General features: G+C 33.4%; 2 protein-coding genes across 4 annotated transcripts; one reads left to right on the top strand and one right to left on the bottom strand.

Moving 5' to 3' along the window:
* Nucleotides 1-15,808: 15,808 nt before the first annotated feature.
* On the top strand, nt 15,809-18,089 carry LOC117930434 (DELLA protein GAI-like). The gene has a single exon (XM_034851098.1). It carries the CDS (start codon nt 15,957-15,959, stop codon nt 17,805-17,807), a length of 1,851 nt encoding a protein of 616 aa, XP_034706989.1. The 5' UTR covers nt 15,809-15,956; the 3' UTR covers nt 17,808-18,089.
* Nucleotides 18,090-34,118: 16,029 nt separating this feature from the next.
* Nucleotides 34,119-53,836, bottom strand: LOC117930748 (WD repeat-containing protein 75). Of its 3 annotated transcripts, none has more exons than XM_034851436.1 (16): nt 53,702-53,836; nt 53,272-53,510; nt 52,986-53,171; nt 50,101-50,277; nt 47,436-47,844; nt 46,687-46,805; nt 46,460-46,537; nt 45,893-46,033; nt 44,957-45,001; nt 44,304-44,470; nt 43,956-44,034; nt 43,102-43,187; nt 42,003-42,132; nt 36,953-37,085; nt 35,327-35,493; nt 34,119-34,240 (listed from the first exon to the last, which is right to left on the bottom strand). In XM_034851436.1, the coding sequence occupies exons 2-16, from the start codon at nt 53,389-53,391 to the stop codon at nt 34,208-34,210; spliced, it is 2,070 nt and encodes a 689-aa protein (XP_034707327.1). In that variant the 5' UTR covers nt 53,392-53,510; nt 53,702-53,836; the 3' UTR covers nt 34,119-34,207. The 3 variants fall into 3 exon arrangements, with proteins under 3 accessions (XP_034707327.1, XP_034707328.1, XP_034707329.1); XM_034851437.1 differs by lacking the exon at nt 53,702-53,836 and adding an exon at nt 53,601-53,654; XM_034851438.1 differs by lacking the exon at nt 53,702-53,836 and adding an exon at nt 53,619-53,637.
* Nucleotides 53,837-66,364: the final 12,528 nt, after the last annotated feature.

The raw sequence follows: 66,364 nt of genomic DNA, 5'->3' as shown, positions 1-66,364 counted from the left end.
CCAACTGTGGACAACTTATCTATTTACAAGGAACCCATGACTTGTATCTTCTATGCAACTCCTAATACATCCAAGTTATGTACAATGTAAGAGATGTGAGTTGAATGCTCAATTCAATATCAATATACCAAGCAAGGGGATAGTCAAGTGTAACTTTGTTGCATCATATCTTTATTTTTTAGGCTCAATCCCAATAGGAGGCACAATTTTTTTTAGGATATTAGATTTTAGGTTCATAAGTCTGCATAAGGGCATTTTGGTAAAAATGCATAGTTACATTAGATTTTATGAATTAGCTTTCTATCATGGACTAATTAATTAATTAATTAATTGAAGCCTAAAAAGGCTAATTAATTCATATGGGCTAGATTAGGTGACCCAAGCCTAATTGGGCTCTAGTCATGTAAGCCCACTAAGAGCCCTATATATACTCCTTAGGGTTAGGGTTTTCTATACTTTTTTTTTTACTATCTTCTTCTAGAGAGCCTCCAGAGGGTGAACCCTAGTTTTCCTCTAAGACAGAAAAGTCTGTTCTTTTCTCGTGTCTAAAGCCTTATGAGGAGAGATTGGGTGGAAGGCCAGTGGGTAGATGATAATCCTCAACATTTTTGGACTTGTTCTACACCACATGGATTTGATTTAGGAACATCCAATTCTAGGTATAATTTTGTTCTCTTGATTATTATTCTATATGGTTTTTATTGTTATCGTTTTCGCTAGAATAGTTTCTAGAGAAGCCTAAGATAAATTACATGCTCTTTATTTGATCTAAGGTAAAGAAATGGAAAAATCCAAAGTTCCCATCATTTTGAATCCTATGTCATAAATGGAATTACAAATAAGAGAATCACTCAAAATTTTCATAGCATAAAAGCCTAAACTTTTATTTTCATACAGAAAACTAAAAAACTAAATAAAAAAAAAAAAACCTTTTAATAGAAAACTCTCTTCTATTATTAAAATAAAATAAAATAAAAGATTTATTATTATTATTATTATTATTATTATTATTATTATTATTATTATTCATAGTAGTTTCTGAGTAGTTAAAAAACTCAAACATTCTGGTCGCTCCATGGTTAAGAATATTGGGGTGAAGTTGGATCTAGTAAGCTAGCTTGGTACCCAAATCCATTTCCAACAATTCCACCAAAGAAGGTATCTCTTTGCATCACAATTGCATCCTTTCTCTGTCGTAAGAATCTCTTTGCAATTTTTTAAATTATTTATTTGTTTTTATTTTCATTTTATTCTTATAAATAACATAAAACAAACCATTTTTTCTCTAAAAATTATTTTTTATTCACTTTTAAAAACAACTTCAAAACAACAACCAAACAATTATATAAACTTTAAAGATTTTTTTTTTTTTTTTAAAGTAAAAAGTAAATAATAGATTTGACTTATTCAACTGATTTTATTGAACATCAATGCTGAATATCAATTTTCTTGTATGCTTATTAATAGTATTAATAAATATAAGATTTGAATAATAATCGAAGATCTAATATTATTGCTGCGGTTGATAAAGGCTAACATTCCATTTCTAAATCATGAAAGCTGGTAAAATAGTCCAACTGGAGTTGAAAATTCTCCCATCAGCAATACATTAATATTTTGAAGCCAATTTCAAATGGGATTTCTCTCTCTCTCTCTCTCTCTCTCTCCCATCAGCAATACATTAATATTTTGAAGCCAATTTCAAATGGGATTTCTCATCTCTCTCTCTCTCTCTCTCTCTCTCTCTCTCTGTCTTCATTTTCTAATTAACCAATTCACTGTCACTTAAATAGCTAAATTGAGATTGTCTTATCAATTATCAATCATCAATCATCAATCATAGCTTAATAATTCTATCCATATATCAAAATCATGCCAAGAGAGACTAGATGCATGAATATAAATCTCAACCTCCTTTTCTCTCCCACAATCTAATCATATGACTCTTAGCTTGACAATTTCATCCATTACCGACATCTTAAAACATTATCATATGCTAAACCCACAAAATGAATCCCATATCTGACTTATACATCTCTACCAATAACTCCATTACATAATTTCAAACCTCCTTGTTGGCTTCCAAAGTTGAATTAAGTAAATCAACAGGCAATAATGATGATTCAGATTGGGAATGAAGAAAATTTTCAAAGTGCTATTAGATTTCATCATAACAAGAGAATTTTCTAAGAGAAGTAAATAGCAGTTTGGAATTGCTGAAATAGATTAAGCTGTGGTCAATTTCTTCATCAAGTGGGGAGTGTTGCTTCATTAGCTTATTCTAAGAAAAAATCTCATTAAAAAAATTGGGGGTTTATTGGTAGTAAGTTTATGATCAAAGATACCTGAAATCATCTTGTTTATTCTACTTCAACACTAAATTTATTTGAATACCATTTTTGTGGATAAGTAAAGGTTTTTCCGTTTAGTTGACGACGGTGATTCTTCACTCTCCATGGCCCATGTTCAGCTCTTTCATTCCACCCACTCAATGTCTTAGGTCATTTTTGCCGTAGCCCAGCAGCTTACTTTATTAATGTCCTTAAAATTAATATATTTCTTTGAAATTTTGGTGATCATATTTGAAGAGACATGTTACCGAGCTAAGCCCATTTCAGAGTAAATTTGAGAAGATAAGGTCTCCTAATTTAAATGTTTAATAAAGTTTTAAAAGTCTTCTTTAAAAATCTATAAAATTATTTTAACTGATTTTTGAAGTAGTATTTGGTAGAAATTTTTATTATTTAATATATTTTTCAAAAATATTATTTTTTAAATTTATATAAAAATATTAAATATCCATTTGAAAGTTGTTTCTTTATAAAAATTAGGCGCTTTTGACACAATTTTAAAAATCCAAATAATCATTTAAACTTCTTACACTAGAATCTGATAAATATTTTTAAAAAATTATTCTTTGTTATATAATATATCACTAAAAATACTATCAAAATACCTTTTATATGTATTTAAATATTAACTCATTTTTACAAAAGTATTTTGAGATAAAAGCACTACGTATTGAAAGTGATTTTATTAGTTCAAGTCTAGCAATTCCGCAAATCCCTCAAACATAGTTTGCCTAAGGGACCTCAATTGACCAAGTTGAACATTTACTTGGGATGACCCTTTCTTGATGGCCCCTTGAAGCCATATTCCTTAATGGCATCTACATAAGGGATCTTGATCGATGAGACAACCCTCTCTTGAATAAGTCGAACATCTCCCTAGGACTCTCTTGATGGTCCCTTAAGCCCATATCCCCTTAAGGACAACTGCTTGAGGGGCGCTAGTCAACTAGGTCACATATCCCCTCAGGATGACTCTCACTTAATGACCCCTTAAGGCAATTTCTCTTATGGGTATTTGCCTAAGAGACCTCAATTGACCAAGTCAAGCATTTCCATAAGAAAACCGTCTATTGATGACCCCCTTATAGACAAATCCCTCAAGGGCATTTGCCTAAGGAACCTTATTTGTCTAAGTTGAGCACCTTCCTAAAATGACCCTCTTTTGGTGGCCCCTTAAGGCCAAATCCTTGAAGAACATTAGCTTAAGGGACCTAAATACCTTGGCTAAGCAATTCCCTATGAATGTTGTTATGACATTGAGTCTTGTTTATTTGTTGGTAATTTTGTTTCAATTTATGTTTGATCATAGAAGTTATTTTAGATAGTGACTTGCTCTTCATTGAAGATCAAGGGTTGTTGTTCGTCCAATTGGGAAGTCATAGACACATCTAAAAAGGTTTAGCTTGTGGCATATAAGACTTATTTGAAGTATAAAAGGTTTGATACCATTTTTAAGCTTAAAATGTTTTTAAAATATTTTTTTAAAAAGCAAGGATCGTTAAAGCAGTTAATCTCACTCAAGTGATTGGAGCACTCAAGCGATTAATCCCACTCAAGCGGTTAGAGTGCTCAAGCGATTAGAGCACTCAAGTGATCATGATAGTCCTATCAAGTTTAGAAACATATCTTGAATGAATTTCAATCAAACAATAATTTGGAAACTTAAATACCAAAATTCTTATGGAATTTGCCTACAAATACCTCCTTTGTAACTCTTTGTGGGTTAGAGATCAAAGATTAGAAAAATCATAAAGATCTTAGAGTTTATTGGGGTTTTTATCCTTTAGAGGTACTCCTTATGATAAAAGCCTTATTGCCACACCATCCCCGTTCTCTCATTCAACGATTCAATTCTTTGAATTGTTGGCTGAAGACTGTAATCCCTTTGGAAGGACTGAAGGATCTACTAAGGAGCAATAGGTAGTTGTTATGTTGTAGATGTGGATAAAGTTGTAGGTACTGGAGAGTAAGTCTTTAGGGTAAAACAACCAGGTAAATCTGTGTGACTTGATTTCGAATAATGGATTTTGATTGATAGGTCTTAGACCTCATGGTTTTTTATCTCCACAGTTTATGGTGGTTTTCCACGTAAAAACTTTGTATCTCATTATCTATCTTTTTATATTTGATATTATGTTTGAATTGCCTAAAATAGGTTAATTTGTTTTAACTCAATATTTTGCAGAGCTATTATAGAAGTCTTATATCTATTCCTGCGTCTATTATGGTTGAAGATATTAAATATATTGGATTGATTGGTTAATTGGTTATTGAGTTTGTTGAATTGGTTATCTTATGGTGGTTATACCTATAACCAATTATTGATTTGTTGGGATTATTGTTGAGTTTGTTAGGTTGGTCATTCTAGTGATTATTATTATCTTTAACATAGTTAACATATATTGTTAATCTTTAGATATCAATTAACCATAAAAATAAGATTTTTAATTTGAGTGAAATCCTATTTGAATATTCAAGTTATCCCTATAATATCTTGGGATAAGAAAAGTGCTTATCATTTACAAATATTGTTTTAAATCACCCATTCACCCCCTCTTTGGGTGTTCCCTATTAAACTTTCGGTTATTATTAGTGGTATTCCAAGTAATACCTTTTTTTTTTTTTTTCAAATGCAACCTTTAGAAAGAAAAAAAAAACATAAAAATTGATAAAAGAGAGGATCATTCTCCATTATTTCCATCATCTCCCTCTTAATCTTCAACCTCCTCTTTGACCTCCTCAATGTTGTTGAGATCAGCCTTGTATCGACCTTACTACTTCCCAAACTCAAATATTGATTGCACTTAAGCAAAAAAGGCTTTAATTAAACTTTATCCTCATCTTGAAGGTCTTTGAACGAGTAATAACCACATCAACAACCAAAAACTCTATGGTATTGGCATGGTAAATCACTTCTTAAGATTTCTTCTCAAGGACCAAGGCAAGTCACCAACCTTAGCGACTAGGACGATAGCAAGTTCAACCTTGAGGATACTAGTTGGATCCAAGAGTGATCTAATCTCATCCTGAAGAGCTTGAATGTATTTTTAGACAATGGAAAGAATAACCTCAATAGTAGCTAATTTCTCTTCCCTTTCCTTTAAGAGTGCCTTCTTACTCTCTAGTTCCCTTTTCAGCATTAAGATCATCTTATTAGAATGAGCTAAAATAAGTGACTACTTGTTGGTAGGAATTTCCTTACCCTAATTAGCTTGATCCACAATTCTAAAGGTGATCATGCAAGACGACCTAATAAAGTAACTATTAGTTTCAAGAGTTTAAGAGGAAAAAAAAAAAAAAAACCTTAAACAATACATACAATTTTAGCTACAAAAATGGAAGAAGATTGTCCAAAAATTGGAAAATCTTATTAGCCATCTTGAATTCCATAATAACCCCATTTTTAGAGTAATATGACAGTGGGGTGTGTTGTCTTCAAGGGCAAGGAATGAAATAAAAGCCTTGATGTTGAAAATGACCAACTTATTCCCCATGTGGTTCTCCTTGTCATCAAATATGAGCTTTATCTCATGCTCGATTATCTTATGAAAAACTTAAAAAGCAACAAGAGTTTAGGAAACATCCTTAGTCTCTTTATTAGAAAAAGTTGAAGAAGGCAAAGACTTAAGAGAGAGGTCTAACAAGCCCCATCTAGGAGTTAAAGAATGGAAATGTAAAGATTAAGCTATGGGGGTAAGCCCTTACCCAATAGGAACACTCTTGGAAGAGTTGCCTTTGAGGGATTCATATAACTATTCCCTTGTCCTTTAAGGAGGAACATCAAGTAAAGGTCATGATTTGACTTGAAATGTAGCATTGACTAAGGGGGAGGAATCAACAATCATAAGGAAAAGCTCAAATACCCATTCAATTCAATGCCCATGATCCTTAAGAGCCGAAGCTTGATTACTACCTTTCTTTTGGTTAAATAGTGATTGCAATGAAAATGATCCCCTCTTGAGTTTTTTTTAGGCTAAGTCGAACCGTCACTAATGGATACACTCTTTCTTAGAAAAGGCACATGAATGCTTAACGCCTCTAATAGTTTTAGAATAAGGGTCTCCATATCTTTGAACAACACATTCCTATTGAAGGAAAACCAAAAAATCCTCAAATTGATAGGAAGAGGATGGAATTTGGGCAAAGGTTCTATAGTCAACTGAATACAGTGACAAGCTAATGTTGTTAAGCGAGTGCAACTTCAAAACTGTCATGTATCAAGGGGCTCCAAAAATTATCGCCTTGAGCACTCTATGGTATCAATCCAATGACAAGTGAGTTACCCACTACCCTTTGGATTTTGCCTAAAAAACAAAGAAAATTAGTAGAAAACCTAAAATGATGAGCATAAATTATTATGACAATGAGTCTACTACATTGTTTGTTGGCAATTTTGTTTCAATTTGTTTTGCTTAGGAAACTTTTTAGATAGTGACTTACTCTTCATTGAAGGTCTAAGGTTGTTGTTGGTTCAACTGAAAAGTCACAAGTAAATCTAAAAGGTATGATTGGTGGTAACTTAGGAAACTAAAGGGTTAAAAGTGGATTAGTATATTTTCAATAAATTAAAAATGTTTAAAATTTTATTTTGGAAAAACATGGAATGCTCAAGTGGTGGAAGCAACGCTCAAGTGCTAAAATCACTCAAGCAATTGTCCAATGCTCAAGCGCTCATCTCGAATCTTCCATAATATGGTAGAATATTTTTGGAAATTCAAAAATATTATATTTGAAAAATTCGGGATATCAATCTCCTAGGACTTATATGCTTATATATACCTTTCTTTAACGTCTTTAGGGAAGGACACTCATAAAGAAGCTAAGACAAACTTGCCCTATCATTCTCACTCTCTTAAAAAAAATTCAAAGCTTGGATCTTGAGTTGTCAGAAGACCTACATCCCTTCAACGAAGCTAAAGAGAATTCACTAGAACAATTGAAGATTGTTGCGTTGTAGACGTGGATCAAGTTTTGGAGAGTAAGTCCTATGAGTAAGCAAACAAGTAATTCTATGTAACTTGATCTCAAATAGTAGATTTTATATTAGAGGTCTTAGACCCTATGATTTTTTATCTCCATAGTCAATGTGGGGGTTTTCCATATAAAAATTCTTGTGTCCCTTGATTATATTGTTTGATTTTGGTTATTTTATTTATCATTGATATCTCTTGGTATTAAATTGGGTTATTAATTCAATTCATAATTTATAATCTTCAAAAATACACCCATTCACCTTCCCCACCCCCTTCTCTGGATATTATCCTACTAGACAACGGTTTTTCATGAATAAAATATAAGAAGAGGAAAGGTCATTTTACTAACTCCACCCTCTCTATAGTGGGCATTGCAAGAAAGTCCCCTAACATATTAAGTCTCCTCCCATTCTCCACTGACCATAATGAAGCCTTGATCTCCCCACTTTTTTCTAGAGTCTTGAATTCCAAAAAAAACATGTACAAATGTTGTGACGCTTCACCTAGTAACCAAAAAAAAAAAAGTTAACTTCCCACACTTATCTTATTTTAGGAGTATGATGCATAATTTTTTTCAGAATCAAACTGAACATTAAAACAGAAAAGTTATCGATTCATGATTTACTGGTCAAACCAGTGGTTGAACCACAATTAAACCAGGACATCATAAATATATCATTTATATTTTATTAAGATATATATATATAATTGTTTTAATAATATTTTATTGTCTATATTCGATATACCAAATTAAATGATAAATATAAAAATAAATGTATTAATATATTAAATTTTATTAAATGGAATATGAATAATATTTAAATATGAAGATGTATTTAAAATGAAAATAAATTATAGTATTTAATTTAATTATATATCTATATATTTTGTTATTTTAAAATTCTAAAAATTACTATATTAATTCATTTATATTACTTTCATATTTATCATTTAAATGTTTTATATTATAAAAAATTAAAAGAAAGATATATAGATAGTTATTCTATTATTAATTAAATGGTTATGCAAGTCATTGGTTCGTTACTCATTTTGTTAACCACAACTCCCAATTCAATTCCCCACCATGCAAAGCTCATTCCTACATTAGAAATCTATCAACCATTTGGGTAGTATTTATATGCACACACATTAGGAAAAACCAAATGGGCTTAGAGGGAAGGAAACTGGGCAAGAAGAATAGGGGCCTATATAGGATTTGAAACCGGACAGTTCGTCCATCATACACCAGGTCCATTTCACCAGGTCGATCTGATCAGTCCAGTTTGGTTTTCAGAAAATAGTGTTATGATTGAAATGGTGTCGAGACACCTTAACAAAAGAAAAGAAACATTGAAAGAACAATAGTAAGAGAAGAAAAAGACCAACCTCCAAATGCTTTATATGGATTGAGTATTCCCCTGGCTTAAGGAAAAAAGATGTACCTCTAGCATTTAGATATTTTCACTCATTTATTTAAAATTCGCTAAACAAAAGGGAAGGAGATGTAGAGACGAGATAATCTATTGACACATGGAATGATCAAAGAATAATATAGGACACTACATAATTGGAAGATGCCCACTTACTACATCATCCTAACAGGCTCCTCAATATCATAGCATATTGAGAAAATAAAGGCTAATCTTAAATGAGGAAAACACCTAAGAGAGGGGTGAATTGGGTTTTTAAAAAAAAATTTTTAAACACAACAAACTTAAGCACAAGAGAAGCAAATATAAAGAGATAGAGTTAGAGAAATTAAACTTGGATTTTATGATGGTTTGACACTTTCTTGTCTACATCCACTCTCCTTAAGCTTCTAATCGAATGAGGATTCCACTAACTTGAAACTTCAACCAAGCTTCTAATCACTTTTACACTTGGATTCCGGCTCTAATGGGCTCTTACATAATCTTTTCAAGTTTCAACTCACTTGAAGGCTTTAACACTCAATTAACAGATATGAATCTTTCAACTTAGCTCAACAAAGGCTCAAATACAACTCAAGGCTAGGATGAATCACAAAGGTGCACTAAAGGATATGCAAATGGGATTTAATGCACCAAGAAAAGAAATGAGAGCTTTTAAGGCAAGAACAAGTGGGTAAACAAATAAATGTAGGTGTTCTCTTGCTCATAAATGAAGTGGAGCTCTTTATTTATCGGTTTCTAACCTCGAGAGCCAAGAAAACCAAAAAGCAGCCTCAACCAGTCTAACTGGGGATCGATCGGTTCACTAGCCATTTGAGCATTTAATGCTTGGCAGGTGACCGTTACCCTCGATCGGGAAGGAAAAGCTACTGGAAGAGAGAAAGTGATTTTTACACTCCTCGATCGGACCTTGACTGGAAAGAGGAAACTGATTGACCGGTACCCTAGTCGGTTGAGCCGGTTTGGACAATGCCTCGACTGGTTCACCATTTTTTGCCCAAAAACCTATTTTCTTCATGTTTTTTCTCTTCTAACACTTAGGCAAGGTCTTTAGGTAAATTGATATGCCAATTTTGAAGTGATTTGCCTAAGGTTCATTTGATAAAACTCGGGTTTTGATGAAACTGTAACTTTAGAGAATAAACTGAGTTTTTCAAAGATACATGAAATGATATGTAAATCCTAAGTGCACTCATGCATTCACCTTACAAATGTTTCCTATGATTAAAAGTGTTCCAAAGGTCTTGATCTTGCATCCATTTGGTTCTTTGATGAATTTCCATATTGACACATGAAATTATTTATAATTCAACCAATTAGTAACTTAACTATGGTTTGTTATCATCAAAACCTAATTAGGAGAACCCTTGGGCTAACACATATACAATGTGAGTTGACCACTTTCATCATTACAATGAGGGATCATTCCCATGGACAAAAAATGTTGGAAAATTTCTTTGAAATATCATATATAAGGAGGGTTGGAATAAAATCAATTACTGATAATAGGTTGCACAAAAAATCAAGGAAATTTTGATAATGTTGCCGATGTATCGGTGAAATATTGATTTTTATTGATAAAATCACTAAAAAAATCAAAATAGGGCCTTAGGGTTTTTTTTTATATCTAATTTATCTTTTATTTTAAATTTTATTACCCTTTTATTTTATACTATCCTTTTATTTTTAATTATTTTTCATATTTATGTCATAATTCTATTTTAAAAGATTACTATTACTTCACTTTTAAATTTGTTTATATTTATCCTTTTAATTTTATTTAATTTTGAATGCTTTTATTTTAAAATATTAAACATATAAATTTATTCAAAAATTACTAAAATGTAAAACAAAAAAAAGAATGAAATTCTAATATTTTATAAATTAAAATTAATTTGATAAAATAAATTTTTAATATAATTTTTAATTATTTAAATAAATTAATGTCCATAGAAAAATTTGCCACCACAAATTTATAATAAAATTTTAGAAATTAAATATCAGATAAAACAAATGAAAAATAAATATATTAAAAGAACTTAAGATAATTTTTTTAAAAAATAGTTGATAAATATTATTCTTAACTTTACTTGTATCAATTACACTTACAAAATAACTTTAATAATGTAATTTTATTTATTTTATTATTTTTTGAAGTCATTTTAAGTATTTCCATGAATTTGGAATAATTTTCGTTTCACTAATATTTTTGTCAAAATATTTATTAATATTTTACTCATATTCTTTATATATCCATACAATTTAATTGCCTCTCATTCAAATGAAGACAAGTTCATCCCTTCTAATGGCTGTCACATATTAATAACTTCAAGGTATAATCCCTTTCATAGTAGAAATTACCAAATTCATTTGCACAACAATCATTGCTAAGACTTAATTAATAGATTACTTCAGTGTATCTATTTAATTGACAACCCCATTATTACTCCACTTGACTACCTGGAAAATGTACGAATCTCATCTCAAATGAAGTATAAAAATGCAGCTATTTCCCAAAGCAATATAATTAAAACAACCACTCGGTTAAAAATACGTTTGGTAGTGATTTTAGAAAGTATTTTTAATTTTTTTACTATTTAAAAATTTTTATTTTTTAAGTATTAGAAATGGTAGAAACACTTTTAAAAGTATTGTCAAATGCATTTTAAGAACCCGTTTGATATTGATTCTAAAAAACGTTTTTAATATTTATAATACTTGAAAATTTTTATCATTCAAGTGTTAAAAATATTAAAAACGCTTTCTAGAATCACTTTCAAACATACTCTAAGGCTATGTTTGGTTTTCGGAAAGTACAAAGGAAAGAAAAAAAATGCTAAGAAAAATGATTTTCTCATGTTTGGTTGTCCTATGAAAAATATCAAAGAAAATCAAATATAATTAAAACTAATTAAAAACTTATGTATTTTTAAATTATTTAATCTTTATATTGATGAGTTAAAATAAATAAAATGAGTTTGAAGTAACAAAAAAAATAATTTATCAACTTTTAATCTATTTTTTTATTTTCCTTCACTTTTTCTTTCCTTCTACTTTTCCTTTATATTTTCTTCCCCTCGCATTTTCCTTCAAATTTTCCGGGAACCAAACATAGCCTAAATCTCTTACCTAAAATCATAATTAACTCGACTAATGAAGAGAGGTTGGCCTAACCGGAACTTTATCTCCCCTGAACCTACTTTTACAAACCAAAGGAAAGAGATATATTTGAAAGACGCCCAAGGTCTAGGCTAGAAGTGGAATGAAAGAAGACCTACTCTCAAATTTATCCTAATTAATTTTTCGTAAAAGCAATTGCAATTGTGAAAGAAACGTCATTGAGGAAAGGAAACTCCGAGAGTTGGTATATGAGAAAGCATGCATAAGACATTAAGTAGTAGTCCTCGTGCATTTGAAAGCCATTGAAAAAACAACGTACCACATCAAAAGCTGGCCGACAATAAATTATCAAAGTTTGACAAAGTGGCAAAAAGCTAGTAGTGGGAGGATCTGAAAACGGAGAAAAAAAAAAAAAAGTTACACATTAGAAAAATCTGACAAAACAACGTGAACAAGAAGTCTGGTAAGCAGGAAAGGTTACGTTTTAAAATAAAGTAAATTATGACGGAAAAGAAGAAGCGTTTTGAAATAAAAAGAAAAAACGATGGTGTAGCATAGTTAGGCACATGTGCAGTTTAGACGGATAGGCCGGCAAGAGGCATAAAGCTGATAACGGTTGTTGGTAAATGGAGTAGTTGTGAAAATGAGGAGCGTGACCATGTCCATGTCCATGTCCATGCCCCAATCTGAACTCTCTCAGGAGTCAGGAGTCAAGGAAAGCAACTTGACATTTTTCTATATAGCAAGGGGTATTAGAGTATCAATTATTTTCCCTTTCAACTGCTTGGTTTGTATCGCTGAGCCGGCATTGATCATCATTAATTTAAGAAATGAATTTATGTCTCCTATCGACAACGTAAAATTAAAGGGATTGAGGATATAATAATGGTCTAAGCGTGGGAGTCATCCAATGGGATCTGAATGCGGCACTTAAAAGGGAATCTTTTTGACTTGGTTTTGAATGGGGGAATGCCTGAATCAACATGGGATGACAAATGGAAGATAATCATTAACCATTTAGTCATCAATCAAGGTGAAGTACCTAATGTGCATGCATGACTGTGACACCCATCCCATTTCATTATGCTTTCCACATCCTCTTTCGAATATGCCATCTTCAATTCTTCATCTCAAATTATTATATTTATTTATTAACACAATTATGAGACGGAAAAGTGCATTTTCATACCCTCGTGTATAAAAAATATGAATCTAAGTTTATAAAATACTAATTTCCAACCATATTTTTTAATGATATATGTATTACATTTAACTATCTTAAGTATCATCATTGATCAGCGCATGAAATTTGAATTATTTTTAAAAAGTTTCCATTTTATAATTACTTTTATATGAGTGTGAAAAATCTCACCGTTTTTTCTATATTATTAAGGAATATGATTTGTATATTGAGCTTAAATCTTGAACTTTTAGGAAAATTGATAATTTAATTTAGGTATTAGAACTTGGTTTACTAGAAGGTTTCGGGTATAATTTACATTTCCTTTATTTGATTATTTGGATATGAATCCATTTCACTTGGTTTTAACTTTTGAGTAAATATTGGCTCCTCTTCTTAATATATGTGATTTTTGGAATATTGAACCTCGAATTAACACTTTTTGTGATTGATAATGGATTTATAAATTTTAATGTAACATAACATTTAGAATGTGTTTGAATTATTGAAATAGGAAATGAGAAGGGATAATTTATTAGATTCTTCTATTATTGTTATATTTGAATCATTTATTAGAAATGAGACTAGTTAAAATAAAAAATAAAGAAAAATAAAAATGGATTTAAAGTTGACTTATTTTTTCTCAATTATATAAAAATTAAATATTTTTCAAAATACATAAAATTTATTTATTTATTATAAATCAAATATAAAATATATATATATATCTTCATTTTGTAATTACTTCCCTTAAATTATACATTGTTTTACGATATGTTTCCTTCTTGGAAATTTTGAGGAAATATATATCTTCAAATTTATCTCAGAGTAAATAATTTAAAATTATACAAGTTTTTAATTAATTTTAATTATGTAATGTATTTTTTTTAATTAATTTTTATAATAAATTAATCCTAAGAAAATTATTTTCTTTTACAATTTTTTCGGTTACTTTTCCAATAACCAAACATAGATTGAGGTTTTGGTTATACAAAACTTTTTTTTATAGCATTTAGGGGCTATCGATTGATCTCTTCAAAAAGTTTTGGAGTTTGAGAGTATTATTATGGGATGATTTAATTTAAAAGACTGAAAACTGATAAAGGGTCATTGCATTGAAACAAGTTCTTGGGGGGTTGATGAGCGTCCGTTGGGAAAGGTGAGCAGAGAAGAGGAAGCAGCCAACAGTGTGGTGACAGGCGAACCCGTTTCTACCAAGGAACTTTTCTCCCCCCAAGCAATCAATATGAATTCTCGATCGAGGTGATTAAGTGCTTAGATATCTCGAAAAAGCAAACATAAGGGAATTTTTAGAGCACAAATTCTTTTCCTTGCAAGAGACCAAATAGAGTAATGTTATGGTAAAATAAGATGAAAAAGAGAGAGAAGGGGTGGTGGCTGGAGGGGACCATGACGAGGAAGAGATGGGAGAGGTGGCGGAATCACATGGCGAGAGAGGAGGAAATGATAAAGTCGTGCCATGTGTGATGGACTCATGGACATTGGACCATGGTGTGTGAGTGCGGCATCCCCTGGAAAGGCAATGAATGATTGAGGGGGAGGCAACCCCGTTTCTAACTCCGTTAACTTTATTTATTTATAATTTTTTTTTTTGAAAAAAAAAAGAAAAGAAAGGGGGGGGTTGGGGTCATATTCAGTGGGTCCCACCTGACGCTCACTTAACTGATGTTGACGTCTGAATCCCCGTATTCACAAGTCCTCTCTCTGTCGGCTATCCCCTCTTCTTCCTCGATACAGGACGCGTGTGCCCTCAAATGCCCTTCTCAATTTCTGCCTTGTGCATCATTTTGGTGCGTACCACTTACATCCAGCCTTAAGTCCAATCATTGTGCGCAAAAACAAATGCTTTTCCCTTTATTAAACCACCGTTTACGTTTAAGATTAAGATAAAACTCCACAACCGACTTAGTTCACATGCAAATTCCAACGGATAAGGAGTAAGGGCACTGCCCTAAACAAAGGGACCTTACAAAAAATGCAATTAGGCCGGCGCATGCCCACTGTCCACCATGTCCTTAAAGCACTGTGTTGGAGTCTATTACTCGCAAAAACTTGTCAAATCACCTCCTCACCTCCCCTCAACTTCACCCCTATCCAAAGGCGTCTAATATCGCGCTATCGAAGTCGCTTACGGCACTGGGCACTGTAGAATGATTTTGAGAATGACAAGTGCGGTTTCATGTAGAGGTCAATGTTGAAGGAGGTACAACTATAGCCATAAAAATTCTATTTTAGTGCTGTCCTGGCGTTCAAGATTTGGTACAAGACCCTATCAATTACTCACAAAGGAAAACACCAGCTCTCCAACTGCCAAATTACCCAACCCCAACCCAAGATAAGGAATAAGGATGGGTGTTATTTTGTTTATTCTTAAGAGCGTGCGCAACACAAGCCATAAAAGAGCGTGGAGTAGCATCCCGAATTCAACTAGCATTCGAAGCTGGTCCCCACCACTGTCCCAATATCCCCATCCCCCATCTCCATTGCGCCTACGGCCACCAAGTTTCCAGTGTATGCTCTTGGGTACACATGAGCTGTATGTTATCACAGAAAAGGCATCTTTTTAGCATTGCGGTGCCGCTACGGCTCTTGATGCCCTTTTTTTTTTTTTTTTTAGGTGGTTGCATGGCCGAAAAATATATATACACATAAAATCATTTTTAATTTGAAAATTAAAATTTAAAATGATATATCCCCATATTATTATGACCTGGGAAGCTTTCCTCCTTCCTTATCTCTTCCAGGGTCCAGACTTCCAGCTCATATCACCCCATCGGAACTCGTGCCAGTCACGTGCGTTTCGTATCGGTTTCTGAGATGAACCAATCCCACCTGTGAAAACTAATGATCCAATCCCTGGTGTTTTGATTCTGCGAGAGAGATGAAGAGAGACCTCCTAGACGGTTGTGGGGGAGGGGGCGGCGGCGGAGGCGGCGGCGGCGGCGGCAAAGGTGAAGAGGGGTCGTCTATGGTCTCTGCAAAGGGGAAGATGTGGGACGATGGGCAGCAGCAAGATGCGGGCATGGACGAGCTCTTGGCTGTTTTGGGTTACAATGTTCGGTCGTCGGACATGGTGGACGTGGCTCAGAAGCTGGAGCAGCTTGAGATGGTTATGGGTAACGCTCAGGAGGATGGGATTTCTCATCTCTCCTCTGGGACTGTTCATTATAACCCCTCCGATCTTTCCGGTTGGGTTCAGTCCATGCTTACTGAGCTCAATCCTCCCTCCTCTGCTTTCGCTTCCTCCTCACAGCAAACCCCCATCGACGATCCTCTCCTTGCTCCCTCCGAGTCCTCTACTATCACCACCCTTGATTTCTCCGGCTCGCGGCAGCAGTCGGAGCACCAGTCTCGCATCTATAACGACAACTCCGACTACGATCTCAGTGCGATTCCGGGCGTCGCCGTGTATCGGCGACCGGACCAACAGGGGGATGGGGAGAAGAGCAGCAAGCGGATGAAAACGGCGTCGTCGTCGTCTTCGTCATCGACGCAACAAGTACAGGAGAATGGGTTGGCGAGTGTCGCCGAGTCGACTCGGCCGGTTGTAGTGGTGGACTCGCAGGAAACGGGTGTGCGACTGGTTCACACCTTGATGGCTTGTGCAGACGCGGTTCAACAGGACAATATGAAGTTGGCAGATGCACTGGTGAAGCACATAGGCCTGCTGGCGGCGTCCCAAGCTGGCGCTATGAGAAAGGTCGCCACCTACTTCGCAGAAGCTCTGGCTCGTCGAATCTACAGAATCTACCCTCAAGACTCTCTGGAATCGTCCTACTCGGATATTCTCCAGATGCACTTCTATGAGGCCTGCCCCTACCTCAAATTCGCCCACTTCACAGCCAATCAAGCCATCCTCGAGGCCTTCGCCGGCGCCAACAGAGTTCATGTCATCGATTTCGGCCTGAAACAGGGGATGCAATGGCCGGCTCTTATGCAGGCCCTAGCATTGCGCCCTGGTGGCCCACCGGCATTTCGACTCACTGGAATTGGCCCTCCGCAGCCGGACAATACCGACGCGTTGCAGCAAGTGGGATGGAAGCTGGCCCAATTGGCTGAGACCATAGGCGTTGAGTTCGAATTCAGGGGATTCGTGGCGAACAGCTTGGCGGATCTGGAGCCATCCATGCTCCAAATCCGGCCGCCAGAGGTGGAGGCCGTGGCGGTGAACTCCGTGCTGGAGCTGCATCGCCTGCTGGCTCGATCGGGGGCCATCGAGAAGGTGTTGTCGTCTATCAAAGCCATGAAGCCGAAAATCGTGACGGTGGTGGAGCAAGAGGCGAGCCACAACGGGCCGGTGTTTCTGGACAGATTCACGGAGGCGCTGCACTACTACTCGAACCTGTTCGACTCACTGGAAGGGTGCGGGGTTTCGCCACCGAGTAGCCAAGACCTGATGATGTCGGAGATATACCTGGGGCGGCAGATATGCAACGTGGTGGCGTGTGAAGGAGCGGAGCGGGTTGAGAGGCACGAGACACTGAGTCAGTGGAGGAGTCGGATGGGGTCAGCAGGGTTCGACCCGGTTCACTTGGGCTCCAACGCCTTCAAGCAGGCGAGCATGCTGTTGGCTTTATTCGCGGGTGGCGACGGGTACAGAGTGGAAGAAAATAATGGGTGTCTGATGCTTGGCTGGCACACTCGTCCCCTCATCGCCACCTCCGCATGGCAACTCAACTCCAACTTCAACCCCACCTCCACCTCTGCCTCCACCTCTGCTCATTCTCAGTGACATTGGGTCTGGATGGCAACGCCCTTTTACTACTCTTTCTTTCCCTCCTGAGTCTCTCTGACTTGACTCTCCATTCCTGATTTTTCTCTCTTCTTGCTAGATTGTAATCTATTTGCTTAGATATTTTTCCTTTAATTATCATATCAGGGTGGACCGATGGATTGTGTATCTAGCTATCATTATATTTCTCACTTTTTAATAAAAAGGTAAGGTAGTCTCAGTTCTCACTTCTCTGGCGGAGAGCGAGATGGGAGACGGGAGACGGTAGATGTTCCAATGTCTTCCTCTGGAATTCTCTACTCTATAGAATGATTATACTATCATTACTAAGCTTCTTGCAAATTTTTTTATTATCTGAAAATCAAGTGACCAGGTCATGCATGCAAGTTCATGGTGTGGAGGATGCAGGGCCTAATACGATGCCATTTTGAAGAAGAAGCGTGACTTGGCATAGATTGCTTTAGGACGATAACTCTCAAGTCTAATCTTGTACTAGAGTGTCAGGTGAGGGGTTGGGTTCATGTTTGCAATAATTTCGCATCACTCCCCTGAAAGTGATAGGACCCTGGGAGGGTCAATGGTTGTTGTTGGTTGAGGCAAAGTTTGAAGAAAGCCAATTGTTGAAGGAGGCTATTTTGATGGTTCTTAATTCTTATTCATTCCCTGACCTCGAAAGTTGGAAACTCCTCTAAAGGTATGAGAAACAAGTCATACAAAAAAAATTTCATCCCTTGTGACATCTTTTATTGTTTGCTTATATAAGTTTTAATTCTACATATGCCTCTATGTTGGTTGGTCGGCACAAAGGGTTTTTGGGTATGTTTAGAAGCACTTGGTTCCAAATAGTCTAAGAATTCCTTTAGGTTTCCTAATATTTCTTTCTTTGCCCTTATTGAGTATATACCTTTTGATGTGCATTCTGTATACTAAATCCCTGCTTGATTGTGCTCTTTCTTTTTATATCTACAATTTGTTTGTCCAGAGAGGATGTTATTTTAAGCGACACCAACTCTAAGCTACTACTCAAGTCATGGGTTCACCAAGGCCTAACTTTGACATGAAATCTATACCCTCTCTCAACAATCAAACAATGACAAGACAAATAAAAATGATCAAGTCCATTAAAACACTTGGAAACTGTAAAACAAATTGACCTCATAGTCTACGTAAAGCTTTAGATGATAAGTCAAACAACCATTATAAGAAAAAAGATTTTTGGTGAACAACTTTTTATGGTGGCCGCTACTATAGCAGGCTTTTGATTGTGGCAGCAACAGAGCATCACTGTATGTTTCAAATGGTTTAAGGATTCCTTTACGACTGCTAAATATCTATTTATTGAAGTTCATTAATTGTATAGGTGGACCTTAATGTCATTGAATTGGAATATGTCCAAGCACCTATATGTCACTTATACAACTTAAAGACACTTTTTCATTAATCAAGCTTGATAATGAGATTAGAAACATCAAAAGAATAAGCACTTGAGTATTTTAAAGAATGGGAAGTATTGTATTATACAAGTCATGCAAGCTCATGGTCTCAGCATGTCAACCTAACTTGTGGAGCAATCAATCATTGCCCTTCTTATTGATAATGAGGATGAGACGTCGAGGTCCTTGCACTCAAGGACATCATGCAAGCTTTTTTCGCACAACTATAGATCTTCATGGCCCTCTAATGTCTTCTATCAATTGTCTGTTGGCATTTATGGATCAATTGCACCTTCTCATGGATGCACATATCGATGGTTTGCAAACACATCTAGATGGTCGGGTTGATGAGTTGTATGATTGTTCCCAGCATATAGATGGTCATCTTGCCTTTATGGACCGAGTTTAGGCTCCATTTCTACTTGGGTGCATCACAACCTAGCTTGAGGTCATGCCATGTTCCACTACCTCCTCTAAATCATGATAGCTAGATTTTTAAGGGGTTTTTTTTGTGTATTACTCTACTATGTTTTTTTTTTCTTGATATATTTCTTACTTGTTTTAGATGTATTGAGTTTGCATGTATTTTCAATGTGTTGAAATCTTATTTGTTTATGTTCTTTTAGTCTATGATTGAATCCTAAACCTTGTTTATCTATATATGTTGTTTCGTTCTCCATTTTGTGTTAATTGATTTATATCTACTTTGTCAATTTTATGACAAAAAAGGTGAGATCATGTTCAGGATGTGATTGAGTATTGATGACAGATAGATTATTGATAATATGATTGAATGATTATGATTTGTTGGACTATGATCATTGAGGATATGATTGTGTTTCATGGGTTTTGTTGTTTTAGTGTTTGCAAATCACTAGTTCCTTCCATCAAACTTTTTCTAATATGGTGTTGACATTGAATATCGGTATTTAGGATGTTTGGTTGACATTGAGTTATTTGTAAACTCCATTTAAGATTATTAGGGGTTTATGTGATCAATTTTTTGTCACAAAATTGTTAGAGATTAATGCATTAGTATAATTAGATTAAGTTGAGAATTTTGCTCTATTCATCCTATTCATCCTATTTTAGTATTTTTTATATTTTCTTCTGACTTACACTCCATTGAAGACCCAAGATTGCTACAACATCAATAAGGATAGCATAAGTAATAATAAAGATCTTCAAAAAGTGCAACAACTTTTATTAGTGGCATACAGTGGATTTTAGAAATTTTAGAAAATTTAGAAAATTAAGCAATTTATTTTTTTAGTAAAAAGGATTTTGAGATTGAGCACCCAAGCATACTTTTAATTACTCAAGCACTAAAGTGCTCAAGCACAACTTGAGAGTACTCAAGCATTGTCCAAAGGAGATCAAATGGTGAGACCAAATTTTCCAAATTTCACTTTGTGAATTTTTTATTTTATTATTATTATTATTATTATTATTATTATTATTATTATTTTGCCATATTTTGGCAAGCCCGTTTTGGAAAAATGGGATTTTGGAAATAGTTCGAGTCCATAAGGGTATTACTTGTATATATGTGCCTTAAAATTTTCATTTCCTATTTATGCAAAAGCCTAAAAGTTATTACACTTTCCATTACTCAAAACTCTCAAAGGTGTTTGCTTTCATTCCTAAGTTTATGAGAGAGAATCGTATCACCTCAAAGTGTTAAGGAGTCCACTAAAGTGCATGATAGTGCTATGTTGCAGACATGAGGTTAAGTGTAGGTAGCAAGATGTAAGTCTCAAAAAGTATTAATGGTTAAGTAAATCTTATTGGGAGCCCTTAAATGCATGATATAATATAACAATAAATAGATTTCATTAATATTTATATTATGATTTTGCTTACCCTTTCACTATCTCATTTATGCATTATTTATTTATTCAAGTTTGCATCACTTACATTGTACATGACTTGAGTGCATTAGGAGTCACACAAAAAATCCAAGTCATAAGTTTAGTGTTAGCTAATTGTTGGGATTGAGTCTCTAAAAGCAAGACATGATGTAATAAAATTAGGCTTAGTTGTTCTCTTGCTACTTTTTGATGTATTGATATTGATTTGAGCATTTAACTCATTTATCTTACATTGTATATAACTTAGGTGCATTAGGAGTTACATAGAAGACACAAGTCATTAGTTCCTTATAAGTTGATAAGTTGTCCACAATCGGTTCATGGATTTAGGCAATCCAATAGAGACTGTGGTACACCACCTCCTAATTTGAGGGATGACTTGTTCTGGTCGTTAGGATGGGTGAGTGCACTAATGTATGTGATGCATATTAGGCAAGACCCACGGTGAATCATGACGCAAGGCTATCAATTGTCATAATTCACCAACTACTATATTGCATGGACTCTCAACCTTGAGAGGATATTGAGTTTATGTCAAAATCAACAGGAGGCTTTGACCTATGGGTGAGACCCTAAAGTGATCATATATCCCTATATATTGGGTCATTATTTATAGAAATTGGTGGCAATATGTATTCTCAATATGGGCACTATGATATCTCATGGGATTGAGACAGTGTGTCCCATTGGGTGATTCAAAGGATATGTAATCATAAAATCTATGGCCACAATAATTCCTTTACTGGAATTTGACATATGTTCTTTAGAGTTAGAATATGTCAATTGATCATATAATAAGTGGGATTTGTAACTCAAGGATTTGAGAGGTAATCTTGATAGGTGATAACAATACCTTGTTAGATTACAAACACTAGTTCATGGGGAGTCTACATGCAATGGATAGTAGGTCACAGACCCAAGCTTCATCTCATTGTTATTTATATAGGGTATTGGAGTGCAATTGATTTTTTTTAATGAAGTGTTGAATCAACTTTAGAATTGGATTCTAAGGGAGCCAATACTCCTATGGGTCCTAATAGTTCCTGCTTTAAGCTCATATACCATGATGACACGATTTATGAGGATTAGATTGGCTCTAGGTTCATTCTTGTGCATAAGTGCGCTTTGGTAATTACATAAGATTGCATAGGGGATAGTGAACAAGGTCTTTGGTTTGGGCTAATTGATTAATTAAATGGCCCTATTGGTTAATCTCATTCTCATTACTAATAAATTAACCAAACCAAACTATGTGGATTGGAAAAGGAATTTGGGCATATTACTCACTTCAGAGAAGTTAAAAAGAGTGACTCGGGAAATTGCTCCTTCTACCCCTAATGAGCATTCAACTTAGGAAAAGAAAGACAATTATCATAATTAGCAAATGGTGGATCAGAAGACCAAGTGTATCATACTAGGACTTTGGATAACATGCTTTAACATCAACACGTGTCTATGCCAACAACTTATGATATTTTTGTCAGTCTTCATGAGATATTTGGTGGCAAGGTCATGCCAGCTAGGCAAGTTGCTTTTAAGGCTATTATGGATACTAAAATATAAAAAGGAAGTCCCATTAGAGATCATATGATTTGTATGATCGAACTCTTTAACGAGATGAAGATTCTTGGAGCTGAGATCGATGGGGAAACCTGAGTTGACTTGGTTTTAGAGACCGTATTAGATTTTCTCAAATAATTCAAGCTCAACTATAATATGAATAAAATGGTGATGAGCTTAACTAAACTAATGAGGGAACTCTAGACGATTGAGGGGATTCTCAAGGACCAAAAAGGTATCCATATGACAATGACTTCAAGTTCTTTTAGCCAGAAGAAGAACACAACAAAATCTATCAAGCAGAAGGGAAAGTTTAAGGGCATAAATGATTACTCCAAGTTTGGATTTGTTTACTTAATGCATAAAAAGTTTGATGCTTTTGACAAATTCATTGAATTTAAGGTGAAATAAGAAAACCAATTGGGTAAACGTATCAAGGCACTTCAATCTAATCGAGATGGTGAGTACATCTCTACTCTAATTTTTTCCTTAAGGAGCATAGGATTATATCCTAGTTTGTTACACGCGGAACTCCATATAAAAATGGAGTAGTGGAAAGAAATCAAACGTTGATGGGCATGGTGAGATCTATGATGAGTTTTTTTATCACTTCATGTATCCTTTTGGGGATATGCCTTAGATATCGTAGCTTACCTTCTCAACATAGTACCTTCTAATTCGATACCTTTGACTCCCACATAGATGTGGAAAAGTCTCAACCTAGTTTGCACATGTGCCGAAATCAAAGGTAGACAAATTTGAAACAAGGTATGAGATATGTCAATTTGTAGGCTATCCAAAAAGAATGAGAGGGCATTACTTTTAAAGTTAGATCGACTAAAAGGTATTTTTTAATATAAATGCCAAATTTTTGGAAAATGGCTATATGATGAGTAATAGAGCAAAACACAATATAAATTGGATGACTATGGGTCCAAAAGTTCTTACACCTACCATTCTAATAAGTTCTAGTACCCCAGTGCCTCATCATAGTGGAAGGGTTGTTATACAATAAAACAAATTCATGTATTTGGGAGAGTCTTTGGAGGTAATTCTAGAGGAACATGAGACCGATCTCACATATTACAATAAAACAATGAGCAGTGATGAAGCTATTCTTTGGCAAGGATTTATAGAGGCAAAGTTAGAATCTATGTATTCTAACAGAATCTAAGATCTTGTAGAAGCACTTGAAGGAATAAAACCCATAAGGTGTAAGTGGGTTTACAAGAGGAAGATGGGGGTAGATGGAACGGTTGAGACGTATAAAGCTAGGTTGGTAGTGAAAGATTATAGTCAGAAACCTACTTTCAACTATGAAAAGACCTTTTCACCAGTAGTCATGCTCAAATCCATCAAAATACTCCTATTCAGTGTGGCACATCTTGATTATGAAATATGGCAAATGGATGTCAAGACAACATTCTTGAATGGTGATCTTGAAGAGAGCATCTATGTGATGCAACTAGACAAATTCATAGCAAAAGGCCAAGAGCACCTTGTGTGCAAGTTGCATTAATCCATTTATGGATTAAAGAAAACATCTCAATCATGGAATAAGTGCTTTGATCGGACCATCAAGACTCTTGATTTTGATCAAGACGAAGATGAGTCTCCGTGTACAAGAAGACACAAAGAAGCATGGTGGTGTTTTTGGTCTTGTACATTGTTGACATTCTACTCATTGGAATGATGTAGAGTTATTGTTACCACTCAAGATTTAGTTATCTACTTAATTAATGATGAAAGATTTGGGTGAGATGTAATATATTCTTAGGATTAAGGTCCTTCGAGATCGCAAGAATAAGAAGATTGTTGTCTCAAGTCACCTACATTGACAAGCTTTTGGTCAAGTATGTGATATAGGACTCCAAGAGGCGTTTGCTATTCTTCAAGTATAGAGTGCATTTTTCTCAAAATCATTGTCCTAAGACGACTGAGGAGAAAGATTGCATGAAGGCAATACCCTATGCTTCTATAGTGGGTAGCCTTTTGTATGTGATGCTATGTACTAGACTAGATATTTGCTTTGTTATATGGGTAGTGAGTAGATCAGTCCAATCCAGGCATGGAGCATTGGATGATGGTCAAGCATATACTTAAGTATATTTGGAGAATAAAAGATTATAGAGTTGGTGTATCATTGCGATTAGTTTACCCCTTGGGTATATGAATTTGGACTTTAAGTTTAATAAAGACTCTTGCAAGTCTACCTCCTAATTTGTGTTCACTCTAGGTGGTGGGGCTATTAAATGGAGAAGTTTGAAGCAATCTTGTATTTCTGTGACTCCACTATGGAAGTTGAGTATTTTCTTATTTTTGAAGTAGCAAAGGAAGTTGTTTGGCTTTGGAAGTTCTTGTTAAGACTTGTGGTTGTGCCCTTGGCTATATCACCCTTAGTTCTGTTTTGTGATAATAGTGGGGTAATGGCATAATTTAAAAAACTAAGAAACCACTTAAATGGTAAGCACATTGAGAAGAAGTATCACTTGATACATGAGATAGTAATGAGAGAAGATTGCTTCTATAGAGAACCTGATGCATTCCTTCATGAAGACTTTGTCTACTAAAGTCTTTGATGGTCATATGGGTAGTTTAAGTGTGAGATGTGTTCCCAACATGCTTTAAGGCTAGTGGGAGTTTGTTGGGATTAAGCCCTAAAAAGCATGACATAATGTAACATACTGAGATTCATTTGTCAATTTATTTATTTATGTTTCTTGGTTTCTCATTATCCCTTTTTTTGCATTAATTGGTTGTTCAAGCATAAACGTCTCACATCACTTGCATTATACATGACTTAGGTACATTAAGAGTTGCATAGAAAATCCAAGTCATGGATTTCTTACGGAGTGATGAGTTGTCTACAATTGATTCATGGATTTGGGCAATCTATCTAAGACTATAGTGCACTACCTTCTAATTGGAGGGACGACTTGTCATGGTCATTGAGATTATTTTCTCATGGTGAGTGCACTAATGCATGTGATGCACACTAGACAAAACCTACGGTGAATCATGATGTAAAGTTATCAATTGTTATGATTTACCAAGTTACTATACTACATGGACTCTCAACTTTAAGAAGATATTGAGCTTGTGTCAAAGTCAACAGGAGGCTTTGGCCTATGGTTAAGATCCTAAGGTGGTCATATATCTCTATGGATTGAGTCACTATTGATGAAGGCTGGTGACAACATATATTCTCAATAGAGACACCATGATATCTCATGTGATTGAGACAATGTGTCCCCTTAGGTGATTAAAAAAAAAAAGTGATCTAGAAGACTATTGTCATAGCATTTCCTCTTGTGGAAATTTAACATATGCTCTTTGGAGTTAGAGTATGTCAATTGATTACACAATAAGTGAGATCTGTTACTCAAGGATTGAAGATGTAATCTTAATAAGTGATAACATTACCTTGTTAGATTACGGACACCAGTTCATGGAGATTCTGCATGTAGTGGATAGAAGGTCATGGACCCAAACTTCATCTCATTGTTAATTTACATAAGGTACTGGAGTGCAGTTGATTTTCTTTAGTGGAATGTTGAATTAACTTCAAAGTTGATTATAAGAAAGCCAATACTCCTATGAGTCCCAATGATCCCTGCTCTAAGTTCATATCCCATGATGACACAATTTATGATGGTTGGACCGGTTCTAGGTTCACTCTTGTGCATAAAGGCATTTTCATAATTATGCAAAGTTACATAGGGGATTGTGAACAAGTTCTTTGAAATTAGATAATTGATTAAATAAATGGTCTTGTGTGACTACTTAATCAATTAGGACCAATTAAGACCCACTTTGGGATAGATTAAGTGACCCAAGCCTTGATGGGCTTAAGTCACTAAAGCCTAATAGAGGAACCTTATAAATACCCCTTAAGGGTTAGGGTTTTCATCACTTTTTGATAGATATTTGTCTTGCACCTCCAGAAAGAGAAAAAGAGTGAACCTAGGAATCTTCCCTTCCAAAGCCCACACTTTAAAGTGTCTATATTATGGTTTAAGTCATCGGACGGAAGATCTTGGGTGTACGAGACCTCTAAACTGCCCAGGTTTCATCATCAACAAGTGGAATTAATTTGGGAACATCCAAATCAAAGGAAAATTTTCTAATGTTTTTATTCTTGATCCTAGAATGTTAAAAATATGTTTTTTTTTTTTTTTTTTTTGCTTCCGTTGCATAAGATTTAGAGGCCTAGGGTAGTTTTGCATACACCTATACGATCAAAGGTAAGGGAATAGAGAGATTTATGGTTTCCAGCAGATGGAGAGCAAGAAAGAAAGAACATTCAAAGTATGTAGATTAAAATAATCAAATAAACAAAGATGAAAGGAAGCATATCTCAATGATGCCCAAAGTAAGGGCAACACGCTTACATAAGGAAAGGAGGGTTAGTTCACAAGCAAGATAAGAGGTATGGTATCAAAACAAAGGCCTCCCAATATATATAAAAATAAAATCAATAAAGCAAATATGGCTAATCTAAGAGCAAACTAAGCTAATATATACTAATCATGCGTAGGGGGTCAAAATAGAACTTTATGCAATTACAAAACAAATCCAAATAACATAGCAAAAAGGAGATCATGCTATAGGGAAACACTCATAAAATATGTACAACATGTATATGATACAAATCAAGGGTCTAAGAAGGTCAAAAGTATACAAAAGTTGGAATTAGCAAGTTTATTCCCATGATACAAAAACAAGATAGAACTGAAGTCCTTACAAAATAAATTCAAATAAAATAGTTGGAGATGAGATAAAATTAAAAAAATTAAAAAAAAAAATTGTCCAACATATTCAAAGTGTCTAGAGTACAATCCAAAAGCCCAAAGTGCATAAACAAGCACAAACTATCCTAAATTTGAACATACATATCATTGCTCAATAACATAACAAAACAACAATTAGTCATGCGAAGATTAAATTATTTGACAAGCATAGAGGTAAGATAAAATTACCTAAAAAATAAAAAATAAAATTCTACAACATATTTAAAGTGTCTGGAACACATGAAAATTTTATAAGGGGCCTAAACATGCACCCATTATCCTAGATTTCAAAGAACATCTCACAACTCCAGATTCAAGTTAACACAACAACACACAAAAAGATGGAATTAATTCTCAATCTTGGAAAATGATTTTTGAATGAGACCAAAGATGAAAACCTTATTTAAGAAGTCTATAATACAATAAAAATAAAAATCCACAAGCTATGACTGATTTGAAAAAATATTTTAGGGATAAAAAAACAAGGCATAATCTGGACACTTGAAAAAACCAATTTATTCATCAAACTTGGAGAAGGCTTTTTCAACAAAATAAAAATTCTTTGATACATTCAAGAAGTCCAAAACATCATCTAAGCCTAAAAAAATTTAGAAAAATATTTCAAGAGTAAAAAACAAGTCAACGAGGGAGTGAATTGTGACAATCAAAGAATGTGGGCTTTGCTACTACCCAAATTAATTTCCATGGACTAATCTGCATTCTCAACCCTTTAATGATCATGAAAGGAAGCTTATGAAGGTTGGAGATAATCTCATTAAATTAAGATTTGTGAAATTTATCCATGTTTCTAAAATCAAGAAAATCTAAAAATCATAGCTTTGAAAAGTGAGTGATGTAGGCTAAAGGTAAGAGCCATTTACCAATCCACATGACACTCAATCATTCTCAACTCTCAAATGAGTATGAAATTGAGTTTAAAAGAGGCATAGAGGGCCAAATTAGCACTTGAGTTTAGAAAAAAAAAGTATTGAATATACAAAGAAACACCTATAAACAAGGATGTTCCTATGTGAAATCATGCATTATGTATCAATAATATGATAATCATTAATGACCACAAAATGACCATGATCTCAAACCCCAAATGACCATAAAGAGAGGTTCAAAAGGGCTAAGTATGGTTCTCTATAAATCAGTTTGAAAAAAAGTTTTCAAAAACCACAAAAATCATGAGAGAAACCATCAATTTTATCAAGCATAAAGATAAGATCAAGGCCTATGATGAGAGACTTGATCCTTGGCCACAAAAAAGGTTATTAAATGTACTTGAAATCTTAGCCAAAGAGGATTTGAAAATAGATTTTGCAATCGTATTTGAAAAATCAAAAATCAAAAATCAAAAGGGCTAAAAGAGACCTTAAAAGGGATTTTCTATAGAAAATCACTTCGACAAATAAATAAACACTTGTGGATTTCAAAATTTATTCCAAAATCAATCAAAAAGGCTTTCAAAAATCCATAAAGTGTAAAAAAAAATTGAAATCCCCAAAAGAGAAAAAAAAAAATCAAGGATTTAGTATCCATATAAGCCTCATTTTATGATTTGATCAATGGGCCTCAAAAAGGGTAAAATTTTCCAAAATAGAATAAAAACCAAATGAAAAGAAGCTTCAAATGATTGAGCAAGAATAAAACTAATAGAATAGTCATCATATCAAATAGTCAACATGAATCAAATGAAGAAAAGAGGAAGAAATTTCATATATGAAGAATATAATAACCAACAATAAAATGTGTGGCCTCTAATGTCCACACCTAACAAATATATATCCTCAAAAAATCAAAAGAGAAGAAGAAGAGAATATAAATGAAAGATAAGAAATGAAAATAAATCATACTTACAAAGTTCCTCACAAGTGACAAAACTTGTTCTTCAAGTAAGCTTCCAAGCAAGAATCTTTCTAAGAGTGCTCTTCTTTCTCCTCTCTTAATTTTGGTAGAGTATCCCATCTCCAAAACACTAAGAAAAATCCTTCCACGTCAAGCTCCTAAGGCCTCTTTTTATAATGGTGGAGATTTTAACACTTTTCCTCATCTCCTATAAAGCTCAAAGATATCTACAATCCTCTTAAACTAAACCCAAACCCAAAGAGACATTAAACCTAGGGTTAGAGGTCACAAAACCCTCTTAAACCAGCCCTAGGAACCCCAAAAAAATGGAAGGGGAAGAGGGGGACGAGCTTCAAAATGGGGCAAAATGGAAAAAAACCCAACTCAATCGATTAAACTTTAAAAGTTTATCAATCGACCTTCAAAAGTCTACTGGTTGAACTTTAAAAGTTTACTGGTAGCACTTTAAAAGCCTACCGACAACACACACTACAAAAAGGTTTCAATCGCCAAAATATACCAAAAGAAGCTCCAACCATGCCAAAATTTTAGGGGAATCTAGGATGCCACAAAAGTCACACAATGGATCCAAAAACCCCTCTAAAAGGTTTTCAAAAGTGGCTCAAAAATTAATGCCAAAGTTGAATAATAAGCAGACCACCAAGGAGTGTGAAGAACAAAAAAGCCGAAGATGATCCTATGTGCATACTTTGCAAGGGAATGAAGCAAGGGACACCAAATGTGATTAAAATCATGTGCTATGAAGACAAAATAGAGAGTCAACACATATATTCCTTATGAATAGGATTACTATTGATAAAGGCATGTGGCAACATATATTCTTAAGATAAACACCATAATATCTCATACGTTTGAGACAATGTGTCCCCTTAGGTAATTTTAAGGACATGTGATCATGAAAACTATAACCACAGTAATTCCTTAAATGGAATTTGACATATGCCCTTGGAGAGCTAGAGCATATTGATTAATCACATAATAATATGATTTGAGACTCAAGGATTATGTAAGTAATCTTGAAAAGTTAATAGTATTCATCTCGTTATATGACAAACACCAGCTCATAGAGAGCTTGCATGTAGTCAACTTTGGAGTGTAGTTAACTCTTTGTAGTAAAATGTTGAGTCAACTTTAAAATTAGATTATAAGAGAGTTAGTACTTTCCTATAAGTCCTAATGGTCCTCACTTGAGCTCATATTCCTTGGTGGCACATTATTTGAGAGATAGTTTGGTTATTTATTCACATGTGTGCATAATGATGTTTTAGTAAATACGTAAGATTGCATAAGAGTTTATGAATAATTTTTCTGAATTAGGCTAATTAATTAATTGGAACATGTTAGAGCTAATTATTTAATTATGACTTAGTGGACTAGATTAAGTGACCCAAACCTGATAAGCTCAAGTCACTTAAGCCCATAAGGCCTATATAAACTCTCTACAAGGTTCAGGGCTTGCAAGCTTTTGTCATTTAGTTTTCTAGAGAAAGGAACCCTAACCTCCATCCCCACGAAGAGGAGGATTCCATTATTCTCAAGTACCAGGATCTAGGGAAGAGAGTCATCAAGGGGAAGATTGGGAGGCATTTGAGATCTACACTGACTCTTCACCATTTAGAATTGATTTGGGAACATCCATATCAAAAGTAAAGTTTTTTAAGGACCTAGATTTAAGGTTCAAAATTTTTCATGCTTCCATTGTATAACTCTAGAGATCCCCTGGGACAATCTTGCATCCACCCAAATGATCCAAGATTGGGAATGTAGTAATCCAAAAATTCCAACAAATCTGTGTATTTAATTCTTCATAGCTAGTGAATTGTAACTTTATAATTTCTATTGTGTATGTGTGCTATTAAATTTCTTGATATATTAATTAAAATGTCTAATTGATTAAATAATTCTTTAAAAAAGAAAAAAATAGAACACCTAGTCTAATAGAATCAAAGACTACTTTTGGGCTGATTGTTAGGTTTGGAGGCAACTTGTGATAGAGCAATAATTCATTGAGAAGTTTCTCAGGATCTTCCTCAAGCATTGCATACTAGTTGAGTTGCTTAAAGAGCTTGTCCATGGTTTGGGACTTTTAGAAAAGTGGTTTCAGGTACTATGGTTTCCTTGAAAACTTGCATCAAATAGTGGAATCAATCTCAAGTACCATTGGGCATGTTTGAATTTGGGGATGGCAAAGTGTGTGTAATGGTGCTTCACGCTGCAAGATGTACCAAGGGAGTGGACGCCATGTTGTCTAAAATCCTCATGGCAGAACCAAACTCAGCCAGAGTCCTGAACATAGGATCTTAGTAGAAGGGGTGCATAAGTCGAAGATAATGTTCTCCAATAGCCCAACCGCATGTGCTAGATATCTGAGACTGCTCATGCTGAGGCCTGGATCAGGGACATGGGACATAAGTAGGCCAAGCTTGCTAGATATCTCAGACTGCTTATACTGTGGCCTGGATCAGGGACATGGGACATGTGGAGGCCAAGCTTGGGGTGGGGGAGGACACAAACAGCTACGCATAATATGTTGGGGTTCACACAACTGATTCTGTACAAGGGTGTAAGGAGCATGTTCAGACCATTGTGCCTCCATTTGAGCTTTGGGCTTCAAGGGTACTAAATGATGACAACACAAATGGCTTAAATGTCCACTTGTTGGTGCAACGTATAGCTTGGTATACTAGAATGAAGGTGACCAAAGTTGCCCTTAGTGTGCGTCTCCAATGGTTAATTCAGTGAAGCAAAGAGAGAAGCCAGGTTCTCACCCCACCCTTGGATGTACACGTGTGACGTCAATAGAGGACCCAGCCTTGATGAAAGGTCACGCCAAAGGCATTGGTAAACAAGAGTTTGGAGTGTACTCTCATTTTTCACTCGAATGCAAATAATTCAGCCGTGCTGCTTATGACCACTGGCTTACAAGCCAGGTTTACCAACTTTAGCCTCTTGTCGGGTCTCGGCTTGAATTTTAATGAGGCGGTCCGCTCTGGTTCTTCATGCTGCGAGCTGCTTGATAGGAACTCCTGTGGAGACCAGCTTTGGAGAACACAGCAGACACCTTCAACTCACGTCAAATATAGTTCATTACAATGCTATTGAATCTGTTACCAGGCTTATTTTGTAAATATTAGCACAAACAAAAGTGGCAACAGAAACCCAACAAAGTTTAAGCCCCAAACGTTAGTAACAAACTTTCCCCAGAAGAAGAAAAGAGGAATAAGGAAAAGAAAAATAAAAATAAAAATAACTACTTGCATGGTCAAATCTACAAAATTTACAAAGCCTGAAGCCGTCAAACCAGGCTTTGTTTGCATTTACATGGAAGCCCTCTTCTCAAGCTTTTAGCCTCTCACATAAATCTCCCTATTTCACTGATAAGAATTCTGATTTTCTTTTACCAGTAAGTATATTCAAGAATCAAGGGCATTTTTCCCAGAATATGTCAAACTATCGGTTGAAAGATGACTTGGAATCCTACACCTGTCAAGCAAAATCCATCATGTGGTTCAATCAGAGATAACTGGCGTTCTCTTTTCTAGCAAAGATTCCAGGAAGGCCGAACACAATTTTGTGATGGGTGGAAGATTATGCGATGATCCACAAAATATGGTCTCCCAGGGCTTTTCAGATGGCAAAAGTGGTGCCAATTCAGTCTGATTTCTCTTCGCATCAAACTCTGGTAATGCCCCATAGATTGATGCATACCCAAATTTCCCTGCTAAAAGGAAAGGAAAACAATCATACAATAAAGATTAGAGAATGCATGAAATGTTGGTTCTAGCTTTCAAATAGTAAAAAATGAAACTCAAAATAAACTAGGGATGCAGCTTAGACGCATTGGCCTAACTCAACCCAACGTTTAAGGAAGTTTGGGTAATCATTTTTAATCCTTAGATTCAGTTTTGATTAAATTTTTTCATCTCGAACTTAATTTGGGTTGTGAACTCGAAGCAAGATTTGATCAACCCGAGACTTACCTAAACCTGATTTAATATTTTTATGATATTTATAATATATATTATCCTATATAATAATATTCATTTTCTTTTTAGTTTTTTAAGAAAAAGTACCAAACTATAATTATAGTGTACTTTTTCTATTTTTTTTAGAAAGATATATAAATTTATTTTTTGTTTTTTGTTACTATCTTAAAATTCTGCTCCATATTTCTATTTACTATTTAAATTTTAGTATAAATATATAGAAAAAAGTTTTTAAAAAACATTATGAATGAATTTTAAATCATATAACCCATTCAACCCGACTAACCCGAGCTTAGAAAATGAGGTTGGGTTGAATACCTCGAGTTAGAGATCAGGTTGAATTAGGCTCAGGTTGCTTATTTCTTCATCGGATTGGGCTATCAGATTAGAGAACAATCTGCCTAAGTTACAGTCCTAGAATAAACACATTCCTCTGTCATATGCATACTTGCATTTTCTGGTTACCACTCTTAACAAAATGAATGACTCCACATTAATATAATACAAGGAGATTGACTTCTACATTTTCTTTACCATTTCAATCTCTAGGATTCTATTGGATTGCAATTACCCATACCTTCAGTTTTCATTAACTATTTCATCTCAGTTTATGGTTTAATCCAACAAGGGCAATGGAGCAACAAAATAATGCAGTTAAGAAGGCCTGATTTTGAGAAATAATAATTAAAAAAAAAAGTAATACAAGAACGAAAACTTTACCAGTTTCATCCTCAATACCAACAGGTTTCTCTCGAACCACCATGCTGGGCTCATGTGCTTCTAGGTTGTATGGGTTAAAGAGAACATACTCATGGTTGCCATTTATATATGCAAGCAGTGCTGGAGGCAGTTTTCCATCCGAAACATTCCCTTTGAAGGAAGCTGAATTTACATGAATAAAGGCAAGTCCCCTCCCTTGGCCTATTATATCACAAGCATAAAGACAGCCTTAATGTATTAATATCAACTTATTCAAATTTTCTACTGTTCAAAATGCAAGGAAACATGCAGAAGCTTAATGCTGCAACTGCCTGTATGGTAGGCCACCAAGATGATAATCAAAGGGCATTCACTAAATAGGAGATGAAGTCCATGCATACAACAAACACAATTATAGCATCTATTACAGGTTTCTGTGGAATGGGAGAAAGACACCAAACAAGGTTTGGAAGATTGGCTACACATAATAAAAGAATTAAAAAGGGCAAGGAACTCAAAGTGAGATGAACCTGAAAATGCACCTAAACAGAAAAGACAATAGAATTTCTCTCATGAAATAAGTCAAGACATTCCCAAATATTGTGTAACAAAGTTATAGTCTGAGAATCCCCTTTTGTTCAACTCCATAGACCACAAATATACATATAGTAAGATTTTTTATTAAGTTGAGGGCCTGAAACCATATGGTGGTGCATTTTGAGGGCTAGAAACAAGGAAATAGCATACAGAAAACCTAATTTTTGCAGATGAGAAGTGTTGAAAAAACCAAGGCCCAACCACAAAAGTAGCTCACACTTCATGAAGGGCCTCAAGCTTGGCTTTGGGCCACATAGATAGGCTCACCCACAACTTTAAGGAGTCCGGGCCAGATTGGTTTTTGGGCCTCCGGCAATCCTGCTGTAATGGAGTGCCTTAAGGATTTAATATAACAAAATAATATCCGCCACTGCAAGGCCACAAGCTTTATCAATCACCAAACCTAGAATCCATATCTTCAATTAGTCCTGCACCTCTAAGTACCTAGCAAAAGGATATTTATTCTCCTAACCCAGACCAGAAATAGTTCACCAACTTAAGTGCTTGACATTACTTTTGTACAAATCCCTAAGACAAACATTTCACACATCAATAGAACTACCATGCACCTGAGTAACACCAAGGTTTTAAAAAATGATGCACACTTAAAGGCTACAAAATGAAATGTTTCCTTATCGAAGTAGGATAAAAAACAAACAAACAAATAAATAAGCAGTTCCCAAGTAAATGACCTTGGACTCAAAAGAATACCTTCTTTACAAACCAGGTAGTGACAGGAATAGGTTCTCCCACATTGAATAATAAAATCGCCCCATCTCTTCCATCTATCTTAGTTTCAGTCAACTCAGTGTGCTTGGATGATCGAGGAAGAAGGGTGAGAACAGCAAAATAAGAACCATCCATCACACAGGCTACAGCTGCCCAAAATATAAAACAAATGTTTCAGATGCCTGAAAGAAAGTTGAACTTTAAGGAAGCTAATGGCTCTGATATAAACATTCATAAGAGGAAACTGCAACTTAATCAGCCAACAATAGGGTAGGCTGCTTAATGATTTTAATACATCAACTCTGGTAATATGAGAGTTCAATAACCAGAACTTGTCAAAATCAAAATCCTCATTTAAATGTTAAAATATTGTCATAGAGAGACAATGATCAGGCTTCTTGCAAAGAGACACTCATGAAACCATTTGACATGCATTTCTTGCAGAGGGATACATTATCATCACTTGTCATTATCATTAACATTACTTCTTCCTCTACTTATTGCGGAGAGACACCTTATTTCCATTTTTAAAGATAAGAATAGGACATCCAAACAAAAAATTTATTCTTTTAATTATATCTCGGCTTCACTGTCAAACTTTAGAAGCTTTACATTACAGTATAGGACTCCTTCAAACTATCGTATAATTAAAACAACTCTTTTCTGAATGGGCACATAAAAAATTAATAAGCAAAGTATCCACCAAAAAAGGGGTGGAAACAGTACACGAAGCATACAAGAAATGCCGAGGCCAACAAATGAGAAGGAAAACCCTAAGCTGCCGTTTGCATAGACTTCATGTTTTCTATTGTTTAAAAAAACAAGAGAATGATAATAACTCCTATATAAAATGCAAGAACTATTTGAGACTTACCTCAAAAAGATAATGATTTCTAAAAACTCTTTAAAAAATATGAGAAATTAAAAAAAAAAAATTATTACCTAAAATTTTAAAAGTAATTTTTAAGGACATAAGATAAGTCTACACATTTTATAGAATAGTTGCTCTATTTTATATAGAAATTACTACTATTTTCTATTTTTAAAAATGGAAACCAAACAAGCACTAAGCGAGCCTAAGAGAATCTACAAAATCTAAAATAGATGCTACATTAGCTTCCCCAAGGCATCATCCAACATTTTATAAGATTTACTATTAGACTTTTCTATTAATTGTTAAAAGACTTTTCTGTTAATTGTTAAATATGGATGTACCTTTTATGGATAAACTTGTATTAGTTACATACACCAAGGATGTTTTTTAAATTATTACCAGTTCATATGCTGATATGCACATATAAGAAAACAAAAGAGCTTATTTTTTAGGATCTCATTCACTAGAAACTTTCAAATTTCTCAAATGGCTAAAGTTGATATAGGGAAGATAATATAGGGACAATGATATTTAGAAACCACAAGAGAATTAACTAATGCAGTCAAGCTTCATGGTCATGGGGGTTGACATGGTTTTATTGTGATATTTAACGAAGTTCAGTTTTATTTTTTTCTTTTTCTTTTTCCTCTTAACACTAAACTGTTTCCAATACAATAATAAAAAATAAAAATAAAAACAATAAAACAATAAAAAATGAGTAAGATTTGGCCAACCTTCTGCTTGAAGCTTATATGACCAAGATTCAGACAGTTTCGACAAGCTCCAAAGAGACAGTTGAGATTTTGAACCTCTGGATGCAGACACAAGATACTCTGACTTCCCAATAAATGACAACATCGTGATTGGCTGTAAAAGAATAATCGAATGAGATGCAAAGAGACAAATCCATGAAAACAAAACACATACTCTAGGAAGGCAGTTCTCCACACTGTATACAACTGTCTGTGAAAGCATCCACTCTCACTCTCTCTGTGACTGTTTGACTGTGTGTGAAGTGAATGAGATACAAAGAGACAAATCCATGAAAACAAAACACATACTCTAGGAAGGCAGTTTTCCACTGTATACTAGTGTCAGTGAAAGCATCCACCTCACTGTGTGTGTGTGTGTGCACGCGCATGTGAAGCACTGAGATTTGTACTGTTCCAACAGGTTGTTATTCCATGTTTTTTGGCAACTGTATGCCAACATAACTAAACATGGGCAAGCAAAAATATTCTAATCTCACTGAAGTCAACCAAATGAGAAGATGACAAAAACAAAAAGAAAGTTTTAGTAATATGTGATCCAAATGAAGGCTCAGCCTTATGTTCTTCACAAAAATTTAGGACACGATAAAAAAAAAATTGATAGACAAAAGCTTGTATTAAGAGACGCCAAAAGGGGGTGCAGCCCACATATATAGGCAGTATACACAAAAAACCAAACAAAGCACCAGAAAAAAAAAAAGAAAAAGAAAAAAACCTAGAAAAGAGCAAGGTTAGCCACAATAAAGAGCATCCAAAAAATTAAGATAAGAGGGAATTTCCCAATCCAAAAACTGTTGGGACCACTCCACAAGGGAACGGGTAAAGAGATCTATCAAACTTTGCTCTGACAATTCTTCATCTTTGAAGGTTCTTCAGTTGCGCTCTCCCCAAATACACCAAAATAAACAAATCAGAGCCAGCCATCATGTGAAGATCCAAAGATGGTACATGATCAGATCAATAAAATAGAGGACTCAGATCTTTAATGATACACTTGATCCAGCACCACAATTAGGTTTTTAGAAGGCAAAGGGGAAGGAAGCTCCTTTAGTCAGGGAAGAGATTGAGGCTAAAAGAATGGCATCAGAAGATTTTAAAAAGTGGGCTCTGTTAGAAGAAATTTCTTGGAGATGGAAATCGAGAGAATTACAGTTGAAGGAGACAAAAATACAAAATTCTTTCATATAATGGTAAATGCTCATAGTAGGAGAAACTTTTTGGCCAGAGTAAGAGTGGATGGGAGTTGGCTGTCCGATAAGGAAGAGATCAAGGAGGGGGTGTCAAATGCATATCAACATCTCTCTGCAGAGAACGGAGATTGGAGACCTAGTAGTAAAAGGTTGTCCTATGAATTGGTAGGAGGCTAGGTGTTTGGAGATTCCTTCCTCTGAAGAAGAAGTCTTTTCAACTCTTTCAGATTTGAATAGGGACAAAAGCAGCGGGTCTTAATGGGTTTCCTATTGCTTTTTGACAATTATGTTGGGACTTTGATACGAGTGAAGTGATGGGTTTCTTTTGGGGAGTCTATGAACAAGGGTTATTTGAAAGAAGTTTGCCTGCCACTTTTTTTGTCTTAGTCCCAAAAAAGGGTGGAGTAGCAAAATGGAAGACTTTTAGGCCTATTAGCTTGGTGGGGAGCTTGTACAACTTATTGGTAAAGGTTCTAGTAAATAGGCTAAAAAAAGTGGCAGGTAGGGTGGTCTCTATTTCTCAAAATGCCTTTGTTGAAGGGAGACAAATTCTTGATGTCGTCCTTATTGCAAAGAGGCCATTGACCTATGGTTAAAGAGTGGTTTTAATGGTATTCCATGTAATCTCCACATAGAGAAGACCAATGATCATGTAAATTTGAGCTTTTTGTTTCTGGTCTTGGATAAGATGGGTTTTGGCCATAAGTGGATTGGGTGTATTAATGGGTGCATTTCTACAACTAAAATATTCAATACTTGTCAATGGGACTCCAATTGGGTTTTTTTCCTAGTACTAGAGGGTTGAGGCAAGGAGACCCTCTTTCTCCTTACTTATTTGTTTTGGCAATATAGGCTCTTAACTTTCTTCCTAAGAGAGCTAGGGAGGCGGGATTCATATCAAGTTTTAAGGTGGGAGGTAGAGGTGGCAAGGGAGTGAAGGTGTCTCACCTTTTGTTTGTGGACAATACGATGATTTTTGTGAGGCTTGTACGAACCAAATGATGTATCTTTATTGGATTTTGATGTGGTATGGTAAAATATTTGGGCCGAAGATCAACCTAGAAAAAAATGAGTAGATCCAAGTAGGATAGGTTCTCAATGTGAAAGAGTTGGTTGGTGGACATTCTAGAATTTAGAGTGGGGGGTCACTACCTTCCAAGTATTTCAGACTTCCTTTGGGTGCCATCTTTAATTCAACGGTAGTTTGGGACTTGGTGGAGGAAAGAAGGTTTGTAAAGTGGAAGAGACAATCTATCAAAAGAGGAGGGGGGGCAATTGACTCAAATAAAAAACACTTTATCTAGTCTTACCATTTATTCCATGTCCCATTTTGTTATTCCAAGAGGGGTGCGTCATAGACTCAAAAAAATAAAAAATACAAAGGGACTTCCTATGGGGAGGGGGGTCTCTTGAAAATAAGTCTCACTTAATGAATTGGGTCAAAATTTGTAAGCCAAAGAAGGAGGACTAGGCGTTTAGAATCTTTCTGTATTGAACAAGGCTCTCCTAGGCAAGTGGTGTTGGAGATTTACATTTGCAAGCGAGCCCTTGTAGAAGCAAGTAATCATAGGCAAGTTTGGGGAAGGAAATGGAAGGGGTTGCTTTGGAGACAAGGGAGTGGTATGATGTAGGGTTGTGGAAAGCTATAAAGAGAGGGTGGGGTGCTTTCAAAAGTAAGATTTCTTTTGTTGTAGGCAATGGAAGAAGAGTCAGATTTTGGAAGGATATTTGGTTCAAGAACACCCCTTTTTTAGAACCTCTTTCTCATCTTTGTTTGCTATAGCTACCTTAAAGGATGCTTGGGTTTTTTATGCATGGGAACAGGCTGAAGATGGGCATCACTGGAACCAATGTTGATTAAGAAAGCTCCATGATTGGGAATTGAATTGAATTGAAGTTTTTTAAGTTTCTAAAATTTTCAAGTAAATCTTTTTATTTTGGGATGGTTGAAAGGAGTTTAGAGCCATTCCAGATGGATCTGATATGGAATTCATGGGCTCCAGTAAAAGTGAGCTTTTTCTTTTAGGAAGCAACTTGGGACAGGGGTTTTTCTCACAACTTATCACCTATGATACCCAAGGCAGAAGCTCCCACCACAGTTGAATGGCAAAGCACAACTGCCTCACCACCAATGGCACCTTCCTCCCATCTGTCTTAATCAGAGCCCTAGACCACTGCAACTTCCATCCACCAGTTGCATCTGCATCCACCCCTAAGAAGCCCACACATGCATTGCCTATTGCTTAGAGAATCCCTTGTCCCATAAGAACAATTGGAGACCTACTATTCTCACCCAAGCTTCATTGGCCTGACTCCAAAAAATTCAGCCTCTAGTACCCACCTGTCCAACACCAACTTCTTCTGCTTGTAAACTCTCAACCCTACTTGTAAAACCTTTTCTACGAAAATTCAAACTTAAATAAGATGAGAACCTCCCATCAAGGCTAAATGGATATTCCCTTTCAGTTTCCAATGAAACCTAGCCCAAGCCTTTAAAGCAGGCAAAAATGGGGCCTCATCAAAGAAATCTTCCCACCTTCCTCCTAGACAGCAGCTGAAAGACTGCATTTTGTTGGAGTCCAACCCCCCAAACTGCAACCACACTGCTTCTCCTTCACCCCTCAGATCCTCACCACATATGCAAAGGAAATTCCCTCCTTAAGGCCCTTTGCCCCTCTCTCCTGTGAAGAAAGTTTCCCAGTTTTATGCAACTCAGCAAATTTGTGGGGAGGCACCACTCCAAAGCATCTCAGCTTCTTAGCGAAAACACAAGCCCCCCACCCAACCCCTTTACCGCCGCCTCGCATGGCTCCTTTCCTTTCAGAAAAACCAAGGACAACCTTTTTGCTTCCTCAAAATGCACTAAGCATAAAAGAAATCTTCTCGTCCCATTGCTATGAAGCTACAACTTGTAGCTTCTCCCTCCATCTATTCCTCTCTTTAAATCTCCAGGCGTTCACTTTATCAACAAGCCTCCACCCCTTCCAAAAGCATGGAGAGACCCTTTCCTTGAAATCTAATCCACTCTAAGAAACCGCAACTCCTCTTCACAATCTTACCAGTTACCTTACCTTCAACATTATCAATCTAAATCTCAAAAAATTTGATTCTATTGCAAACCAACTTCTACCTCCGCTCACCTCCATGCCTTTCAATGAAGCATTCAGTTCAAAGGAACTCCCAACTGGTACCTTACAAGAACCTGGTTATTTTAAGCTATATATATATATATATATATAAATAATCTAAATCTCAAAAAAATTGATTCTATTGCAAACCAACTTCTACCTCCGCTCACCTCCATGCCTTTCAATGAAGCATTCAGTTCAAAGGAACTCCCAACTGGTACCTTATAAGAACCTGGTTATTTTAAGCTATATATATATATATATAATCTAAATCTCAAAAAATTTGATTCTATTGCAAACCAACTTCTACCTCCTCTCACTTCCATGCCTTTCAATGAAGCATTCAGTTCAAAGGAACTCCCAACTGGTATCTTACAAGAACCTGGTTATATATATATATATATATATATATATATATATATATAAATCGCTAAATATTATAATAAATATGGAAACTAAACTTGGCATTTGTGAAAATAAAACACCATAAATATTTCAAATATACTGATATTAAACATGATATTAATATGTTGTCATCAGTATTATTTAATGCATTGATTAAAAAATGCATTTTCAAATCTCAACCAGGAAATCTAACAATACAATTCAATGTTTTGTGTGAAAAAAAAAAAACCTTGTGTTTTAAGGACAATACACACAGATAGGCAATACTGGTCAGGTTATTCAAAGAATCACCTCCAGAGTCTCTCCAATAACAGCCACAAGGACATTCTTCTCTGGATCCCATATTGTGATAACAGTTTCTGCAGCAATGGCCAGAACAGAACCATCGGCAGAAAATGTGGCAGCTGTCATCGGCTTTCTTCTGCAAAGAACAAAAGATTTAGCCAGAATAACGAGGTTGTAGCATAATATTTGGGGCCCATGCTGTAATCAGAGACAGATAAATAAAAGAGGAATATTCTGAACAGCAGGTTAAACTAAACTTTAAGGGGTAACCAGCAGTAGCTCTACAAATCAAGCTTGCATACCACATGCAATTTTTTGTAAAATTTAAAGTTCAGGGGGCAAAAATAGCCAGGAGAAAAACTGAAGAACAAACCTCAAGGTCCTAATCAAGTCGTGCTTAGCACACTGCAAAAACATGGAGCTATTTTTTAGCTCCCACAGATCCCCATCCCACCAAAATCCAACTTGGCACAGAATTTTATTTTATTTTATTTTATCAGAAACAAACATATGTATTAAATAAGATGAGAAGGATGAGAAATCCTCCTCATGAAATACAGACCTGATCAAAAAGAGCCCAGTAAACCTCCTCTATACTAGGGTCTATACAAAACGTACAAAAGCCTAAACAGGTTGGCACAGAATTTTATTGTATGCAAGTACTTCCTAACCATCAAAGAGCCTTAAAGCATGTTTGGCTACACATTATAACACTTGAGAGGATACTTAAGGATAAAAACCTCTTCATAATGGAGCTAATTTGAGATAATTTGGTAGAAGTGCTTGCATGAAGGGGTTGATGAGCTTAAAATTTTTTTATATATTGTATAGAAACCTCTTCTCTACCTTGTTCTTCTCAAAAAAGCACTTCATTAAAGTTACAGTTGGCCCCCGATGGATGTGTTATAATGAAATGAAAATAAATTTTGTAGTCTTCATGCTAGACACCTTGGCTTGTCTTGAATGGAACAAAACCTCTTCCACTTCACTTTCTTTGTTAGACATGTTTTTATTCCAGGAATACATTATTTTTATATTCCACACTCAGCAAAGAAAAACAATGAAAACCTCTAAAACAGATGATTCAAAACAAAGCAAGTCATACTTATATGAACCAACAGCGTGGCATGTCCAGCCAGAATTCTGAAGCGTTTGATCTCTTTGCTGAATCTCATGACTGCAAGCCCAAATCTGAGAAAACAAAACAAACTGTAAAATTACAAAGCAGAAGGCACTAAAAATTAAAAAACATTCCATACAAGATTTAAGTCCTTTCAAGCACTCATGGAAAGTGATGGATGTAATTTTCTGGTGAAGCCAGTATGAGACACAGTACCACCATCAAAATTAGCCTTTTCACATGGATGGCAGTAAAGGATAAAGATTCTAACCATTGACCATTTGATCAGTTGGAGAAAGGTAATTATAAGTAGATATTGTAGGTTAAAAAACAAGGAAGAAAATGTCAACCATTCTTTTTTCTACCAGAGGAATTCCAACCATCTTTCTGTTTGTTGTTTGGCAGTGAGTGAACTTATAAGTCATTGCTCCATTTTTTAAATCAAATGGGTTGTCCTGGAATCAGAGGCTTTCCTAAGAGGATGGAATTCTTTATTTTATTTTATTTTTATTTTTGCTAATTTGCCGAGAAGGTATAGTTCTAAAAAGCATAGACCTGCAAATGCTTGGTGCCCTGCTCCTTCTTGCACTTTGGTGCCTATGGAAGGAGAAAAGTCAGATTTTTTTAGGAGATCAAGGTATTTTTCTTGGATCTGAAAGGTGTTTTTGTGAAAAGTTCAATATTGGGTAGTGTTTGATAGTGTCTCACTTTCCAGTTCTTGAATGTGTTCTCCATCACAGTTATTTTCTTTCATTTACTACTCTCTGTCTACGGGCCTTCCTTTCTCTCTTAATACAGTAAATTTCCTAACAAAGAAAATCCGTTTGATATCCGATTACCTTGAAGTCACCACCATATGAAGAGCTGACGGCCATATGACGGGTAGGATGAAAAGCAATAGCAGAAATACCAGCATCCCTGCACAATATTCAGTAGGTAGCATAATGTTGATAACTGCCGAGCAAAAAAGTAATCATTTTCATCTCCGGTAAAATCAAGTGTGAGTGTATGTGTAGTGATAAGTGGCAAGAGACATAAATTTCACTCCTCATGCTCAGTAATCCTATGCTTTTCTTGGCATTCTGGAAAATACTCAAAACCAACCAGATGATAAATGTATCAAAAACTATAAGAACATTTATGTTTTCTCTATTCATTTTTTCAAGTTGGACTAGGCAGGGATAAACCTGTGAGGTTCATAAATGATGGTGGATAAGATGAACCCTTTACTTTGAGAACCAGATGTCCAAAATTTAAGACAAACAAGGCCTCCTAATCCTTCTTCAGGAAACTTGGTTTCAGCTGTACTCATCATAGAGCCATCTGGGGAGAGGACCATCAAAGTCACTACCACCTGTTACAACAAATTATAAGCATATCAATTATACATGAAAATGCATCAACAAGAAATGCATATTATGTCACCAAATGAAAATGGTGCAAATAAGCATAGATTCAAAAAAACAACATTCCCGTAAATACATCTGCATAAAAATTTTGGGAAAAAATTCATATAAATTATTAGCAAAAAGAAAAGAAGTGAACAAGAGTAAGATGAACCGAAGATCAATGTCATCAACCGATTTAAGTACATGCTGATTAATTACTGATCAATTACTGATCATATGGATGTGGTACTAGCATTATGTATAATACAAGGTAGAAGTTGAATACAACACAAGAAAGAAGTTTTGATCAAATATAGGTAGTTACACGATCAATAAAACATGACACATCCAAAAAACCATTCCTGCATAAAAGAGAAACTGAGTGTGAAGGAGCATAATAAACCCCATAGGTGGATTTTCAAACAAGAAAAAAACTTAATAACTTTATATACCGTGACATCATCACTTGGTTGATGGTTTCTCTCGCAGATTTGGACCTGCAAAAGGTAAAAATTAGAGTGTTTTCACTACCAAATACTAATTGCTTATAAGAAACACAATGCACACTTGACATATGGAAATTACATTTTCCTAAAATGTAATACTGATACACATTTGATACCCTTCCTACTGTCACATATATATAGTGCAGAAGGACAGGGATTGAAAACACCATCTGACACTTCTTCAGGGAAGGAGAAATATAAAAAAATACTTCAGTATAGAAGAGTACATTGATAGAGTGATTTCATTCATTTTCTAGGGCAATTTCCCACAAGAGTCTACAAAGCAAATTTTGTAGATCTTAAAAGATATTGACTAATATATTATGTTTAAAACACAATGCATATTATCTACAATGATGTTAGCATTAATGTTTTATGAACATGAATGTAAGACCTTACTTGAAAGAATAAAAATGGATCAAGATAAATATTTCAAATATGCTCATAAATATAATCAATATGTCAATGACATTTTTTTTGATGAGCAAGAAATATTTTATTAAAAGAAGCACCCAACAAAAAGGGGTGCAACACATGCACACCGGAAGTATACAAAGAGTGCCCGAAGGGGACCAAGTTATAAACACCAAAGCTTTAGCAGACTTTTTTTTTTTTTTTTTGATAAGTAAATCATAATTGTATTAAACAATCAATGACACCTGACAAAAGCATAGGACCCACATCCAAAGACTTCTTAGACCACGAGAAAAGAACAAAGAGAAGACTTTTTCAAAGTTTGAGATACTGCACTGCCCATAAACACACACACATATATATATCCAAAAAAAAAAAAATATTGAATCAGGAGAAAAGTAAAGACAGCAAACTGTGTTAGGAAAGAAAACACTAATTGAGTCACGGTTTTAATCATTACATGCTTACCTCAAAATTTTCACGATCATCAAATAAGCTGTAAAATTGGATGCAGTAGTTCTCTGTACGAAAGGCAACCAAGCCAGCAGTTTGATCAAATATAAACCGGCTATGTAAACCTTCATATATCTCTGGAAATGAACAAGGAAGCTGAAAAACAGTGCAAAAGTTTTTCAAGCATGACTATTTTATTTTGCAAATGAAGCAACAAATCATGAAGAATATATGAAGCACAAAACAAGGAAAACCCTGACTGCTATTAGGTATATATATATCACAGAAAGCTAAAAGTAAGTACTCTACAAATTCTGCTCATCCAAGAGAGAGACAAGGAGAGGGCAAGGTTAAGGTTTATACCCTAGTTGGTTAATTAATATTCAACAAGATCTAGTGGGTATCAAGCAAAAAGCATGACATCTAAATACACATTTCTTTTATGGTTTCTTGTACCAAGCGAAGACATTCCCTCCAATCAACCAAACAAGTAACAGATTCACTCATTTTTTGATAGATGACTAAAGGCCAACACCAAATAAAAAAGAATGACAAGAAGCAAACACCCTACTGATAACAGACCTTGATCCCAGATATGGACTTCAAGATTTCCATTGAAGGCATTTTCAGCAGGTGAATCCGATTATCTGCACAAGATACCTGCAGACAACTATTTCAGTAAAATTGGCAACAGCAAATGGCTCCATTTCAGAAGCAACATAAAACATAATCATGATGTCAATAATATTTTTGTTTGTTTACCCAAAAAAATAAAAAGGAAAAAAAATATATCTTTAAAATAATCTTACAGAGGAAAGTGAAGGATCTAGTGAAGTTGTAAAATATAAAAGTGGAGATCCAATTCGGGGTAGAAATTTCTTTTTTCCTGTGTCCAGTTGCCAAAACACAAGAACTCCTTCCTTTCCACCTGAGTGCCGGAAAACAACAAAATTACCATGAGCATGAAAAGGATGAATCAGAAAGAGGAAAGAAGTAGATGAGACAACAGGTATTGTTGTCAGTTTGCATCAGATACCGCCAAGCAACCACCAAATATGCAAGGGAAACACAATGCAACACCACACCTCCAAGGAAGTAGTTGTTGAATGGAAGTCCATAAATCTATTCAATAGTGGCAGTTGTATCATAGAAATTGCCCTATTATAATTAACAAAGCATTTGGCAATACAAGTCCGTAAATAATGGAGCTGTGAAAAGAAAGTAGGAGCCATCAACGCAACTGATGGTAGAGGACCAGTTTTAAGATTTCAAAATTTACAAGCTCAACTGTGTGGATAGCTGTCATTTTCTGTAATAATCACACTCATGATCATGATTGTGTATGTAAAGTTACACAGATATAGCACAATGGAGCAATTCAATCCCATGGGATGTCCAGACACACGAAGTATAGATGAGATAACTATTGTGCATGTCACTAAAAATTCAGCAATGCTGGAAATCCCACTCAGAAGCTACAATCCAACAGTTCACAATAAGACTATGACATCTCCAGTACAATGCTAGATATTGATGAACAATGTCGACTTTTGTCTACCTGAAAACAAATACGCCCCATCAGAGGAGAAAGACAGCACCTTCACTTCAGCAGAGTGCCAATGCCAAGTGGCACAAGAATCAGCATCATCATCACCCCTAACCCCAGGCCTTTCATCTTCATTGTTCATTGCTCTTCCATTCATTAGTCCATCACCCATAGAGAATGTTCTACTACCAAAACTTCTCCAAATCAAAATCCTCCCAGTTACATCACCTGCAGCTACAATTCTCTCAGTTGGATGGAAAGCAAAAACAGTCAAGTTCTTTGTGTGATGCAATGTTATCTTCTTAATTGGAGCCCCCTCGTGATCATGAGCGATAACCTCCCATACATGAAGCTTGCGCTTGTTTCGAACTCCAAAGAATTTTCCCGAGGAACTAATGGTTATTAACTCTGGTTGTTGAGTCTGTAAGAAGGTAATGACATGTATGATATAAATATAAAAGTACAACAAAATAAGAGCAAAACACCTTTTTTCAAAATTGCATGGATACATCGAGCTAATGGCATGTATGATATAAATATAAAACTACTACAAAATAAGAGCAAAACACCTTTTTTCACATGAGGACTGAATCATTGTCTTCAAAATTATATATGGATTCTCTGTTCCCGTCTTTGTTAGAAATTCTGGTTCAAATGCATAATTCATTAACTACCCACTAACATCATAATTAAGAATGTCAAATTTAATCTCTCTAATACTAAATTTTGTTCAACCATTCCATTTTCATTAACTCTCTAATGATAACGCTACCTCCTCAAAATTTGTCAAATTTTGTCAATAAATCAATAGTTATCAAGCTTCTCTTCATTTCTCTAGTAGGTTAAACATCGTCTTCTTTATGAAGCAAAATTTCCAAAGAAAGAGATCAACAAGTACCAACAAGAAATCATTTAAGAAAGTTTGTGAAGATTGAAGTGCCTCTGGAATACTGTTCATAGATTGTATAACAAGAAGGAATTGCTTGGGTGTGGGTAGGTTCTTGGAATGGGTTGTTGTGGAAGATAGGGGTCAAGCACAGGGGATATTGGTCTTATGGGACAATAGGGTGTTGGAGTTAATTGATATGGAAGGGGGGCATTTCCAATCTCTCATTGATTCAAAAACAGAGACAAAAGTTTCGTTTGAATGTTTTCAAGGGTGTGTGGGCCGATCCTACATGGGGTGAGAGAGAGAGCTTGTGGGCAGAACTGTGTAATATTACAGGGCTTTGGGAAGACCCATCATGTATCAGTGGAAACTTCAACGTAGTCAGATTCCCTGAGGAAAGGAAGAACTGCTTGAGAAGCTCAACATTAATGAGGCATTCTTCTAAGATCATATAGGAGCTTCATTGAGGGACCTCCCATGGGTGACCAGTCCTTTTACTTGGAGTGAAGGATTGACTAATCAGTTCTCATCTAGATTGGATCGTTTCCTTCTATAGAATGGGAGAATCATTTTAGTGGTTTGACTCTGTGTTTTTTGCCAAAACTAGTTTCCAATCACACTCCAATTTACTGGATGGAGAGAGGGGAGGGGTGGATGACGAGGGGTAATAGCCCTTTTTGAAAATATGTAGCAGAAAGTGGAAGGGTTCAAACACCTAGTTAGAAATTGGTGGGTAAGCTATACCATTAGGGGATCATATAGCCACATCTTAGCTACCAAGTTGAAAGCCTTGAAACAAGATCTAAAATCTTAGAATGGAGAGTATTTGGGATTGTCACTACCAATAAAGCTGCAGCTCTAAATCAGATTGGTTTTTGAGATGCTAAAGAAAGGGAAACCGTTCTTTCAGATGAGTAAATGAGGCTAGGAGAAAGGTAGTAGAGGAGTAAAATAAGTGGGCACTAATGAAAGAAGTCTCCTAAAGGCAAAAATCAAGAGAATTTGTGATAGTTTGCATGGATAAGAGGAGTGGGGGCTTGGATATTAGAAGTCTATCAATTCTTAATAAGACTCCTCTCAACAAATGGGGTTAGAGATTTGCTTGTGAGAGAGGTTCTCTTGGAAGCAGGTCATTACAAGAAAACATGGGGAGGAAAAGGGGGCATGTAGCTCTCACGGAGAGCATGTAGCTCTCACAGAGTGATGAAAAGATATGGGGTGGGTGTGTGGAAGACCATCAAAAGGGGGTGGGAGGACTATAATGCCCAAATTATAGGTTAACCAATTGAACTGTGAGTCTCACTTGGGAAGGAAGAGCTATTTGTTCACAAGTATGCTACTGATTTGGTGTGCCTGGCGTCAGCACTCAAATCTTTCGAGGGAACTGTTTCTGTCGCAAAAAGGGAAGAGGCCAGGACCAGAAAAGATTTTAAAAAAAAAGGAAAGAAGGAAAACACCATTTGAAATCTGGAAAACTTACTTTTGTTGGGAATTTGTATTTAAACCTGGCCACCTGTTTGATATATTTAATGCAATTCCCCGGGCAGGAAATAAATAAATATGCCAAGAACAACTAAATTCTCCTAATTTTACACCATTCACAACAAGATCTTAGGTTCTGGCTTAAATAAATTCAAAACTTATCACTACTACTTTTCTAATGTGTGCTGCTTCTTAAGAATCGTACCTTATTTTTGGGTTTCTGTCAAACAGCTATGGGCCTATATAACTGTATATTACAAATATGGAAATTTAATTTGCAAATATGTAAAGATCTATCTCATTCACCTCCGCCAATATAACTCCAGCAGCTAGACGAGACTTTGTCAAGTTACACTTCAAGATTTTCCGATGCACCTTTGGCTGGTCGTCTTGTATTTTTGTATTTTCAACAGACAAATAAGCGAAAAGATTAGGAGTTTTTCCATCAGTCTCAGCTAGTTGGCTTAATATACCTGGAATTACCTGAAAAAAAATTAAAAAAAAAAAAAAGGATTTTTCAGATCGAAACAATGAGTGTTATGTAGAGAGATAAAAAGGTATAAAAAATAACTCCTTAGTGAGATGAAAAACACACATAGGGTTATAAGATATAATTCATTCAATATCCTATGTCTTTTGTTTGCACTAAGATACGGACAAGTGGTTTACTGTGAAAAATTTTATATTAAATGTATCATGTATAAAAGATGGTGGTAAGTTAAGCCACTACTTGGTTTTGTATTCCTATCTATGCCTTCCATTTTTCATTCATGCCATGAAGTACGATTTGTCTGAAGCTCCTAATTTTTCCCCCCTTGGTGGTTGGAGCTGGAAGAGAATGAAATGAGGATGTAACTTGGGTTTCACATTGTGATCCACAATTAAATTTTTAAAAGCATATGTAGAGCTTCCGATTGAGAGTTTGAAATTCTCCATGTTGCAAATGCTTTATTTTTTGAAGTGGAGGCATCTAGAGTCACTTTTCATTTGTTCACTCTATGGACTCTAAGAAAAGTGACATTTGAATCTCCAAGAAAAAAAATTGCTTTTTCTCTATATTTATTTTTTTCATACAAGGCTATCATCACAAACATGCTCTTATAATAAGCATCCATTTGAAAGAAAGGAAAACTAAAATTCCTAATAAGAAGCAAACACCCATAGACATTTTTATTTTTTTTTGGATAAGCAAACAGAGCAAGTCTATTAAAAGAGCACCAAGGGGACACATCCTATGTATACAAGAGGTATACACAAAATACCAAACATAGAAAAACCAACCAGTAACAACCAATAACAGCCAAAAAATAATAAATAAATAACAGTTACAGCCACGACTATCTAAAAGTCAAGAATTGACAAAATTCCCACATCTAGCGAAGCATTTGTCCATTTCAAGAGGGCTCTAATGAGGTTCTCTTCTAACCTTTATTCTAAGAGCTAGCTTTTCACCATTAAAGATTTGATGATTACAATCTTTTCAAATGCACCAAAACAAACATAGGGGAGCCATCCACCAAACATGGCATCTCTTTTCATCCAATCAAACTTCCACTCAAGAAGCAAATTTCTCATAGTTGCTGGAACAATTCATTTCAGGCCAAAGATTGCTAAGAGAAACATCCATAACCCTATTGTTCTCTCATAGTGAATCAAGATATGGTCAGTAGACGCTTCTCTCTCTCTGCTAAGACTACATATATTAACCATTGACTACCCCCTCTTTATTTTTTATTTTTATTTTTATAGGTAAATTTTTGTCCTATTGGGACTTGAACCTGGAACCTCCCACACACCCTCTCCATCCTTTTAGCATTTGAGTCCGGCCTCAAGGGCAGCTGCCCCCTCTTTATCAACATGTAGTTAAAATTTTCTCAAACTATTTCCTAGGTGAAAAAATGAGATCTCAAAGGTGCATGAGACCTCCACTCTAAACTTCCTTAATGGGGAACTCCACTCTGTATTTAGTGCACAAAGAACTATAGTATGACTTTACACTGAAAAAAAACCCTCCCTACCCTCTTTCCAAACCAAGATATCTTCTCCTACATCTTGCACTTTCATTGTATAAATAAGCTCCTTAAATTGGGAGAGCCCCTCCATTTCCCCGTCCTGGAAGAGGAGGTCATGGAACACCATGGTGGTAGTGGTGCTATGGCAGTAGTATTTTTTTAAATTGTGACAGTGTGTTTACACAAGTCCTAACAGGGAGAACTTGGATATGACACCTATCAAGGTCAAACTCAAATAAGGGACTAGAGATGCAACACCTTAAATTCCCTATCATGAACTGCCCAGTAGCAGAAACTGCTATGCTCAGATTCTTACACAAGATTCAGCAGTCAATGGCATCCTGAATGACACTATCATCACAAATAATACTAGAAAATGGAAAGTGCATCATGTCAGACCACACTGTAGTGATGAATCCATTTACCATTTCTTCAATGCCTCCACCTAGCATGATAGATTTATAGTTTCATATCCTATCATATAAAAAACAACCACTCAGTTTTCACAGGACATCCAAATGTGCATAAAAATAATATTTTAACCAATCTTAAATGGTATAGAACTCTATATTCATGTCAATAAACATTTCGCTAGTGCCTTTAGAACACAATGCAGATGCTGATACACCTCTAACAAAACTATGATAAAGAAAACAAATAAGTATTTATCATTTCACTTGCAACAAATAAAGGAGATGAGAAAAGAACGAAATTAGTTTAAAAAAAACAAATTAAATATACTACCATTTAATTTAAAGCAGTTAAGATTTTTTTTTTTCTTTTTTAGGTAATACCATGCACATGAAACCCAAAAGTATAAACAACCAAAGAAACAGATAACCAATAAACAAAGCCCATTTTGTAGTGGTTTCCCTTTTTGGTTAAATTGATGAGAAAACTGTTGAGTCGAAAGGAAATCAAACTTCAAATTTTTTATTCATGTTGTTTGGGTTTCTAAAGGATGCAAAACTAACTTCAAGCACCCAACGTCATTAAATCAGGCACAGGCAAGCTAAGATTCCAGGAAAGTAAAAAACATTTTGATAATTTTCTCATCTTCCAGCATTTTCTTTATGCCAATCACAGAATCCATCATCTCCTACCCCTGGGTTCCTTTTACTCATTGAAAACAAAGCATAAGTTCTAAAATTGCACAAATGTAGAATAAATCCATCATACCATGGAGAAGATTGGCAACCGAATATCAACTGTCTTCATCAATTCAGGCAGTGAAAAATCCCAATAACGAACAGTTCCATCCAGTGAAGAAGTCCAGCAGTAGCACAGGATTTTGCTGGAAGGAGTAAAAGCTGGAACCACTACAACCGATGTTACAAGTGCTGTGTGCCCTTCCAACTCTGTGATCTGCTATTCATAATAAAATCAATTGTGAGCCTACGCGCTTGAATCTTGAAACAAAGACTAAAAATAGAGTTTACAAAGAACAAAAAAAAACAAAAAGGACCTGCAAGCTAGTTGAAGTGCTGAAGATAGAGACGGTACAGCCGGTGCAAACAAGCAACTTCTTAGCATCGTTTGAGAACACCGGAGGCGAAGAAACCAAACTCTTTCCTCCTTTGATCATTTTTTCTTTTAATCACAGTGGCGGCGTCACAGAAAGATCATGCAATGGATCAATTTGAACTGCAACTCGCTTCACCTCAATCCAGCCCCACAAGAATGAAAATCTCAAAACAAATATACCTAGCAGACAACAGTCCAATGAGGAATATGTCACCAAGAAAAAATTACAAATAAAAAACTATAATCCAAAAAAAAAAATTCCCAAAATACATTTGAGTTATTTCAAACCCTGTATGAAATTCCAAACAAAGGTTTAGAAGAGAGCTGAGGGTGAGCCCTGGATGAGTCGAAATTGGAGAGAAAAAATGTACCCGTGAAAGTTGAAGGTCGTCTTCTGTTCTTCTTTACGGAAGTGTGTGGTTTCAGGGCCTTTTAAGAGAAAAATAAGTCATTCTGCTGGAAGAGGCGCTAGGGTTTTGGGTTTAAGACACCGAGGGTTGATACGGCGTGTGCCGTCACACCAGAACGTTTCACGTTATATTAAAAGTGACGAAATACTCCTCGTGTTTTTGTTGGAAAATTACCCCTTTTTAACATAAATGGTTTCTAAGCATTTCTAATATGTTTTAAAATGAAGGGTTATTTTATAGAATAAAAAGTTAGATTTCCAAAATATGAAAATCCTCATTGTACCCTCCTCTTAATCAATGACCTTGCACCTTATATATGTATATTTTCCAATGTCTATTTGTTTACTCTTCATGTATATCTATATTTATATAATATATAAAATTTTCAGAAAAAATACCCAATAAAGTCACCAAGGGATGATAAAGTCCTATTTGGTAACTATTTTTTAAAACTATTTTGAAAAACAATTTTTAAAATCTATTCTCCGATATTTTATAAAATAAAAATTTGTTTGGAAATCTAAAATCTTATTAGTATGTTTTAATATTTTTATATATGTTTTAACAATAATTTTTATAACTCGTGCTTTATTTTCAAACATTTTATATGTTTGTATAATTATTTTCTAAAACAACTCTCAAAAAACAAGTAAAAATAATAAAACATAACTAAAAGATGTTATCTAAAAATACTATGTTTTTTATTCTTAAGAACAAAAAACAAAAAACAGTTTTTGGTTGTTCAACATGTTTTCTTGTTTTTTTTTATTCTAAAAAATAAAAAATTATTTTTGAAAACAATTATCAAACAAGCCCTAAATCTCCCATCTTTTCCTATCAACATTCATAGTTAGCTATTCACAATCAAGACAATGCCAGGATCCTTTAAATTTCTCATTCAAAATCAAAGTTTTAAAATCAAAACCAGTGTGAATGCATTTATTATACTTTTTATTTTAAAATAAAAACTTTCAAATATAGTGTGAAACCATTTATTACATATTATTATAATATTTGTTTAAATCAAAACTTTCCGTTTATAGTGTAAAAGCATTTATTACATGAAAGTTAAGTTTTTTGAAGATCAACTATTTCAAAAGTTTAAAGAATAAACTCAAAATTTTAAAACATCACTTTGTGTAAAGATAATTCCCCCTTCCGACTAGACAAAGTCTCCCTAACACGCCAATTTTCTGGAAAAAAATGGGTTACAGGTCAAGTGTTAAAACTAAAAACTCTAGTTTTAAAACCTAATTTTATTCCCAAAACTTTCTAAATAACACGACCAAATTTTATTTTATTTTTAAATTTGATGGAAACATTATATATAAAGGATCAATGTATATTGCAGATATTAACTAGTAAAAGAAATTTGAAATATGAATCAAATAATTTTCATTTCCTTACTTTATCTTTTTGCCCCTTTTACCCCCTAAGGGTAAGAAAAAAAACACAAAATAAAATAAATTTGAAATAAAATGAGAGCAGAAATTTAACAAAAATTTTTTACTTTCTTATCACTGACCATAGAAATTTACAATGCTGAAAATACAGCTAAAACTCTAATCACTCACTTTTAGATTGCTACTTACTTCACTCTCTCTCCCACACAAATACTTTGTTATATTGGGTTTGTAGAAAAAAGGTTTCGACTAAAGAGTAGTTATCAGCTCCAATTAAGTTTTTAACAATAAATTTTTCATATTGTTTAGATAGAAGAGCTGATTTCTTAATTAAACTAAGCATTTCAGGTTGACTATTCGAACAACTGGTTTGATTGGTTGACACTATACTGGTTTTCAAATCTTTTATCAATCTTTCTTGATTTTCTTGGATTTTGAGGTTTTGAAATTTTTGGGTTTCTAAAGCAATTAGTTGGTTTTGAAGGTTTTGTAAATGTTGGGCTAAAACTAACATGGTTTTTCCATAAGCATATTCTAAATTTTGGTTTGGAAAACTTTGTGGTTTTAGGGACCAAAAGTTATCTACAATAACCTTATGTTATTCAAAAAGGTTTTGAGAAAATAAAGAGTTAAACCTCAAATTTTAATTCAACACTTCGTTCATACATATGGTTCCATATTGAAAGGTTCTAGCTTTAGTGGGTTTTCTTTGAGTCATGTTCATGTAACATAAAATCAATCATTAGCATTATCAACATTATTAATTATTTGTCTACTTAACCAATCTACTAATATGTTAGCTTTTCCTTTAATATGTTTAAATTTAGGTTTGAAACCAATTAAAGAGTTTTGAAACTTTATTCATTTTTTGGTGGACAATTTTGAAGAATTTTTATTTTCAAAGACTTTTTTAATATTCTTACTATCAGTTCTTAAAGTAAATTGTTCTTGGTTTAAAAATAATTGAAATTTTTCTAAGACTAATATTATTGCTTCAATTTCTAAGTCTGTAGAATTAAGGTTCCTTTGATAATCATTAAAAATTCCACTACAATATCTACAAAGTTTTTCTTCTCCTATATAAGTGACTACTAAAAGTATACCTCCTCATCCTATTTGGCTAGCATCAGTTTAAACTATTTTATATACACTTTCTAAGGGTAGATATAAGGTTGGGAGATGCTTCACAAGTTCTTTTATTTTTTGTACAAGTTTAATGTCTTCTTGGTTAAAATATCTTTACTCTATGTTTTTTGTTTTACTATAAAGGGGTCCAACTAATTTGCTAAGGTTTTTAATATACGGTCTAGCATAGTTTAATAATCTTAAAAAATTTTGAAGGGTTTTTAAGTCTTCAAGTTTATCTGGAAAATTATTTATTTTTTGTACTATATGATCTTGCAATTTTATTTGTTCATCCTCTAATTCTAATCCTAAAAATTCTATTTAGGTTTTAAATAATTTCAGTTTCTTTTTACTTACTATAAAACCATGGCTAATTAGTTTTTCAAAAATAAATTCTAAATGATTTATATGTTCCTAAAGAGTATATGAGAAAACAATAATATCATCAATATATACAAAAACAAAAGAGTATTTACCAAAAATATTATCTATCATTCATTGAAATATCTGAGGAGCATTTTTTTAGTCCAAATGACATTACATTCCATTCATATAATCCATAGGGACATGAAAACGTTGTCCATGGTTTACTATCTTCTTTTAATCTAATTTGTCTAAATCCACTTTTACAATCTAGTTGAGAAAAGTATTTACATCCTTGAATAGAATTAATTAAAGAATCTTTATTTGGAATTTTATAGGCATCGTCATATGTATTATCATTCAATTTTTTTATAATTAATAACCATCCTAGCTTTTCCTCGTTTTTCTTCATTATGGTTTCTAACTAAAAAAACTAAGGATCTATGGGGACTGAAACTTGGTTTTATGAGATTATTCAACAACAGTTCTTCTATTTGAATTTTGAATTCCTTTGTATCTATAAGGTTACATGCTATATCTATAGTTTTTATTATTAAATCTAGGTTTTTAATTGCTAACTAAAATTCCTATTTTTTCTGCTTCTAATATAAGATTTTTTAATCTATCTGCATTTCTTAATTATTCTAAGTAATCATTAATTATGTTATCCTTTTGTGCTTCTGCTTTGTTAATTTCATGAGAGGTTACATTATGATTTTTATTTGATGCATTTTCCATGTTTGTATAAACAATTGTTGTGGTTTTTTATGATGAAAACTTATTTGGTTATTTTGTATTGTTATCCCTCCTTGTAAAGAATGTACAAACTTTAAACCTAAAATAAAAGGATATAAACTTATAGTAGGTACAATATAAGTTTGGGGTAACACTAAGGTTATGTTATTAATTATAATCGGTACATTTGAAATAGACTTGGTTAGTATTAGTTTTTGTTGATTATATTGGACTAATTCTACTGGTTGAACTAATGTTTGTTGGTTTTCCTGAGGCACTAAGGTTTCAAATAAAAGGTTTTTATTGACTCCGGTATCTAACATTGCATCTACTTTCAATTCTATGGTTTTTAATTTAATTATTGTTTGAAAAATGATAGATTTAACTTTATTCGCCATATTTACTTATTCTATTGTTTGTATAATTTTTTTTTAGGATTTATTGGTTCTTTTATTTCTTTTACATGACTTATTGGTTCTTTTATTTCTTTAAAGTTTGAACTGTCTTCTTCTTCTTTTTCTTTTATTATTATTTATAAATCTTTCCACAAATTATAAGGTTTTATTTGACTTTCTAAAGGTTGTACAAGGTTTTCTAAATTTAAAGAGGTTTTCTTAGGTTGATTTTCCTTTTTTTCAATGATCATACAAATTTCTTCTTTTTCAGTTTCACTATCATCTATACTATATACACTTGAATTTTCACTTTCAAAATCTAATTAACTAGTGAGTTCTTCTTCTTCACTGTCTACCTGATACTCATTTATTAGGTTGATTTTTTGCTTGGGTTTTTCTACTTTGTTCATTTAATGGTTTTTTAAGTTCAAGACATTTCGGTCTTATATGGCCTTCCTGACCACACAAATAGCATTTACATTGTCTTTTTCTTTCTATAGTTTTTTTCCTTTTTATCCAAAACTTTCCCGGTTTTTTTTATATCTTGTCTGATATGGTCGTTTTTTATAAAAGGTTTTTGATTTTCTTCTTAAAAATTTATTGTAGTTCCTAGGTTTTCTAAACTTATATTCTATACATCCTACGTCTAAATTTTCTCCTATATGTAATTTTCTACAAAGTTGTTGATTTATGTCTTATTTCTTTATTTGGCTTCTTTTTCCTATACTTACACATTCTCTTTCTAACCAATTTTCTAGAAATTCTATTCTAGCACCTATATAAGGAGAGTTTTTATATTCAGAGGTGAAAATTCATTCCATAGTCTAAGTCCTACAGGTCCTTGTATTTTTAATATATATATTTATTTAAATATTCAGGGGTTTTATATATTCTAGCAAGGATTGCATATTTTCTAAATTTTTGTTCATATTCTTTTATATATGAAAGGTTACATAATTTCGATTTGTATAACTTATGAAGGTATATTGCGGGTTTTTTTACATCTTCTTGAGTTGTTCCTAAAAAATATAGTTTTATTAAATTTATAAATATAGATATGCTAAAATTGTTTCTAATTTCTTGAAAATAACTACTATTTTCTTGTTCCATGTTTCTAAAAAATTGTAATACAATTCCTCTAAGGGTGCTTTTACAAATTCATAAATTTCTTGTTGGTTTTCAAATGATACTACTACACTGGTTGAATTTAAAGATTGTTCCCAATTTTCTATGGTTTTCCTAAGATCTTGTGTACTATCTATATCTAATATTGTTCCATATTCATATATTGGTTGTAAAGAACTAGAAGGTTATGTTTTAGTTTTCCATTGGGGTCTTTTTGGCTTACTATACGGCTTACTATACCTTACCATTTCGGTTTTTACATTTACAAATTCTTTTTCTTCATTTATTGTATTTACTGACTCATTTGAGGCTGTTTCTAGGTTTTCTTTAACTTTTGGTAGAATAGTAAATTGATTTATTATTTCTATATCTATAAGTTTTTTTAATTAAATTGGTTTTATAAAGTTGTTCTATTATTTGTTCATCTATATAGTTTTTACACATTATATCAACAAAGTTTTCTTGATCCACATGTTCTTCTATTAACATTGGGTTACTGAATTCCTCTAATATTATATTAACTAGCTCTGAGTTTTTGTATAGGTTTTCTATTGTTTCAATGTTTAGTAAAATATCTTCTTGTATAACATTTACAGTTTCTATCTCACTATCTGACTCTACCTTTACATTTACAGTTTTATAGTTTCCAAAGGTTATACTTGCACTTTCGCCTTGATTTTCATATAAACTACTAGATGTCAGATATTTTATTACTGGTTTATTTATTTGAGGTAATTCCCACTCTCGTCCTAATAAATAGTCTATATTTATAGGTTTCGCTTCTATCATATTTACAGCCTTATTCCCAAAGGTTTTTACTATATCATCGAATTCCATCATACATTTTAAACTTAGAGCATTGGTGGTTTTTCCTATAAATCCTATAGCTATGCTAACGCTCTTACTTCCTAATTCCATATTATAACCTTTAGTATTTACAATTATTTTTATTTTTTTCGTGAATTCCTTAAGATTTATACAAAATTGAGGTATACAACCAATAACTACGTAATTTTGATTCATATTAACTTCTGCGCTTGCTAAAAGAGCTCGTCCTATTGTATTGTTTCTAGTATCCAAAAGGTTAATATTTATAAGTGCTCCAATTTCTTTACGATGAAGTCCTATTATTCCTATTAAAATTATTCCTAAATGCATATATTTATCGGTTTTATTTTTTAATAGTTTATGTTTTGTTTATGGAGATACTAAATCTAAATATACAATATTTCCTATTGAATTTATAATATGTTAGTTTAAAAATCTAGTTATTTTAGAATTTTGAACTAACTGTTTTTTGTATGGTGTTACTTCCTTTACTGGCTTTTTTAATTTTTCTTCAATAAATTCCTTTACATTATTTTTAGGGTTTATGGCTTCTACTATTTCCATGGTTTTATTGCTAAACTTTTTTGTTCAAAAAGATTTATTTTTCGTTCTGTTCTAATTACTGGTTTTTCTCCTAAACTAAAGTTTTCAAATTGTTTTAAAAGGTTATTTAATTTTTGTTCCTCTGATGATCCTATATTTCTTTGTTCTAAAAGTTTATCTACCTTTTAGTTAACTTTTTCTAATGTTTCTTTTAAATTTTGTTGTTCCAACTTTATTTGTTCTATTTCCTTTCCAACAAAATTTTCTTCTCTAACTAATTGCTCTTTAATATAATCTAGGTTATTTCTTAGCAAGTTATGGTTCTTAAAGTCTTCCAGCTTCTTTTCTAATTCATAAGGCTGTGTTTAGTTTTTCTACAGATTTTATTTGTTTTCTTTGGATTTCTTTTAAACAATCTATATTATTTTGGTTTTCTTCCTAAATTTGTTTCTTATGTTCTTGCAAGACTACGTTTGTTATTTTTAATTGTGTTTCTACTAAATTTTTTAACTATTTTACCTTTTGGTTTGTAGATGAGGGTTCATTAGTTTTAATAATTAGATGAACTAGCATATAAATTATCAATATAACATTTTATAATTTCTCTTTTAATTAAGGTTTATGTAGCAAAAAGTTCATCAAAGGCTTCTTGTATAGCTATTTTGTATTCGTTCAAATATTTAAGAAAGGTTAGGTTTTTAATATCTGTGGTTAAATCTTTTACAGTAGTCCTTAAATTATGTAATTTATCACAAGTTTTTCTAAATTCTTTCCGTTGAGCTTACAACCTATTATTAAGTTCTTTTCCACGATCATAATCTAAATTATATATATCAAGAGGATAAGGAATAAAATACATCAATTCATATCAAATAAGCAGACTAAATGGACAGATCAAGGAAATATAGTCAGACTTTTAATGGGGTAAGATAGAGTTCGGTACTCTGAAAATTAATTTGAATCAACAGTTTCTTTTCCTAATTAATATGCTAACAATATATAGAAGCTCAAATACCAACTTTTCCCATCTTTTCCCATCAACATTCATAGTTAGCTATTCACAGTCAAGACAATGCCATGAACCTTGAAATTTCTCGTTCAAAATCAAAGTTTTAAAACCAAATTCAGTGTGAATGCATTTATTATACTTATTATTTTAAAATATAAACTTTCAAATATAGTGTGAAACCATTTATTACATATTATTATAATATTTGTTTAAATAAAAACTTTCCCTTCCCCTGTAACTCGTTTTTGCTAGAAAATTGGCGTTTTAGGGAGACTTGGTCTGGTCAGAAGTGGGGTTATTACCTTTATACGAAGTGATATTTTAAAATTTTGAGTTTATTCTTTAAACTTCTGAAATAGCCGATCTTCAAAAAACTTAACTTTCATGTAATAAATGCTTTTACACTATAAATAACTTGATCAATTTTTTTTTTTTAAACCAAATATATTTCTACTTTGTCATTTTTTTTCTTCTAATTATCATTATTATAACAGATAACATGTTCCACGGAAACAATAGTAATATTATTATGTATAAATAATATAATAATTAATTTAAAATTTATTATTTCATCATTATTAATTTATAATATTTTTAAGAATAACTTATCCAATAATAATAACAACAATATATAATATAAAGTTTTTTTTTAAATTATCGTTTCACTCTTGTGATTAAAAAAATAAAGTTACTATTTTTTATTATATAAATTATATAAATTTTGAATTGTTTAACTTATAATATAACTATTAAGAAAATATCACAATAAAAAATGATTTTGATAATTGTTAAAAACTGAAATTAATGCATGTCATACTATATTGTACTTTTATTGTATTTTTATTATAATTTCAATGCATAATCATGGTACATATATTTTGCAACAAACATATAGTATTAGAAACATTGTTTTATCCTATAAATATTTGAATGAATATGAAATAGCTATACAAGAATCTTTTGACGAACTTTTTGCTACATAAACCCTTATTAAAAGAGAAATTATAAAATATTATATTGATAATTTATATACTAGTTCATCTAATTAGAAACATTAAAAATTCATCAACCCTCATCTACAAACCCAAGAGGTAAAATAGTTAAAAAATTTTAATAGAAACACAATTAAAAATAACAAACGTAATATTACAAGAACATAAAAAACAAATGCAAGAAGAAAACCAAAATAATATTAACCAAAATTATATCAACTATTTAGAAGAAATCCAAAGAAAACAAAGAAAATCCTTAGAAAAATTAAATACAGTCCTAGGAATTAGAAAATAAGTTGGAAGACTTTAAGAACCATAATTTGTGAAGAAATAACCTAGATTATATTAAAGAACAATTAGTAAAAGAAGAAACATTTGTTAGAAAATAAATAGAACAAATAAAGTTAGAACAACAAAATGTAAAAAAAAAAAAAAAAACACTATAAAAGGTTAACCAAAAAGTAGATAAACTTTTAAACAAAACAAAGAAAGATAGAATCATCGGAATAACAAAAATTAAATAACTTTTTAAAACAATTTGAAAACTTTAGTTTATAAGAAAAACCAGTAATTAGAACAGAACGAAAAATAAATCTTTTTGATCTAAAAAGTTTAGCAATAAAACCATGGAAATAGTAGAAGCTATAAACCATAAAGATAATGTAAAAGAATTTATTGAAAAAAAAAATTTTTAAATGCAATAAAGGAAATAACACCTTACAAAAAACAGTTAGTTCAAAATTTTAAACTAACTATTTTAAACTAACATACTATAAGTTTAGTAGGAAATATTGTATATTTAGAGTTAGTATCTCCAAAGACAAAACATAAACTATTAAAAAATAAAACCGATAAATATATGCGTTTAGGAATAATTCTAATAAGAATAATAGGAATCCATTGTAAAGAAATTGGAGCACTTATAAATATTAACCTTTTAGATACTAGAAATAATAATACAGTAGGACGAGCCCTTTTAGTTAGTGTAGAAGTTAATATGAACTAAAATTATGTAGTGATTGGTTGTATACCTCAATTTTGTATAGATCTTACGGAATTCACATAAAAAATAAAAATAACCGTAAACACTAAAGGTTATGATATAGAATCAGGGAGTAAGAACCTTAGCATGGCTATAGGATTTATAGGAAAAACCACTAATGCTCTAAATCTGAAATGTATGATGGAATTTGATGATATAGTAAAAACCTTTGGAAGTAAGGTTGTAAATATGATAAAAGTAAAACCTATAAATATAGACTATTTGTTAAGACGAGAAGGACATTGGCCCAAATAAATAAACTAGTAATAAAATATCCAACATCTAGTAGTTTATATGAAAATCAAGATGGAAGTGCAAGTATAACATTTGGAAACTATAAAATTGTAAATGTAGAGGTAGAGTCAGTTAGTGAGATGGAATCTATAAATGTTATACAAGAAGATATTTTGTTAAACATCGAAACAGTAAAAAACCTATACAAAAATTTAGAACTAGTTAATATAATGTTAGAAGAATTTAGTAACCCAACGTTACTAGAAGAACAGGTAGATCAAGAAAACTTTATTGACATAATATGTAAAACCTATACAGAGGAACAAATAATTAAACAACTTTAAAAAACAAATTTGATCAAAAAAATTATAGATATAGAAACAAGAAATCAATTTACTATTCAACCAAAAGCCAAAAAAAACCTAGAAATAGTTTCAAATGAGTCAGTAAATACAATAGATGTAGAAAAGGAATTTGTAAATGTAAAAACTGAAATAGTAAGGTATAGTAAGTCGTACAGTAAGCCAAAAGGACCTCAATAGAAAACTAAAACAGAACCTTCTAGTCCTTTACAACCAATATATGAATATGCAACAATATTAGATATATATAGTGCACAAGATCATAATAAAACCATAGAAAATTGGGAACAATCTTTAAATTAGCCGATGTAGTAGTATCCTTTGAAAATCAACAAGAAATGTATGGATTTTGTAAAAACACTCTTAGAGGAACCGTATTACAATTCTTTAGAAATATGGAACAAGAAAACAATAGTTATTTTCAAGAAGTTAGAAATAATAACATATCTATATTTATAAATTTAATAAAACTATATTTTTTTAGGAACAACTTAAGAAAATATAAAAGAACCTACAATATATCTTCATAAGTTAGAACAATTGAAATTATGTAACATTTTGTATATAAAAGAATATGAACAAAAATTTAGGAAATATGCAATCCTTGCTAGAATAGATAGAACCCCTGAATATTTAAATAAATGTATATTAAAAATACAATGACTTGTAGGACTTAGATTATGAAATGAATTTTCAACCTCTGAATATAAAAACTCTCCTTATATAGGTGCTAGAATAGAATTTGTAAAAAATTGGTTAGAAAGGGAATGTGTAAGTATAAGAGAAAGAAGCCAAATAAAGAAACAAGATATAAATCAACAACTTCGTGCAAAATTACATATAGGAGAAAATCTAGACATAGGATGTAGAGAATATAAGTTTTGAAAACCTAAGAACTACAATAAATTTTTAAGAAGAAAGTCAAAAAACCTTTTCTAAAAATTGACCTTATCAAACAAGATATAAAAAACTTGGAAAGATTTGGATAAAAAGAAAAAGACAGTGTAAATGTTATTTGTGTGGTCAAGAAGGTCATATAAGACCTGAATGTCCTGAACTTAAAAAACCATCAAATGAGCGACGTAGAAAAACCTAAGCAAAAATCAACCTAATAAATGAGTATCAGGTAGATAGTGAAGAAGAAGAACTCATTAGTGAATTAGATTTTGAAAGTGAAAATTCAAGTGTATATAGTATAGATGATAGTGAAACCAAAAGAGAAGAAATTTGTATGATTATTAAAAAAAGAGGAAAATCAACCTAAGAAAACTTCTTTAAATTTAGAAAAACTGGTACAACTTTTAGAAAGTAAGATAAATCCTTATAATTTGTGGAAAGATTTACAAATAATAATTAAAGGAAAAATCTCGGAAGAAGAGGAAGACAATTCAGACTCTAAAGAAATAAAAGAACCAATAAGTCTTGTGAAAACAACTATACAAATAATAGAATAAGTAAATATGATAAATAAAGTTAAATCTATTATTTTTCCAACAACAATTAAATTAAAAACCATAGAGTTAAAAGTAGATGCAATGTTAGATATTAAAGCCAATAAAAACCTTTTATTTGAAACCTTAGAACCTTAGGAAGATCAACGAACACCAGTTCAACTAGTAAAATTGGTCCAATATTATCAACAAAAACTAATATTAACCAAGTATATTTCAAATGTACCAATCATAATTAATAGCAAAACCTTAGTTTTACCTCAAACTTATCTTATACCTACTATAAGTTTATATCCTTTCATTTTAGGTTTAAATTTTGTACATTCTTTACAAGGAGGGATAACAATACAAAATAACCAAGTTAGTTTTCATCATAAAACCACAACAATTGTTTATACAAACATAGAAAACGCATCAAATAAAAATTATAATGTGACCTCTGATCAGATCAACAAAGTAGAAGCACAAAAGAATAGTATAATTAATGATTATTCAAAACAATCAAAGAATGCAAATAAGTTAAAAAAATTTATACTAGAAGCAAAAAAAAAAAAAAAAAAAAAAAAGGAATTATAGGAAAAAACCCACAAAAATATTGGAATAGAAATAAAACAACCTACAAAATACTAATTGAAATCTCAGATTTAACAATAAAAAGGGCAAATATAACATGTAACCTTATAGATACAAAGAATTCAAAATTCAAATAGAAGAACTATTGCAGAATAACCTCATTAAACCAATTTTTAGTCCCCATAGATCTTCAACCTTTTTAGTAAGAAATCATAATGAAGAAAAAAGAGGAAAAACTAGGATGGTTATTAATTATAAAAGATTAAATGATAATACATATGATGATGCCTATAAAATTCCAAATAAAGATTCTTTAATTAATTCTATTCAAGGATGTAAATACTTTTCTCAGCTAGATTGTAAAAGTGGATTTTGACAAATTAGATTAGAAGAAGATAACAAACCATGGACACCATTTTCATGTCCCTGTGGATTATATGAAGG

Source organism: Vitis riparia, chromosome 14 (genome assembly GCF_004353265.1).
Source record: "Vitis riparia cultivar Riparia Gloire de Montpellier isolate 1030 chromosome 14, EGFV_Vit.rip_1.0, whole genome shotgun sequence".
Lineage (NCBI taxonomy): Eukaryota > Viridiplantae > Streptophyta > Magnoliopsida > Vitales > Vitaceae > Vitis > Vitis riparia.
The sequence above is the reverse complement of the archived record's forward strand: the minus strand, read 5'-3'. Positions and strand labels throughout refer to the sequence as shown.

What these genes read in the sequence shown, in the direction of transcription:
- LOC117930434 (XM_034851098.1), top strand. Translation starts at nt 15,957, where the DNA reads ATGAAGAGAGACCTCCTAGACGGTTGTGGGGGAGGGGGCGGCGGCGGA.
- LOC117930748 (XM_034851436.1), bottom strand. Translation starts at nt 53,391, where the DNA reads ATGATCAAAGGAGGAAAGAGTTTGGTTTCTTCGCCTCCGGTGTTCTCA. An exon ending in AGTCCATATCTGGGATCAAG is followed by an intron (nt 46,034 to 46,459) that starts GTCTGTTATCAG and finishes ACTGTTTTTCAG; the next exon opens with CTTCCTTGTTCATTTCCAGA. An exon ending in TTATTGGAGAGACTCTGGAG is followed by an intron (nt 37,086 to 42,002) that starts GTGATTCTTTGA and finishes ATTCTTTTACAG; the next exon opens with CCAATCACGATGTTGTCATT.